The sequence below is a fragment of the Melospiza georgiana genome, chromosome 1 (assembly GCF_028018845.1).
Source record: "Melospiza georgiana isolate bMelGeo1 chromosome 1, bMelGeo1.pri, whole genome shotgun sequence".
NCBI lineage: Eukaryota > Metazoa > Chordata > Aves > Passeriformes > Passerellidae > Melospiza > Melospiza georgiana.
In genome coordinates, this window is record NC_080430.1 from 136,970,504 (window position 1) to 137,041,977 (window position 71,474).

Sequence of the window (71,474 nt, forward strand, 5' to 3'; positions counted from 1 at the left end):
CATGTGTGTTTACTCACTCCTCATGGGCACCTATTTACTTTGTTTTCAGAGAAAAGCAATACAGGCTTACTGAGGACTTGGTGACCTGTTTTTGAGATTATAGCTTTTCTTAGCTGTAAACAACAAAAATTCCTTATTACAAACTTGACTTTGGTGTAATGTTGTGTAATTTTACAGCTTTATAGTGATTGTTTCACAGATTATTGCACTGCACACAGATTACAAATAGTTCAAACTGATGTGCTCAAGATACAGCACTGGAAATTGTTTGTGTCTCACCAAAACACTGGTGATACATCAAACCTGTCATCATATCCCTAGATGTGCCCAATGTCTGACATATGAGGGGAAAAAGGAAAAAAAATATAATATCTATTCAACAAGATCCAAATAGTCTGGTCTACTGGTTGTATCCATCTATTCTGGAGGGGTTTGGGTTGGTTTTTTTTCTGAAGAAAAAAAGTATGATTGCTTCTGCCTCAGCATAGAGTCATGAGGCTGAAGAGCTACATCCTTCTAAAATAATTTCAACTGTAGCCCTTGAGGAAGATGCTGCAGCCATCAATGATGAAAACACCTCATTAATTAAACCTGAAATTAAAAGAAAAAACCAACCCCTCCTCCCCCCAAAAATACCCCCAAAATCCCCAAACAACAACAACAAAAAAGAACCAAACAACATAAAAAACCAAAACCCAAACACCCAAATAAATTATTCTAGTTCCCAAAGGCACAATGTTGACTTTCTCCACTAAAATTCTTGATCTTCGTTATGTCCAAGCTCAAAAAAAAAAAAAAACAGACAATCAAGAAAAGACACTAAAAGCTTCCTCATACTTCAAGTCTAAGGCTAAAAGGAGTGTCTCAAAAATATACAAGCATGCACAACAAGTCAAAGGCATCTACAAATATACAAATGCTGCTGATAGATTTTTTCAAGCAAATAGAATTAGAGAATTGTTTTAATAGATATTGATAAATTTAGCCATGCTTAAGCCCAGGAAGAACAGGATCATTTGGGTTGGATGTGGTCTCTTCAGACACCTAGTGCAGTCCCCCTGCTGAAGCAGCACAAGGCAGTGCAGGTTGTCCCCGTCCGCTCGGGTTTTCGAATGGCTTCAAGGATGGAGACTCCACAGCGCTCCTGGGCAGGGTTCACACAGCCCTCGGGGGCTCACGGCAGTGCACCCTGCGAGGCTTTCGGATGTTTCTGGCTCCTCGTTCCGGCGCAGAGCCCCGGGGAGCGTGTGCTCCAGCGGAGAGGGCGGCACAGGAGCCAGGGCCCGGCACTAGAGGGCAGGACAGGCCGCGGGAAGCGGGGCAGCGAGCGGGGGCCGCCGGGCTGGGCAGGCCCCGAGGCATCCACCGCCACAGAAACACTGAGCCCAGGCCTGGGCTCCCTTCACACGCTGCACTTCACACACTGCGCTTCACACACTGCGCTTGACTCTTTTTCAAGGTCTGGTCATATTCCTGAAGCGAGGCCCCTTCAGAAGAAGGGGATGGGTGTCTGTTGTCGCTGAAGTTACAGAAAGTGAGGTAGAAAATGAGCATTTACAGTGATGGAAGGAGGTGCTGAATGGCCCAAACTCATTCCTTCAGAACACAAAGATAACAAAGATAACAGAAGACTATGGACTGGGAAGTCCGAGTGCCATGTTAATAAAACATGGGCCAGGAACAGTCAGTCCTTTGCAGAGACGGCCCTTTGCGCTTGTGTTAAGGACTGACTTCATTCTTGCTGACCAAACAAAGCCATCGGTCTGCAGCTCTGCAGGGCTTCAGAGTAAGGCTCCTGGAGGTTTGCCTCTGCACTCTGTTCCATGGTCCCATTAGAGCTGTCCTGTTCACAGCTGTCCACTTCAGAAACGTGGAGCTGAAATCCTATTTCACCAGAGCTTCAGGAAGTCTGTTCTGGGACAGGGAACTGTGTGAAATGACAAAAATGCAAACCAGTTCAGGTGATCTGCTTTGTAGGAATTTGGCAAGCAGAATCCTGCTTCTTCAGAGAGGTCTTTGACACCAGCTAATTTTTATATTTTCCGTTTAAATCCCTGTAGCTTTGCCTTGGGTCACTGCAGAAAACACGACAGATTCCCTCACATGCCTTGAACTGAATTACTTATCAGCAGAAAGAGGGTAAAACGAACAGCTTTCACTAAAATAAAAGAAGTAATTGAGATTTACCATGACATTATGTATCTAACAATACTGTTGAAAGGCCTGCAGGCTCTTTTCAGAGAGGTGAAAACCACGGAAACAGAAAGATAAAACAGACGTGTGAAGAGTGGACTGAATAGAAACCTGGGAAACAAAGAAGGAAAAAAAAGAGAAAACACCTTACAGGGATCAGCAGTCAAAATTGAAAGGGCAGAAGGATCATGCTTATTCCTGCCTTTATGGTTCCATCAGTGCTTTGTGACTCTTATCAATGTAAGTGCCAGTTTATTTTTTTGGCTGGATTTCCTGCTGGCCTGGGACTCCTGGGCTACCAGGGACATGATGTGGACCAGGCATCTCCTTTGGCAGAGGTGAGGAAAGGTGAGGTGTCCACGACCTGCTGCTCTTGCCAGCAGATTTCATTCACACAAGACTGAGATGAAATGATAAAGGGCACACCTGGCCCCAGCAGCAGGGAACTTCTGCCGCTCTGGGGCAGCCCAGGCTGGCTTCAGGCCCACCCATGTGCAAGAGAAAAAGAGCTCCTCATTCAGCACTTAATGAGAGAAGCACTGAAACCTGTGCTGCTTGTACTAGGTGTGCCAGGGGGGTGCAAAAAGCTTCCCAGCCCTGGCAGGAGGCTTAGCTGGCTGAATCATCAACTCCTTGAAGAGGTGAGAGATGGCTCAATGACTGAACTGCAGCTTCCCAAAGTCCAGGTTAAAAAAGCCTGTCACCATGATATTTCCTGAAAAATCCCTTTGCCAGGATTTTTTCTCCTGAGAAGCTGAGAAGCCTCAGAAATGAAAGCAATATTATCTGATGGCTTCTCCCTGTGTTTTGCTGCTTTGGAATGTGGCAGGTGCATCTTTAATTGGTTCCATGTGAATTATTTTACTTAATGACCAATGCCAGTCCAGCTGTGTCAGACTCTCTGGTCAGTCATGGGTTTTTATTATTCATTCTTTTCTAGCTTTCTGATATTGCTCTTTCTTTAGCATAGTTTTAGTATATATATAAAATAAATATTATATTATATTATATTACATTACATTACATTACATTATATTACATTACATTACATTATATTATATCAGACTTCTGAGAACTTGGAATCAAATTCTCATCTCTCACCTCGTCCTGGGGACCCTCACAACACCACCACAAACACCCTACCAAAGATAGCATGATTCCCTCCCCTCACCATCATTTTTCAACAAAAAAAAGAGTGAAAATACTAAGAAGTACAATTTATACTAAGAATACTAATGAAGAAAGCTTTCCATAAGGTAATAGGAATTTATCCAGTATCTATCAAGGCCTGCAAACTAATTTTCCATGTGCTAAACTATTTTTTCATTAATCTTATTTTAAGAAAAGTAACAAATTAAGGATTTATTTGGTGTTCTTGATGTACTTTTCTTAAAACCAGGCAAAAAGGAAATCTGGTACTTTTTCTGTTTCTACAGTAGCACTTTGACAGCTTGGCATGAGAGCAGACATGAGAGTATAGGTCATTTGTCTGCTGTTGCTGCCTGAATTGCTGCTAGCAAAGTCCAGGGTAAAGAAGCAAAAAGGGCCTTTGCATAATTTCCACAGGTGTTTAATTCAGCCGCGTGGTGAGATGTTCAGAGTTCCCCAGGCACACACATCTGAAGGCTCCAGGTTACTCAGTCCTGAGGGGTTGGGGGTGAACCTGGTCTCAGGGTAGTACAAAGATGAGGGGCAATCAGGGATTAGGGATGAGCAGCTCAGGGACATAGGAACAGACATAGGAACAGGGAAAGGAGCCAATGGGGTCTAACAGCTTTTTGAGGGAAGCTTCTTGTGTCTCCCTAAACCAGGGAATGCTCCCAGGCTCTCCACAGTCTGTGTATAAGATGCTCATTATAAAGGATTACAAAACAGTTTTGTTGTCCAAATTATCAAGCATGGTCTAATTGGCCAGCATTGATCTTGTGCCTAAAAAAGTTTGGAAATACTGTTCTTGTAGCAGGGCAGCGTTTTTTCCCTGGAATCTACTTCTAAATGTTTTTTATTAGCTGGCTAATTTTTATTGTTTTGTGTTTTGTTTTGTTTTACAGATTGTTTAATGAAGCCTTGAAAACTCTTAATCCTCAGATTCCGTCTCCTGACAATGAATTCTGGAACAGTGACTTAGGAAAAGCAATAAAGCATTAAGCAAGCTGTAGTACCCAAAAAGTAAGTGTTTTATGAATGCTTTTCACAATCTTGTAGCCAGGTATTTAGACAGACTGTTGGAAGCAGTGAGTGAGTGGTGGCCTGTGGGGGTTTTGGAACACTTCTGCATATCATACCATAGCCCCTGTCACAGCCCCTGGGTCAGGTGAAGGGCTGGAGGGAGTGCATGCTCTGACATTCAGTTGGATCATTCAGACATATAAGATCTGTGAAATACCTTTCTGAATTCAGTGAGATAACTTAGGACAATTAATATGTTTTAACTTGGGATAACAACATTCAAAATCTTTTGAGCATTGTGTCAAACATAGAGAGTTTTTTTCCTCATCTCTTCCCAGATATAGATCACAAGAAAAAACCCAGGTGTAGATACTAGGCCACTAAAAAGATCATAAAAATGCTGCAGTGGCAAGTAATTTATTAAAAAGCAACTTTGATATTCTGACAAAAATTTCTCTGATTGTATTTTGCTGTTTTATCTGAAATCTCTTAAGTTTTTTAATATTATAGACATCAGGCACTAGGTAGGTTTCCCGAAGCCCCAGAATAAAATATCAAATTGTCAGATTTCTTCTTCATCTTGTGTTTGCAGGAAGGTCTGTTTCCCAGCTGATCTCTACTACCTACTGGTTTCTTTGGTTTGAGCTCCTTTACTTTGAATCCTGTGGAGTTTTTCTCTAGTTCTGTAGTATGGTGACAAATTATTTAGGGGTGTTGCTTCTTTTATTGATTTGTTCAGGGGATACTACCCCTGCAACTGTAGGATTTTTTCCCTGATGACCCAGCACACTGCTGGTGTCCCAGATACTCTCTGCGTGTTGCCCACTCCTGGCATCTTGCCCCACCGTGCCAGACACTCCTGCCTGGGGAGGGAAAAGGCTGTCCCACCCTGCATGGTCATGGCATCTTCTCCCCACCACCAGCTTCCCCAGCTCACAGCAGCCTCGTGCCTGGCTCTGTGGGAATGTGTCTGGGCAGATGTGTGCAAGTGAGAAGAGCCAGAGATGGGGGTGCAGAAAATGGAAAATACTGGACAAACTAATGAGCTGTTGCTACAAGTGAGTCACCAAAGGAGGTTACCACAGAGTGGGATCTGTATTCCTTTGGGGAGCTATTTGAAGTGTAATGTCTAAGCTTTTGCAGTGAGGTCCCTAGGACAGCCTTGCATTGTGCTGTACCACTCTGCTTGTCTCCTCCAGACAGCTTTGTGGAAAACTGTGATCATCAGGGAAGTTGTGCACAGCCCTCAGGCTTCATCCAGATTTCCTGAACTCAAGGAGAGTCACTCCATGAACCTGCCTGGCCACATACCCCTGGGACATACCCCTGTGACAATAAGAGTCCCAATGGGCTACTTACATAGCAGTACCAACTGCTTTTCCTCTGCTGCTATTAATATTTAATGCAAAGGATTCTGAGAGAAACTGCCAGCCTGTCTGGATTTCTCTAGGCCTGCAACAGTACTTTTTGAATGGCAGTTCCCTTCCTGAGTATGGACAAGAGCAAAAGCATTGACATTACCTTATGATTCAGTTTCCCATTCAGCAGATGGAATTTTCTTTTTTGAGATACAATGATTTTGTACCAGAGAAATAAGAGATGGCTTAAACTTAATCCTTAACCAAAATACTGGAGGCAAGTAGGCATGAAAGTTGCCTCCTGGATCCAAGTGTTGGAGACCTCTGGTAGGCTCACCTATTGCAGAAACAGATGTGAGTAATTAATAACCAACTCAAGCTAGCTGCCTCATCCTAGATAAAATGCTTGAAAATGAACCACAATCTGAATCACTTTTTCTTTTTTTTTTATGGGACCTGTACTGAGATTGCCAACACATGTGGCAGGAATATCAGGACTGTGATGTACACAGAAACTACATGGTGGGGATATCTTAGTGACTGAAGGGTTTGGTGCTGGGACTGGTAATGATGAGGGCTCAAAGTGGTGCAACAACAAAGCTGTGCACATAAAAAGGGAGCTGCCATGCAACAGTAACTCAGCGGCTAAGTAACCTGGTAAGCCCAAGGGATCCCTCTGTTTCCATGTGTAAAGAAGAAACACTGAACCCCATCTGCACAATTGTCTTTCCAGACAGCTCAGACAGCTGAACCTTCTCTGCTTCTCTGCTGGGTTTTCCTTATGAGTTTAATGTAATGGGGAAATGAAAACCATTACTCTTTTTTTTCATAATCCATTTTCTGATCCAGCTACACCAGGTGCTTGAAAATGACCCAAGAGAATTCAATCCTTCAGCTTAAATGTTGTTATAATTATCTGAGTTTGAATCTCCTTGCCTCCCTCCATCTCTTCTCTCTCTGGATATGGGATCTATAAATTAGAAAGAAAGGCAGGTGTAACTATTGCTCAATAGTTTGCTGTGACCTTAAACAAGTAAATAAAATTATTATGAAAGATACTAGACTTATCTTTTAAAATTATGGATTTCAGTGAGACTACCTATGTGTTTTTATATGCATGTTTGTGTGTTTACATATATGTGTGTATTAACTTTTTTAATTGCAACTGAGATGATAAATGTTGCCATTCCAATGTGGCAATTCTGCTGGCAATAACATGATCTCTCATTGCTATGTTGATAAGTGTCTGAGAAGAAAATTTATGTCTGGTGTTTGTTATGGCATGCACTACATAAATCACTGTACGTGTCAGTACCAGGTAACCCTCCCAAAGACCCAAATTATAGTTAAACATTTCTTCAATCTCATTCTCTTCCATGGGGTCATTGACCCCCAGCCTTTCTATAAAAAAAGTTTTGCACTCCAGTTCTAATTCCTTCCTTTAAAACCAAAAGCATGCAGGGCTCGTGCATAGTACATACTCTTTTTCCTTAGGTGATTATTGCCATGCTTTCATATGAACTCACTTGAATGATGTGCTTGCTGAAACTCAAGGCTCCAGTCAAGAATGAAAATCTGATCTGATCTGTCTGCACAAAAGTACTCTGGCACAGTCTGCTTGGAGAGATCCAGGATTGAAAGTTTGACCTAAGCTTATTTATCAACTCCAGACTTACTGTGAAATTCCAGCAGCTTGGTGAGTCTCCCAAGGCAAAGTTTGTGTGACAGATACTGACCTTACCTTGAAGTCTGAAGAGAATATGGAGTCACACTGGAATAGCTCAAAGAAAATAGGAAATTTAGGATGCAAAGAGCTAGGATGAAACTTCAAGGCTAGTAGTGTGAGCAAGGCTATAATTTCTTCACAATCCTTACAACCAAATTATTTGTCAGAAGAGGCTTAAGACCATGCTGCTTACTGAGGCTAATAGAAAGCATTATCTACTTTTATAAACTCAAGAAGTTATTAGAAATTTTAACCTATTTCATAATTTGCCAGTACCCATAATTTCAATCAGAAGGGGTGTAGCTGGTAATCTTCAGTGCAAGATCTGTCAGGAGACACACAGAATTCATATGTAAACATAAAAGCAACCTTTTCCAGAAAAGCACACCAATTCCTGATTATTTTTTTTTTTTTTTTTGAGTGCAGAAGGCTGTAATGGATCAGATCTCTCAGTTCAAGCCGACCTGGTAACAAGAAAGTGAATCCACATTTCTTCCTGTGGAAAACTACTAATTGTAGTGCACTCCTGAAGAAACTAGGAACAGCAAAGCTAAACCCCAATGTTTCTAGAGGGGAAAATGTCTACTGTTTGTGTTCTTGTTACTGAAAAACAATTTTCAATAAATGATCACAGGGTGGATATCCTTGAAATTCATTGCACCTTCAGAGCTCACTACTGCAGAGTGGAGCAGAAGAACACTTCTCAAAACCCTGAAATAGATTTTCTGCTTATACTGTCAGTGGGGCTTTGCTCAGGAGAAAGGGGTTGGACCCAAACAATGGGTGCTAATATCTCAACTTTATTCATGAGGCAAACAGTTTTAAATGCACACTTTGCCTAGACATATAGAACATAAAATCCATTAACTAAAATCTTGTAATACCTTGAAAAAATGCAATTCCAATTCTAGTATATGAGTATGTGAGTATAGAATGGTATATGAGATTATTTGCTATCAGATCAAAGATAAAGTTTCTTCTCATATATTTGTTGTTTACAACTAAAAATCCAACGAATCTTAGCCAAATATAGCTGTAGGAGTGCAAAAATTAAATAAAAATAATTCTGCAAAGCAAATAGAGAAGCCTTCATATCTGGACTGACAGCTGCTCTGGCACCTAATGCTTCAACAGCATGAAAACTATAAACATACCCTACACTCAGTTTTGCTGTATTTCTTGACAGACCCAAGAAGCAGCCATATACTAAGCTTTTTTTTTTCAAGCCAAACTAATAACAAGTGCAGAACAAAACCTTCTCTAAAGCAGTTTTTGTCACTTTTCTTTAAAAGATTTTGCTGGGACACTCTGCATGTGTGAGCCTTGCAGCTGTCTAGCCAAGGAGTGTTCAGACATAAGACTTTTGACAGCCAAGGTTCATGTGCTACTAACTAGGTCCTGGAGATTCTTTGTCCTCCAAGAGTTGAAGCTGGTGAGTTCCTGAAGAAAAATGTGAGATATTCGGAGGTCTGGAGTGAGAGAAGGAGAAAAAAGGATGCTCAACCCCCTTAGCAGGACAGTTGTGATTTTCACATGGATACGAGCCCCATCTCCCAGTTCCAGAGACACTGCATTCATTATGAACAGTGACTGCTTATCCTAAGTCATTTCTTGGGCCAAGCACTGGCAGGAGTCTACATGCCTTCTCCTAGGACTAGTTTCTGTGTTCCAGGGTAATGATGGAAAGAAGAACCTGCCAAGGCCATGAAGTGCCTTAGTGGCTTGAGCCACCGGACTCCAGTCATTGACTGAATGCTTTTGCAAGGCAAGACCAGTACCAGTGTTGGCCTCAGGGCTACATTACACTGCATAACAGCACTGTGGGAAACTCATCCTGGCCTGGCTGGAGTGAGCAAGACACTGGGGAGACACTGAACTATTTGAGGTGAAACCCATCAGCATCTCTTCCTAGGTCTGCCAGAATAAACAAAGGGATAGATGTCAGTTATGTGACTTGTATGTAGGGCAAATATACACTTAATCTTCTAGTAAATCACCTTTTTTCACACAAAGATCATCAGTGATCCCTAGAAGAACAGCTGCTCAGACACATTGGGCCCTGGCCTCAGAAACCTCCCACACCAATGTCATGAGTAAAAAGCTATAAAAGAGTTGGTCTGCCAGATTGGAGGGTCAAATAGCAGCCTGGAAAGGCATGTAATAGGAAAGAGTGTAGCTACTGATGTTCATTCCTCTTTCTTAATGGCCTTATGCAGATGCAAATAGCTAGATTTTTTTAAAAGAAAAAAATAGGTGACCCTCACAAAAAATTAATAATTTCAATTACACTTTCATATTGCTTGAGTATGTGCTTCAGCTAAGAATTTGCACTGGTTTCATTATTTTTATTATTTAAATATATATATATTGGAAAGTATCATCTTCTGAAACACTTACCTAGAAAGTTCTGCCCACTATCAATCTCTTCTAAAGAACATAATTATTTTTATTTCCTTAAAAGAGAACTAGATAGAGGTGAGATAAGAGTGATTTAAAACCTCAGTAAAAAAGAACACAAATTTACTAGTTTCAAATAACAACCACTAAGCAAACCAAGCCCACTCTTCATTATAAGCCATCAATTAAATGCATTATCTCATGATTTGTGTTCAGCTCATATCTACAGAAATTGCACTATTACTGTATTCATAAATTTTAGAAAAACAGTAAGCCCACAGAAATAGTGTCTTTATCATCTTATAAGAGATAGAAACATATCTGCAATCATGAAATTTCAGGTGGGCAGGCTTATATTTTTCTATTCTTTATAAAGGCCATTTTGATTTTTAATACCTGACCAATTTGCTTATCAAAACAAAATGTTGTTTTGTATATCCATATGTGCATACCTCTGGCAGTTGGCTCCTCCATGTTTGAATCTATTGGCCAAATTTGATAAAGTAAAAAATCATCTCAAAGTTTACTCTCCTGCAGGTTGCATGGAGCAGGCAAGAATATGGGAGGAGACCTATCCTTGCCCCTCTGGGGAAGAGCTATGACTTTCCTTGGGTTTGCTGCATGGCCATTTCAAAGAGGACAGAGCAATCATTCCCACTGTCAATTCTCACAGGCCACAGAGGCTTCGGAAATTTGTGTGTCATGGATTTTACCCTCACTCACTCCAAAATGAATTACTTACAGATGACATAATAATGTTTGCTTTCATTGAAGAAGTCCAAAATGCCAATCAATACCTAAGCAGTGAGGAAGTTTATAAGGGCTGGTTGGTCACCATGGGCAGTACTGACAGAGCATTTATCAGTTTGTCTGTTTCTGGTTTTGCCTTTATCATTAAAAGAGCAAAATAAAGACATGACACCTGAAATTGTGTACATAAGTAGACACAGTTTTTCTCCTGTTGTATCTGTGCAAGTATCTCTTCAGCTACTCTTTCTGAAGCTTATAAATTACTTTGGAACTGCAACCTAATTTACTGATTTTAATAAAGACATTTAGGAATACCATTCTGCATGTCATTTTACTGAAGGAGTTACCATTAGCAGAGTGAACCAAAATAGTCAATTTAATAGAAACTAGATATGTCAAGAGTTCACATCTACTTGAAGCACTTTCCTTGTTTCAATAAATCCATCAAGGATTTAAAGCAGGAACCTATCTCATAAGGCACCTTGCAGAAGAAACATGATAGCAAAGGTCAGAGCATTTCAAGCAGGAACAGGACCACTGTTGAAAGGTTCATGAACTTTCAATTTAGGAGCTGACTTACCTTCCAGTATTCCTGGTCCAGACAGTCATTAAAGCAAGAAGCTCCTTCTCAACTGACAGTATTTCTATGCCCTTCTCAGCATTTAAATGGGAAGGAAGAAGTAGTTTAGAGGTATTTTAAAAACTGGCTAAGTGAACTCATGATTTTGAATGTCCCTCCTACATGTCATTTGTGTGGGAATGCAGAAGAAAGCAGTGGAACAGTAAATAAAGAAATGCCAAGGATTTCTGCCTTGAATAGATGATGTCTAAAACCACGATTCTGTACAGTAATGCCACGTAGTAACATCCTAAGAAGAGTGGCTTGAATGTGTGGTAAGATTTAGTTCTAGAGAATAATAAAATCTAATTGAAGGATAGGTTGGAATTGCTACAAGAGAAACTCAAACTGAAAAAACTAAAGAACAACCAAGTCAGAATAGAGCAAAAAACCAAATACTACATAGCAACAGCACTGGTGTTTAGAAAACATTGGGTACAAAGTCTGTTATTCCAACCATCTTAAAATCATCTGAGGATCTCAGTGTCTCATACTCTCACTGCTGCCATGTCCTTTCTTCCAGCACCAGCAAACATAACCTTTCTATTGTTTGCTAACATAATTCTCTTGTTCTGTCCTTTGGATTGTGTCATCGCCTCTATGAATCCTGGCTGTCTTTTTTTGTCACATTAAACACACGTAACTCACTTTGACTTTCAAGGTCCTTCACAGACTTCTTTCTCTTGACCTGTTATCTGAAACTGGGAATCCAAGTGCCATCTCTAGTCTCTGACCAGCAAGTGTGCTCTTAGGCTTCTAAGCAAGCATTTTCAAGCAAGACAAAGTGATAATGGCCCCATTGATATGAGAAAGAAGCATACCTGCTCCAAACTGAGGAGGTATTTTATTCTTGGAAAAGGAGGGAAAGGGAGCTGTTTCCTCTGCTACTTTATTCTGGAAGACAGCTAGGTGTGGCAGGCAGCCAACCATAGACAGGTTTGTTAAAAGCACACTAACTTCTCTAGAAGGATGCTTTTTCTCCTGATTCTGAAATTAGCTGTAGTTTCAGACAAAATACTATTGCACATTAATCAAAATCAGCAGCAGAATGTGTATTTATACAGCACATATGTTTTGTGTATATACTGATGGACACATATGTACACATATACACAGACAGACAGTAAGCTGTAAAAACACTGAGGCATAGATCTGTTCAATGGCAAAAAGGCTTTGAGGCAAAGGAATGAAACATTTTCCAAAGCAAGCCAAACTTGATGCTTCCTGATGACCACGACAAGGGATTTGCTGTGTGTCCTTCTGGATGGGTGGCTTTCCCCAGCTGACAGACTGGAGTTCAGCTCCAGTGAGCTGCCACTGCTGCCACACAGCTGGGCAACAGGACAGAGCATCTGTCCCAATAATTGTTTGTGATCCCAGATCTGAAACTTGAGCAAAACAATTCTGAATTCCTCTCATGGTATTAACAGCTCTGCATATAGATTGCAAAATACTGTTTTATTTATTAATTTTAAAAAGGGCCTTAAGATCTCTTCATTTTCCTATAATTACTATAAAGAAATAGAGAATAGGCTTAAATTTGAAAATAAATCAGATTTAATTAAGTTTCATCCTGTTCTAAAGATTCGATGAGTAAATTCTACAGAAATATCCATCACCTGAATTTTTACTCTTCTTCAATACTAAAACCTATGTATATTTTTATATAAAATTTTAGATTATCTGTATCTATCTCCTCTTGCTCACCTCAGAGAGCTCCCCAAAGTGAGACTGCAGGTTGATGGTCTCCTGCACTGCTGCAGACAGGTCACCCAGGATAACTTCTGTGATCAACATGTTGGGGCTGGAGAAAAGGCTCCCAATGAGAAACATAAAAAAGTGGACTCCCCACACATTTACCATGAATATCTTTTAGTTTGATGAAGTTTAGAAGGGGAGATCCTATCTAAAGTTAATTGTGGAAGAGCATAATCATATCTTTGGTGCTACTGCAGCTACCAATTAATTCCACAGCACTTTCTTGTTCATGTTCAAGATTGTCAATGACATGGATGCAGGTACAGCCATACCATTAAAATGTTTCAAGTTTTGGGAAGACTTGCAGCACCACAGAGCATGGTCATGTCATTTCTGAGCTCTGCAGTAGATGAAAAGTGACTTGGAGAAGGGGCTGTGCAGTGTGTCTGCATGTCTCATTTTGTTTCAGAGGGGCTGTTTCTAATTAGCACTGATGTCACCAAGTGTAGTCAGGAATACCTGGTATGGAAGTCAAATACAGTAGTAATTCATTGTGTTCTACCCCACCAAGATGAATACTGGGTGTCTTTTTTTGACCAGGTAGCTCTGAACACAGTGCTCCCTGCTCCTGTAGTGCAGAGCTGGATCACACAGTGGGAATGTGCAGGTAAGAAGTGAGGTGTGACGGATGTTACTACAACGTGATCTGAATTCAGTCATACCAGTGATTAATTTTTCTTGTACTTGGGGAAAGCTGCAGAGCAAGGGGTAACGTCTGTAGAATAACAATGAACACAGCCAGAGAGAGCAGGAAATTGCATGACACATGAGCACATTCTAAATGCTGACTCACAGCACCCCATATTTCTCCCTGCTGCCTTCAATACTCTCCCGAAACTCCTCATATATTCAGTTTACAGTGTGATTCACAGGGTCCCTGAAGGGCCCCCACCCCCATTCTTTGGCTTTTTATTTTCCTTCTGCTCCTACTCTTTCCATTTTTCCCCTGATGCCTGCTGTACCATTGTTTTCTGGATCTGTCATCATTGCTTCCAGCAGTCCCTGAACATAGGAACAGGGTCTGTAAAACAATTGCCAAAACCCTTTTTCACACACTTCCTCTTATCTGCAGCTCTCCTGGGCCGAATTTAGTCTACTTTTTACTAATTATAAATACAGATAAAATGAAAACAACTGCATGGAAGAGTCAAATGACACTTTCTTTCGAGAGATTACTTCAGCTTTTAAGTTTCCAAATGAATAAACATGGGTCTGGAGGATGCTGCTTACCTCACCTGCATTTATAGCTCCTTTGCAAAGCATGATTGGGAAGCCACCATATCATTAAAAACCCCTGAGATTACATGTTCCAGATTTGCAAAACCATGAATTGCAAGGAAAAAAAAAACACCTGCTATAGGATATGCAACTCAGTTTAATAAAGAACCTTATAAAACAACTTACCTTGTAACTCACAACAAACTAAGCATTTTGGAAAATCAATTTTTGCTTCAATTTTCCTTTTTGTAATGAAGGAACATTACCCTTCTCCCATCAGCAGGCTCAGCAATGTCCTCCTGCCCCTTAACATGGCAGCCAAGAATCCAGGCACTGCCAGAGCAGCACATGCTTTGTATTTCCTGAGCTCAGTGGTAAATTACCTTTCAGTTTAGTGGGTTTGGATACAGACTGAACTTTTCCACTCTGCAATCAACTTGTGAAATTGATTCATATGATGTTGCAAGAAAGCTATTGTCAGAATAGAGATGATCTCACTAAAAGAATAGATGTGGATGTCTCAAGGATGTGGCAATTTTGGGGTCATGTGAAATCAGTACTCTTGTAGTTCAAACAAATATCTGAAAAAGATACTGTGCATCATCAGTTTCTATAAAGATATAACACAGAGGACATTTACAGGTCTTTCCTTAAAATTCTGTTACTTTTACATGTTTCTTAATAGTAAAAAAACTACAGAACAAAAAATCTTAAGTAAACATATATTTTTATTCAACTTTTTAATGCAGAAATAGCGTTATTCAATTAGAGGCTGAAAACCCTGTTTCATTGTTCTTTGTGCCAAAACAAGAGACAAGAACATGTTGGTCAATTGCATTTTGATTAAGAGTCCAACTGTGGTTTCAGATGTTTATGCACAAACTTCATTGACAGCAGGATTGATTACATTTGTATATGAAACAAGAATTTGTCTCAAAAATAATTAAAAAGACTAAGGACTCTTCTTATTTTAACACCCTTTTTACACAGAAGAGCTATTTGCATACATGAATAAAATATATACGAAGGATACAAAGAGCAACTTCACAAAATTTATGTCACCTTGACTGCTGCAATATTAAAATGGAAATTAGTCTTTTAATAAAGAGAACCAGTTGTGACACAAAAAGAAATAGTTCTTCCCCCTTCCCATAGTTTTAACTACATATAACTCAGTGAATACAATTTTCAGAATAGACCTCTGTTTCACCTGTCCATTGTTTTAAGAAAGTAAAAGTTTAGCTCTTTATTTGTGATTATAACAAAATTTCCTGTCCTTTCATATTTTACATACCAAAGACCAAAAGAGTTTATAATTTCCAAGAATGCCTTGTGGATAAACTGGTGGAGCTCAGAGCTGGATATGGGTAATGCTGAAAACATCTACTGAAAAATATGTCTTTAATGGTGAAAACAATTACTTCTCTTAACTGAAACCTCTTCAGCATGCAATCAGACAAGCATCAAGGGCCATGTGCACAATAGGAAATTGTCTTGTAATTATTAGTAGCATCTTCCTTCTTCCTTTATACTATTAAAAGCTAATATTAAAGCAGTTATGAAGAACCAACAGACTCTCTACTTCCATTTTAACAGTAGGATTTGCCTAAATAAATGTTATCCTCCGAAAGTGAAATTCTCATTCCACAACTCAAGTTTCAACATCCAGACCTACAGCTGGAGTTCTGTGTAAATGCAGCAAAGGACACAAACAAAACCACCTCTTATTTCTAGAGGCTGCCTCTCTCAGAGCCACCCAAGAGGAGGCAGGTCCTAGAGGAACGATGCGCTCACCATCCTGAAATACCGCGGCTGAGTCGGGCGCCAGTTATCAACCAAGGGGTGATTGGGTTCGTTCTCGGCATTCTTGGAGAGGCTGCGGAGCTTTGCCATCTGCAGAAGAGCAAAAATTGAAGTGTGCCAATGGAAATCCTTTGGGATCAAATCCACAGTCCAACAATTAAACTAAGGAGGCTGGTCCAGCTGGGGAAAAAAGTCTCCTTCAAAGTTGTGAAGATGTCCTTCACCCCACCATCAAAAGAACTCTGAATAATCCAAACAGAAAAATGGGTCCTATTTGAACAGCATTGTGAAAAACAGTGTCATTTAGGTACTGTCTGCAGAACCGTGTACACACACAGAAACTGTGGGAAGCACTCAGAAAATGTGAATACAGTAGCACGTGCTGTAATAAACCTCTCCTACTCTAACCCTGACTTAGTGCCTGATTGTTAAGAATACTTTAGAATTACAAGGTTTTAAAGCTGAATTATAAACTACTTGTTCATGTTCATGGTAGGTCTGCAGCAGAGGATATATTTTGTTGCAGTGACACAAGAAGTTCCTTATTAGTAACAGGAATCGGAATTTAAACTTGGATAAAGACTTGGTCAAGGTTTCAAATGCTTTGTAAACAAGGTCTGCAGCTTGAATCTCCTTGGCCATACCAAAGTATGTTTCCTTTTTCGAAGGATGCCATATGAAGAGTTCTGCCCATACTCATCAAAACTATTTAATAATCTTTCTGTACTGCTTTCTAATTTTCAAAGGATGCAACATGTATACAGATACCCTATAATAATTTGCTGTCACTACCACACACTGCACTAGACCCAAAGCACATCAGCTGTGATTCAGACACTTGAACCTGTCCCTGTTTGAATGACTTACTGTGAAACGCACTCACACATTTCCCATGCGTAACTTGAAAACGCAGCCCCATGCAAGGATGCATCTCCTTTGTCTGTCAGGAGCTTCAATATGCTGATGTATCCACTTTTCAGTACAGACTTCAAGGCCAATACAAGCAGAACTTCTGTCTAGGTTGTAAAGCCTAGGTTCACTGTGATTAAACTTGTTCCAGTTTCTGGACTGAGCTAGCTTGGGCATCTCAACATTACTATTCACTGAACAGCTCCGAAAAGCTGGCCATCTCAGTCTGCCTGAACAACAATAGGATCACATTTATAACCAGCATAATAAGCATTCAATGGATTAATATTCTGAAATTAAATTTCAGATTTCAGATGAAGAATAATTTGTACAGGAAGAGATGAAAATTGTTCATCAGTTTTGTTAAAATTGATCAATTACTATTGGAGAAGGGTGCTGGAGTTTATTATTTGTGGTAGATCTGCTCTACTCAGTAAAAACCAACATGTATTCAGGCTACGATTACATAAAGATGAAAAAATTAGTCTGCAATTAGACAGAGTTATTCCACAGTTAAATTCCTGTTCTTTCATTAAAAGTAATCTGAGCAGCTAGGCCACCCACACTGTATCTCCCTGGGATTTCTGGTGAATTGATTTTCCTGCAGAGCACTGATTTGCACTTCCCCTTGTGGCTAATACATGGTTACCATCTGGCTGCAAAAGCATCCAAGAAATCCACTGCAAATGCACACACATTTAAAATAATCACTATTAATGAGGCTGCCATGGTACTACACTGTCTAGGATTAGAAATAATTGGCAACACAATCCTCTTATGAATATGTTATTTAGAGTGCAGGCACTCTGGAGTGAGGGAAGTATTTCTATTGTATTTCTAGACAATAACTCACACACGCTGCCAATTCTGCCTGAAAAGCAGCTACCTCAGGGTAAGAGCCAATGTCTCGTGTTTATGTAGCAATTTCATCTTTAACTAAAATGCTCCATTTTTTCTACAGGAGGGACAGTTAAAGAACAGTCTGTATGCTTCCCGAAACTCATTACTTTTAGAACAGATGAGAAAAAGACCATGACCCAAACAAAACTGTAGTCAAAAAGTATTTTCATGAAGCTGGATCAATAATGTGATTAGTTATTTCTTTAAAAATGCATTTTAAATCAGAGATGCTCAATAATGACTACACTTTTCCTAATACAATCTCTAGCTGATCTTCTGTAATATAAACATCTAAGAAGATTCATTTTGTAGGAACCAATAAGACCATATTTGTATTTTTAACGGAAGTACACACTTTAAAATAGTCCCTGTATTTTAATTTTTGGATGGACAAGGAAACAGAAGGCAGAGCAATTCAATAAGCTCAGAAAATTAAGCCTTAAGTTATATGAACACATTACCATATTTCATCTATTGCCAGCTAAGTTCCTCATCATACCTGAGTAATATTACTTAAAAGATAAAGAGCCACTTAAATACAAAGTACTAGAAAATAAAAATACTTCCTTTTTGTCATAACATCCACATCAACGAATGCACTAAACACATTATCATCTTGAAAACTTAAAATGAGAAGTTTTGTGTCTAAATATAATACCTACATAATATGTCAGTCCCTTGATTAATGTTCATGTGCTTTGTATCCTGAAGCCTTGAAATCTGTGGTACTGCATCATTAGTCTGCTGACTAGAGGAATAACCTCAGGTGAGAAAACTGACTTGTGTGGTAAGAGTAGAATCATAGGCTGAAATGAGCTGAAAGAGGGCATTCAAATTCCTGTAAGTAGATTGGGGGGAAATTAGGATAGGAATTAACATGAAATACTTCTTTACAGTAAGTGACAAAAGAAGTTTTTGATATTAACAATAAATTGTAGTTAGATGATGTTGCTCCAGTTTGTGACAATTTAGCTGGTATGCCTTCCAGAAACAAGTATCAAGCATGTAATTCCACACTTGCAACTTTACTCCCATCTGCAATACAGGGCAGATAGAATCACCAATCCAATAACATTTGTATTCTGATAAATGATATTTCTGAAAAAAACCCTGACCATCTACACTGTGTTATGTTTTTAACTGATTTAAAAAGCTCTCTGATGTCTGTGGGCTTGAACTACCATGGTGTTGGATGTGGGGTGGTTCTTCACTCTCCTTTTAATCCTGCAATTTCTCACAAATCCAATGACTGTTTTCCTTGTGAAAAAAATAAATTCAGGTTATTGCATGTAAATAAAATGAAGGGTGAAGTTTACCTGGTCTGAACTGACTATGATGGGCTCTCTAAGAATAATCCAGGTAACACACTCTTCACAAGGTGGAGTAGTGACAGATCCATGGTATGTCCAGTAGTCGTGAGATTTAGGGAAAAGAATTGAAGGATCAAAGTTTGGAAAAGGAGCATTTTTCCCCTTTAAAATAAAAACAAAAACACAACAAAACAGAAAACGTCAACAAATCTAGCCAAGATTTGCTTGCAGCTCTGTTATTTTAAGAAACAGGGAGTGACTCAGATACTGCAAATGTATGAACTGAGGAAAGTAAGCACAGATCTACACAAGATATAATGGTGCAGTGAGACAGGGGGACTGAATGACCATCACAGATGGGCCCAGAGAAGCATGATCAAACAGAAAACTCCATTATGCTGCTTCTTGTACCTCAGCTAACTCATGTGAAGCAGCATCCAGTACCAATGTGTTTCACTCATTTCTGTGCAGAAATACTCCTCCTTCTGGCCTCCTTTCTTATGGAAATTCTTTCTATCTATTGAATATTGCATTAGGTCACCATATAATAAAGTGAGACAGGTACTGCTTTTATAATATTTGTGCTAATAAAAAAAAGACAGCCTATGAAATGTGAGATTTATCACATAATGTTATCTCAGACACAAATGTCTAGTCGGTGGCATTTCCAGAGATCCATTAGGCAGCCTATATATTAAGACCAAATGGACCAATTTCTAAATATGCCCTTTATTTGGCACTGCCCACTGAGGCAATAAGGTTACATGCCTAGTTTTTAGGTGAGCAAAGACTGGGTAAATTGCTCATTTTCGCCAAACTCATATGCCCTTCTAAAGTCAAAGAAGGCTCTTATGTAAATGGAAGAAAGGACTTTTCATGTTAAGGAAAAGCTTGGTTTTAGTCCCAAATATATTCTAGGAATGTTGCAGAGCAGAATCTGAAAATTAGGAAGTCAGACATTGTTATTCTTTTTTTTTTTGTCCTGAGACTTTGAGCAATCTTCCTATAATGAAAAGCGCAACATCATTACCTTTGTTTTGATAGCATTTATTTCTTCAAGAATTCTTTTCATCTCTGGTTTGGGAGTTTCCCCTACCTGTAAAAAACAACATGTGAGCTAAGCAAGGAGTTCTGCTTGACCAGGTTTCTTCTTTCTACTATTTTTCTGTATGAGCATCTATCAACTACAAACTTATGAGCATCTATCTAAACATCTGTCAAATATAAAATTATAATGTATTAACCCAACCTATCACCCCTACCAGCTTGGTAAGCTATGTCTTCTGTCTGTTACCCCTGCCTGTATCTCCCAACAGATATTATGATATAAATGGGGAAATTGTTTCACTACTAGAAATTTTAGCATAACAGGTAATTTCACAACACACATTTCATGGTCAGATATATTGTTTGCAATTGCTGATCTCAAAAAAGACATCCAGCATTCCATCTCTAGTTCTGTGTCTAGTGAATATGAATTAAACAAGAGAGAGCAACAGCTAATATTTCAGGCTCATGCTGCATGACCCTGAAAGGATTGGAAAAAAACCCGATAAGTAATATGTATTGCCTGTGAGATATTTTGTTTGAGAGAAAGTTCATGAAAAACCTAGACGAGATACATGTCCTTGAAATCTGTCCCCAGTTAGCAAAAAAGACAGCTGACTGCTGTTGGTGAGAGGGCTACTTCTGACACACGTCCCCATTCCATGAGCCACATAGTGACACAATAGCTGCAGGGACAAGTGTGTGTAGTTTTGGATACCACTTGAGATAATATGACTCATGCTCTGTAACTTGAAAGGGATACATTACTGAAAGTCAACCCCTTCAATGTGGTAGGATCCCTAGAAAATATACCCACCAGAGAGTTTTGGCTTTTTTTAACCCTCTAAGAATAGAAACTTCATAGTATCAATGCAAAGAAGGGTTGCATGCTCTACTTACTTGCAAAAATATGGCCAAAACAGCAATCCCATCAGTTCTTCTCTTAGCATCAAGGTAATTACTGTATTTGGGATTCCAGTGTAACAAATGTAGCTTGAAACAGAGGAAAACATGTAAAAAGCCCCATTATTCAACAGCAAGCCATCAGAAGGCTGAATTTACAGTTCTTCACATAACTGTGTAAGTTTAAGGGAAAAAGGAATGATAACGAGGTCTTCCAAAAAAAGAGATGAAAAAGGGACAGCAAAGTCATCTAACAGTTATATCTAATCATCTAATTGCATAATTATACAGTTTGCTTTAAAATAAACTATAAATATCTGAATAAGAAATTGAAAAAAAATAACTGTAATCTCATCTTAAAGCTGAAGAAAAGTTGCTGAAGTAATCAGGTAGACCATGCAGTTCAGACATCATCTACTGATATGTGACTCATTTCCATTTGGCATTCGAATTACAGCAATTCTATCAAAGAATCCATATGCATGTCGTTCATGTATATTACTAGTCTACATTTCTCATGTTCTTTACAATCCTAAGGTGTTCAAGTATCAAGATAATTCATTCTTCCCACCCCTTTCTATCAGTGCAATTTTATACTTCTACTATAATCCTGTGTTTTCAGAATACTGTTTTAGGAAGTTTGGACTGCTATGCTGTTTCACACCACACTGGTTTGAGAATATGGAAACCTTCATTTCACACAGAATTCTTCTTTTCTCCTGCTGTGAGAATGACTTCAACCTGATTTATAAGAATCAATGGGAGTAAGAATAAAAAGGCACAGATAAATAAACAGAAAGAACTCCCAGAAAAACAGAGAAATCACAAATTTTATCCCAACAGAACAATAGTGTCAAATTTTATTTTATGCCCTGTTTTAAAGCAAGAAGTGAGTCTTACCTCTCCTGCATACCTGACTCCATTCACGACATGCTCCGAGCCGTGGTCGTCAGACGAGCCCCAGTGGAAGTGCAGCTGCCGCAGCCTGTAGACTCCTGGAAGTGGCCCACCTCTCAGCACTGCAATTGATAATCTGCAACAGCATCAGACTCAAGGGTCTCCCAATGCTTTTAAATGAAATTCATGTATCTACAATATTTACTCATGCATTTACATATTTGCTGTACAGATGCCCTGTGTTCTGAAAATCCGCACTGATTTTAGACACGTGTCAGGCAACTGCCTTCTGCCATGCGCACCTATAGGCAGAGGAGAACTTTTGTGTCTAGGCTTCCATTACAGTCACTAGAGATCCCTGATTTAATTCAGCTACATGAATGTGTCTCTGGAATAGTCCTGAGACATCTGGACAGGACTGAGAGATCTAGTCCAGGATCTGTGGAAGAACTGTACATTCTAAAGCAATATCTGGAGGCAAGGGGAAATAGATTAGTTTATCAAACATGTCACAAAATGCCTGTGTTTGGGTAACTGAAGTAACCCCTAATTGAACAGTAAAGCCTCTAGAGTAATTCTGCTTACCTTAAAGCAGACACTCAACAGACTGAATTGCTCTCTGGATTCCTTGAACTCCAACTCTGCTGCCTCAAATGGTAGTTTAGATATAATCCACCAACTTTTAAAATCCCACAATAAAACACCTAAATGTAGATGTCTTAATCTCCCCCTGAATTGAATCTAGGATTGGCTGATGTGAAAGTACACAAATATAACCAGGATTAAGATCAACTACTGAAGTGCTAGATGATAAAATAATTACCAGAAAACACTACAAAATTGTGTATCTTACTGCAGGCTATGACTTATTTATTTAAAGAGTTATGAAATCACTGATGCTGCTTCTGCTCTAATAGCTGCTCCCTCCAGTTATGGAAGAGGAGAAAGAATGCAGAAAATAAACCAAAGAAAAGCAAACACTGAGAATGCAAGCTATTTTCCTAAAGAAAAGTCCAGCCAGTGATGAATGTTTCCTAAATATTGTTACCATTTATAAATAATACTGTGAATGAAGGTGGTCTATTTGAAAGAATCAGTTAAATAGAAAAACATATTTACATTCACCAAATACTAGAAGATACTTAATTCTCATTCACTTTTTTTGAGGATTGAATCTGTAGCATTCCTATAAAACTTTCAGCAGTTCCCAAGAACTGGTCTTTATATGCCAAAGAAAAATATCCTTCAATCTGAAAATAATTCAATCCATTATCATCTCAAGAAATACAGCATTAGGAGTTGAGCAAGCTGTTTTTCTCAACAAAATCCTTTTACTTCTTCCCACAGACATTCATAACTGCAGTGAACACAGTCAGGGTAAGAGTAGTAGCAGACAAGGCCATCAATTCTCCATTAGAATAGATCTGTAAGGCCAAGTAATCCTCTTTAAGGTAAAAGTATGTAATTATTTCCACTGATGGGCCATCAGCAGACATTTTTGTTTGGGCATTAGGTGAAGCTCTGCATCATCTCATGCCAACACATTCCTGTTTTACTCATCTATAAATAGGCAGTAACTTTTACTTAGCACACTTTAAGCAGAAAGAATGATGCAAACAACATCTCCTGAAGGACAAAAAGGTATTTCCTTTCTTCTAATTACTAGTGTGTAGTATTAAACATATAAATACATGAAATGACACTGTAAGTAAATGAAATCTTCCTGCATTTTAAAAAGGGAAAAATAAACAAAAATAAACAAGAATTATGTTCTCCAATAATTAAAACATTAAAAATTTCAAACTATGTCTGCATAGCTCAAAATTAGTAAGGTTTTTTTAAGCATGTGCTTTGGAACTTAAATTCTAAACATATCTTTATCCTCTTGGGCTTCAATACTATGTAAACAAAAATGCACAACCACATGACAGAAAAAGAATATAAAATAAAGTTTATAAAAGAAGAGATGGTGTCTTGACATTATTTTTCAGCAATGTAAGAGGGAATTTTTCTGACAATTGTTATACAGGAAATGTTCACCTTAAATATCTGAGAGTCATGGCAGAATTACCAAAATGTAATTTGCCCAGGTGCAGGAATACACAAAACAGCTCAGGAAGACAGGGGAGAGAAATATTTGCTTCTTTTTGGTGCCTTATTAATGCAAACTCTCATCCCATTGCTCAGTGACTGACTCCAAATGGGTTTGCACATCACCCTCAGTGACCCATCAGTGCCTGATATCAGACATAAAAATGTCAGTCTGTCTTGCTCAAATTCTGTGCTCCCCCCACATCCACAGTGAAGAATGATCTATCATGGAACAATCCTACATGGACACACACATGGACATCTGCTCTGGAAAAAAGCTCACCTTTTATTTGATCTGTCATCAGCTGAGCAGCATGAGACAAAATGGGCTAAGAAAAGAACAGGCTTTTTTTTCACTTCCAATGTAATCACTAGGGCAAGTGTTGCACACAAGGATGTAACTCCGGCAAGAAAACCCTGTCTCTCACTCTGTGACAGAGCAAAAAGAAGGTGTCATGCAGCCGAGTGGAGATGGCTGCTCCAGTCACTTTATCTCAGCTAGCTGGGTGCCCTTGACAACAGAAAAGTGACAAGAAGCTTTTCAAATATGTGCATCCACTTGCTGAGCAGCTTCTGTAGGGATCTGGTTGTTAATCTGTGCTAGTGTCAATTGTCATCTGCCCTCACTAAAAGTAAAACTGGCAAAGTTATGCCTATACAAAAGTCTTCCCTGTTTGCTGTAAAGGCAGGTGAAAAAACCCACAGAGAACAAAGCAGACTCATGAGACACATTGTGTTTATAAACGTGACAAGAAATGACTGTTCTAGGAAGATTTATGATCACACATCCTGCCAAATCCATAAAATGCACTGGTAAACCCCAATGGAATTAAATTAGCAATGTACTACTGTATGACAACTGAAAAGATACATTACCTTTGTTATGCTGCTTCATAATAGAATCTAACAGTGCAGTACAGAACCCACAGCTGTTTCACATCAGTGTCACATTCTAAAAGTCATAAGAAAGCCTCTGCTCAGAAGAGGATCTCTGCACTAAAATCATCCAGCTAACTACAGGGATAAAATGTGTTTCCTAAAAGCTTTTGGAAATCAAATTTCAGTTCTCACTGAAATATTTTTTAAGCAAGCACTGAATAGATATGGACCACCTTTGTATGCAACTTTGTACTCTTTTAGGGAAGACTGGGAAAGAGAAGTGTCAGACAGAAGTCTGTCAGCTTGCCACCCACCCTCACCTACACTGTAACACATCTTTGCCAGTTCTGTGCCCCTGGATCACAGCCTGTTCATCAGTAAGCTCCCAAATCATACTCATTTGTGATCTGTGTGGCTGCCCCACCTCCAGGGGCAGAAGTGTCAGTCCTCTGTGTAACTGTAGCCTCAGCAGGCCCTTGACTAGAATTAGAAGTCAAGCACTTTTAATTCTAACAATGGAAATTCAAAGTTAACAGAAGGTCAAGCCCTAAATTCCCTGTACCCAAGTACAGGAGTTCTCAATACCTTCATGCAGACATGACAAATGACAGATGTGTTATTACACTGAAGGAAGAACTTAACTTTGCTGCCTTTTGCCTTTTGCAGTGCAGCCATTGAGTGGTACCACAACTAAAAAAGTACTGGGATTTAGTGGTGCTTTTTTTGTAACAGCTACTGATTTTCTACAGTGTAAATTCAGCAGACAAAATGTTAAGTAACATTTTTCAGGAATCAACCAAAACTAGAATGTCTATGGACAGATTTCCCCTGGTTTAATTAAAGTTACTAGGGTTTGTCTTCACTCTATAATACCAGTGAAAAAAATGAATGTTTTATTTACCAGAAGTTGATAATGAAAAATTTCATTTGCAAAAATAAATGAGATTTCCCACAAAGGGGCATTTGAGGAAATGCTGGCCACAAGCCCTGGCCATGCTAAAAGAGCCCATTAGCAACAAGCTCTGACTTCTCTAATTTTTATTTTTATTTTTTTTTTGCATCATCTACTTTCAAAGCCACTTTTTTCTTTGATAGGAAAGATTCTGAAAACAGCATCAAGGTAAGCCTGTAAGAATGTGTGCCTGCAGTGAGGTACTCCAAACCCTTAAATGTCACCCATCTGAAAGCCAGTAAAAGAAGAAGTAGGAATCTGTTTGGTTGATGAACGTCCATAGGAACTGCCAACAAAAAGAACAAAGAGGGAAGATGAAGGCAGGTATCCATGTGACCTTAGTGTATCTCTGTCCAGTTGCTCTGTCAGGGTTCCATTACCAGACTTTTGTATCTTTACTGTTTCTCAAATAATCAAACACTGGTGTAACCATCTAACCAAGGTATTACAACAATAGCCAAACAGTCATTAACTTTAAGGAAGTTATATATCTCAAAGAGCATCATGACAAGAGTCCCACCAGCTAGAAGCTCTCAGGACACTTCTCTGATATGAATATTTTATGAATTTTAGAAATAAATGGATTATGATAGTGGAAATAAGATTTCAGCCCCAATTCAAATAAAAAATGGGTCACTGCTGGATCTAAAAGAGTATCTGAATTGCCAATCAGGCAAAAAAAAACATAGCAAACATAGCAGTGGTAGGCTGCCAAAGTACCCAAGTTCTGGTGTGTTCTACTGAGCCCAGCTACCTAGAAGGTTTGATTTCAGCTCCCAGTTCTTTCCTCAATTTTCAGACTCCAGCCCCCACCTGCAATCATTTTACAGTGCATAAGATCCATCTACATGGGTACAATAAGACAGAAAACTGAATCCACAGAAATCCATTGACTTGTATGGATAGGCAGCAGAGGAATGATACTGCTCCTACAGCAACTTAATCTGTCAGCAAAGTCAGCAAAGCTTTCAATTTTGTAGCAGATTCTCAAAGTAAATCAGACTTCATAAACAGCTGGAAATAAATTCTCCAATTGCTTCCACTAAGCTAACCCTAAGCATAAAAGTAATAAGGCCTATTTTCAACATAATACCTGAATTACATTGGATGATATTGATACTTCAATTGTTTGAATTAAAGAAACTGTCCTCAGTTGTGAATTCTTCAAATGTTCTTGGCAGGATATACAATGAATGTAAAACTTGGAGACATCCAAAGTAATTGATTTCATCACTCACCTTGGCAATTTATTCAGCAATCTATTTTATCCAAACTAATAAAAATGTAGACAGAAGTACAGATATGGGTATGACCACTATAACTGAAAAAAGCCAGGAAAATAAATACTTAGTTTTCTGGTTAACTCAGAAATAATTCAGATAGAGAGCGATAGACATATACACAGGCATAGAGAGAATGAGCATCTTTGTCCAAAGGAATAAAAGCTTCATTCCTATATGATTGCTATTGCATATGTATGTTTTGTGCAGCTGGTGGTTCTTTTACATAAAAAATAAGCCATTGTACATATCCTAAAAAACTGAAAATGTGTTCAAGTCAGTAGGAGTATGCACAGTGGAATTCGTCCTGCAATTAGCATTATATTAGAGAAAGAACACCACCCACAGACTCTGCAGGCAATGGTATAACAAAGGAGACCTAACAACAAACACTGAATGTTTCTTGACTTCAAAGAGTTGAGATATACACCTACTTTTTTTGCAGTGAGTCGCTTTTTATTTCTGAGATCAAAACACAACAGTTACTAAGCAGTTCATCTGAAAAAAAATTCAGAACATTCTGAAAACTTTCTGTTCTTTGTGGTGAGCGTTGCATCCATGCTGTAGATTGCTGTGCCTGGATACTCCCTACCATTCAAAATCTGAGTTATTTTCACAATGCTTACACTTTTATTTTTATGCAGAAGATGCAACCATTGGTATATCTGATGCTGTTCTAACAAATACAACAGATGGTAAAAAATGGTAATAGTCATGGAGATCTCACATGCCACAGCTACATTTCTTTACTTGTGTATCATTTTATCTGACATTAATAATATTTTTCTTCAAATAACATTGAAAATTTCCACTTTGCTAGAAAAGTTACAAAACTCTTGATTGCACAGCAATATTTGAGTTTTGATAGTATATTAACTAGTCCAGCATACATACATTTTGATCCTCAGTTTCATGAAACCCAACTAATTAGTTAAAAATCTATTAAGTTAAATCCACGTCTGTATATACTTAACAAGAAACAATCTATGAGTAAGATTTCTCATAGTAATTAGAGCTGTCAGTCCTAGTCATATAGAAAGTGTAAGTTTCAATGCAGACAAGAAATAAGTCTGTACACTGCATGCTGTCATAGATGCAAGTGGATAAAAGCTGACACAATTACATTTATCAGCCCTATAATCTTCACTAAGACAAAACCCCATTAATGCCAAAAAGAGCTTCAACTGATTAAATACCATGACGTTGTGGCAACATCTGGCTTGTTACTTCATTTATCACAAATTACATGGACAGAGTTTTTAAATATTGTAACTTAAGATGTTCTGCAGGGCATCTCAAATAGGCAAAATGGAACTCAGTTCTCACAGAAAAAGTCTGGGCCTCCTTCATCCTGAAAAGCAACACAACTGCAATGACTTTCTGCAGCCCCAGAAATTTATCTTACACCTTAAATCACCCTGTACCAAGTTTCTTTGCGCCTCTCTCCATTCCCTGGGATTTTACTGATGAACTTTAAAAGGAGACTCAGACTTTGCCAGCAGCAGCAGCACAGGGTACCCAGTCATAGAAATCTGTAACATCACACACAGGCAGTACACAGCATCCTTCCAAGGGCCTGAAGAGTCAGAGCAGGCTCTGCCATGCAAATTGAGAAACAGTCACCTTTATGTAATGACAGAGATGAAAACAAAACCGACCTGATCTATCGAATGAATCATCAAATACAACTCTGCAGGTTTTCCCATTGTTGAGGATGGTCTTAGCTGCACCAGGATCATAACTAGCAAACCATGGTAGTAGAGAACTGTCATAATGCACCTCTTTGTTATTGATTTCAATCGGTGACTGATGGCGTCCTTTCGCAAAAGGGTAATTTTTGTGCCACTGATCTGGTCCTACAAAAAAGTACAGAAAAATATCAGGAAAATATTTTCCAGAGAGATATGAATTATACTTGTTACAATTAACACAAGCTTGGCTTTGCTTAAGTATAGAACATAATTTAAGTGCATTAGTAAGTAATTGCCTAGTTGTTATTCATGCCCTGTCAAGAGTTTCATTGTATAAAAAACAACTAGATTGATTTCTAGCTGGAATACTGGATACTTAGAGTCCTTCAACTGAACCTAAACTCTTACAGCAACCTCAAGACTGACAACTAGGAGAATGATAATATGCCAAGAAAGAAAACCAGAGGTATATACTCCAAGTCCAGCAGTGGCTAGAAATGTGATGGGATATACCCAAATGATTGAAATGAGACCATGTAGCCATATGGAACGAGAAAAGGCCCCTGAACCCTGGACATGCCAAGAATTTGAAACGTGGATTTAATTATCATCATAGTTTTACCAAGAAGTTCATGTGGAAAAAGCCGGACCAATGCTGAACTGTTCTTCCTGCAGCAGAGGAGAGAGCGGGAACAAGAGACCACCAATACCCCAACCTCTCCAGGCAGGCGGGGCCTGCAGCCCAGCACTGCTCTTCCTGCATTAGGGCTGGCCTAAATTGGACATATTGCTATGTCCAATTTTAATTTACACTAACAGTAGGAAAACTGACTTTATTTAACTCAAAGACCCCCTGCCATTGACCTTCCGCCAGCTTCGCCTCTTCCGTGCCTGAGAGCGACAACCGAGCGGCCTCGGCCCCGCCGCCTGCAGAGCCCCGGGCCCGCCTGGAGCCCGTGTCCCCGCCATGCTCCCTCGGGAAGCGGGGTCCCCGTTTCGCCCCGGTTTCGGTGCCGGGAGGAGCGGGCCGGGCGCGGCCCCCTGCTCACCGTTATCGCTGTCGTAGCCCCAGGGGTAGTAGTTGGGGTTGATCATGGTGCGGTGCCGGCGCCGCGCCCCAGCCTCTGCCGGCGGCTCTGGCAGGACGGTGGCCTCGGCTCACGGCGGCTTTTTATAGACTCCCGCCAAATCCATGCCCGTCCCCGCCGCCCTACGGAGCCGGGAGGGCCCCGGGAGCCGGGGGCGGGGAGCGCGGCGCTGCCTCGGACAGCCCGCCCGCCTCGCTCCCGCTGTCCCCCGGGAATGCGGGGGAAGGAACCGGCCGGGACAGCGCCGGGAATGCCCAGCGCGGGGAAAGGGCTGCCAACGCCTGCCGGGGAGATGGAAATATAGAAAAGCACGAATGTCCAGCACTAGGCACGGGCAACGTAGGAACAGTTTTCAAATTCAAGTGAAATAGGTGCGCATCCATGCGCCAGCCAGGGAGCTTTAGCCGGGCTAGTGCTGAAATGAAGCGTGCAGGTCCAGGCAGGCTGGCGGGGCTTTTCAGGGCTGTTTGCAGAAAGCCTCTTTTGGCGTAAGGCCTGCGCGGTTCGGAGGGGCTGGGTGTCTCCCCAGGAGGCCGCGCTGGAGCTGCGTTTCCCTCCTGGTGTGTGGCACAGCCCTGATCCAGGGGCCAGCAGGGGGTGAGGGGATGAGTCCAAGACTTTTGTGCAAATGGCTATCACAGGTTCGCACCCTTCCCTAGGAAATTCCCGTGTATTCGCCTGGGTTCCAGCGCTGCTCCCTGCTGTGCAGTCTCCCGTTGCCTTCATAAACAGCTTCGCTGCAAAAATTCAGTGGTATTAATTGCTCCAGCCTTTAAAAAGGTGCTGCTTCCTCTACTGCAATGTTTCTTGGTAAATGGAAATCATTAAGATAGCTGAAGATCCAGTTCCTGCCAGCTCCAGATAAAATCGTTATTATCAAATTAAGCATAGGATCTGTTTGTTTTGCTTCAGCTCTAATTCTCCTTTCATTTAGCAGGGTGTTATGCATCAGATTGCACTTAAAATTGTAATCATACTTGCTAGCAGGCATGTGTTCCTTATGTGACACACAGAAATCAAATGACTTCTAAAAATATTTGTTATTCTGGCACACAGAGAATTGCCAGATGAGATAAAGACAGAGGTTAGCACCAATGGTGTAAAATCGATGAGGGGCTGACTAAGTAGAAGAAAAAACACTAGATTGAAAGATGAATGACTGTGATTTAAATTTTAGAAGACTTTCTGTATAAGAAGGATTGAGCTTATTTTACTTGCTTATAATGAAATGAGGTAAAAACATACAAGTTGGTTGAAGAAAAATGCAAATGGCACAGGATGGAAGTGTGGAGTCATAGTGCAGAAAAAATCAGTATCCCTGAATGTTGTGTAAACGACAGTGGGTCATACTTAGTACCTGAAGGTGTTACACGGTGGTCTTGAATCATAGCCCTAGCTGAAAGATTTTTTTCTGGTATGAAGAGGAAGTGAAAGAGAAGGAAGAGTGGGTCTGTTGGTGATAACATGTCAAAAAGTATTACCAGGCAGGAACTGCTCACAGAAAAACCCCGGAGCAAACCAAGGACATGTCCCTGGAGCTGAAGAGACCCTGGTGTGACCTCTGAGACAGGTCTGTTGGCCTCATGGAGCTGAATTACGATGAGTTGCAACAGGTGCAGGGGAGACAAGGCCATTAAAGAGCCTCTTTTATAAGATGAGACTATAAAAGCTTAGTGTGCTTTGCATAGCAAACAAATGTTAAGAGGGTAAGTGACAGCTGTCTTTCTATGCACTTCATCAGAGAGGTAAACACCAACAAATTGGAAGAGTTATTGAAGCTAAAGAGAAGCGTTAGCTAATGAACAATTACATATAACTTCTCCTTGAACAATTTGAGGCAAGATAACAAATCAAGGTTTGGAAGGTATTCCAGTGACTTTGCCGTATTAAAAGTGGAGACATCAACAAGGTACTGAGCTTTGTAGTAATGTCTGACAGAGCACATACTATTTCCCACCTCTTCCTCAGGTTTCACTCCATTTCTGAGCATCTTCTCACTGCCATGACCCACAGACAAATCTCCAGATAGAGAGCATGTGACAATTAAGTACTGTGTCTTTTAAACAGACTTTAATGGACATATTTGGGGTTGTACTTTATGGCCTGAGTAGGAAGACTCAGGAGTTTTTAGATGCTGTAATTTCTGTCCTGAGCTCTCATGCACAGCAATTTTTCAGTCAGCGTGTGTTCTGAACTCCTTGACATTTAGATAATCTAAAAATGGCTGTGGAAAGAAAGAAGGAGCAATCTAAGAAAATATTTTAACACTAGACACTTTAATTCAGACCTTTAAAGCAAATAAATTATTTCTGAGGAAAAACAAATGTCTTTCGTATATCTGCTTTCACTAAGCTCTTTTTCTCTAGGACTTGAGGGTCATCAAGAGGACAAAGTGAGACAGGAGGTTTTCTAGTGGCTTCTTCTACTTTGATCTTCTTCCTTATTCAGAACAGTGTTCTTCCCCAATTCCTCAGTATTTGCTCCTTTCCCCAAGCCTCAGTATCCTGTGTCCATCAATACCTCCCTCCAGATGAAATACTCGCTTCATTCTCAGAAAAGACCTGTGTAGAATCTCTTAAAAACACTGCTCTTCTCTGCCAGTAAAAAGAAAGCCTTTAAAAGTATTCGTTGGGCTCTTGGTTATTGAACATGATCTGTACAGGAGAAGCGTTTTAAGAAAATGCAGATGGCATAGATGGCATAGAAGACAAGGTCAAGATTGAATTTGGTCTCAAGCAGAGGTGGTCTAAAAGGAGAAGGGAAGCAGCTAGGTCATCAGGAACACTGGGAGTAGTTCATGGTTACAAAGCAGAATAATGAGGGAGTTAGAGATAGGATTCCAGGATTCTTGATAATTCATGCCATGTACAAAAATCCCTATAATCTTGACTTCCAACAAGTTTTGTTGTTCTTATATCTTGATGAGATGCAGAAAATTATTTCAGGGCAGACCATAATTCTGATAAGTCTACTGGTGCTTTAAATAATGTTAAAGTCAGATTTATCAAAAAAATGTAAGACAGGCTTCATCATTAATTTTAAAGTGATTTAAAAGACAATCTTTGAGTTCAGAAATGAAGATCATTCAGGAAGTGAGATTCAAATTCATCCCACAGCATCTGTCCATGAAAAAATAAACACACAAATTCAATACATAGATTCCTATGAGGTTCCTAGTTAGTTAGCCATTATGGTGTTGCTGCAAGTACTACCCAGATGGCATATATGCTGAAATGTGAGTCTCTATTGAAGTGTGGATCAATCTGCTCATGTGTGCTCTGGCACTGAGTAAGAATGATGTCATTACTTCATAAAAGCCAAGTGTGCATGTTGTGAAAATCCCACAATTTCGTCACTTCTGTTCACTTAGGTATAGTTTATATTAATTTGTATTGAATTTAAAATGGAAGTCAGAAATGAAAAGAACTAGTCCAGTGTTAAACAGGTGATTAAGTTTACCAGAATAATTATCTAAAGCTTGTATAAACCTTTTATCCTCAATCTCCAGTAGTAAGTGATATGATAAAATTCTTAGTCTTAAGATCCAAACACACATATGAAAGGTCTGGAAGAGAAACCCACAATCTTTATAAACTTAAACAGCAGTCCCACTTCCCAGTCTGAATACCCCAGCTCTTGCTGTTCCTCCGACCTTGTTCACTGTAGCATGTCTTTATCAGAAGACATTTATGGTTCAAATGCCTTTAAATAGTCCATGAAATGGTTTTGATGTAGGGTGAACCTCAGTACTTTAAGATTATGGTCCAGATCCTGCACCTTACCTAACTTTATAGAAGGGCTGAAATATATCAGAACTTAAATAATTCTGCAGTATAGCTAATGAGAGGCAAAGTGCTAGGGCAGAAAGTGCAACATGAATCCCCTTTCCTTACATGTCATGGAGAAGTGCTTACAAAAGCTGCTTCTGTGTCAGCAAACTGAAAACTCTGAGGAACATGGTGGGAGGGAAGATCTGCAATTGTGGGGATCCATCAGCCAAAGCCTTGATACTACTGATGGTCCTGGGGACAAAGATACAAAAATTACTTCCAGAAATAGATGAAGAGGTTGTGTTTGCTCATGTTTCATAACTCACTTCCAGAGGGTGGAGGAGGTTGCTATTTCTAGCAATCCTGACATAGCGATTCCTCCCAAATGACTTTATTTAGGCTTTGCTCAAGGGACCAGGAATTAGTGCAAGATCCTTGACTGATTAGCAGCCTATCACCTCTGTATATTGTTTCCATCCTTCACGATTATTCACTTCTCCTTTTGGATGCATAAGACAAAAGATCATTAACACAAGTGCCTGTAGTCTCATTTTGACCAAGTACAAGGGTAATTCCTGTTCAAAGAGGCAAAGGCACATAGTTGGCCAGGAGATTTAGGTTGGGCAGTTATATTTACTTCTCAGACATATGCTTGGACTTTACACTTCAGATAGATATTTTTCCACATAATACTAATCACCTTTAAAACTAGGGATTTGACAGTGGGGATAGAGAAATGTTTGAAGCTTATTCTGAATTTAAGTACAGAGCATAGACAAATGTGCTTTAATAAAAGGCTGTTCATTCAAATCAGATTGATACATTTTCAATCTAAGAATGCCTGTATTTCTCTGTAGTGCAATTGCATCATCAGTCCTGGATTTAGATGTGTAATTCCAAAACTCATCAGATCAGAATGTCTAGATTTTGCTTTGATTATAAATATAAAGGTAAATTTATTCTTTCAGGTTATCTCTGTATCTCCCACACATCTGAGCAACTATGATGCTTTCATGTCTATCTACAAAAATTCCACATTCTGTCATTTTGCTGAGAAAATGATAAAATAGAGAGAAAGCTCTAACACAAGCTAGCCAGACAGAGGGTCAAGTTATGGAGTGAGTGAAAAGACTTAATGTGTAACCATAGAAGTTAATGAATAGCAGACACCTTCTTGCATAATGGAAAAGTAAAGTTTAGGAAAGTTCTGTGGTACTTTGTGATTTCTGTTGTGAGGTCTTGGAAGAATCAGCATCTGCTGCATTAGGTTATTGCAGGATTCTCATCCAAAGAATCTTGTTCCTTGCATGTTTTTTATTTAGAACTAAGTGAAAAAAGAAATACAGTGATTGAGAAAAAATTATTAAAGCAGAAAATTATTATTACAATAGAAAAATTATTCAAATGGGAAAAACAGAAAAAATCCTTTATTAAAACAGAAATTATTAAAACAGAAAATTCATTTTCCATTACCATTTGAATCAATAGAAATTGCAAGTAAGATCAGACTTATTTTTCATCACATGCTGCCACTTATGTAGCACAACCCAACTCCAGTTTTGGCTATTTCATAAAAACACTGTTATACTTAATATACCACCAGGAGAAAGGAATGAAGGCCCACTTCGTGAGAATGGCTATCAGCTGCTTCTAAAGGAAGCAGGCAAAGTTGTCTATAGTTTTACTTGAAGAAAGGAAGATGCAGAGATAGTTCAATTGTTTGATCTTTATTGAATATAAACACACAAAAACTTGAAAATCAGCTGTTCACAGCCAGAAGAGTGATTGGCTGAAAAGACACTAAGTGGACATTTGTCATTCCTTTATTATAAGTCAACACAGTGGAATATTGCTGCTAGCAATGACATGATCTTTTAGGAAAGTGAATGAAACACCGCTTTTCAAAAGGATGTACTCAGAAAGTGACATTTTAGTCTGGCATCTGTACATGAAAAGCAACTAATTGGAATAAAATCCCAGTGTTGTTAGTTCTTACTGAACTGGTGGTCAGTTGCGGTGCTACAAGTAGGCATGCTCTTCAACCTGAAAAATATGAATATGCAATAGAATAGAAATATGAGGGAAATATGCTGACAAATGGGAGGTATTTTAGTACCTGTGACATATAGATATAGATATAGATATAGATATAGATATAGATATAGATATAGATATAGATATAGATATAGATATAGATATAGATAGATATAGATTAGATATAGATATATAAGCTAGCCCAAAACTAACCTAGAAAGATCCAACCTCAGAACTGTGGCATATTTCTAAGAAGTGTGGATCAGCATCACCTAAACCAGTTGGCTGAATGTTATGACATCATGTTGATGACATTTCTCTCTGCTTGGAAGTAATGTGATAACGATGGAATGGGCAGCACCGTAGCACTCCAGTAGCCTAAATAACTCTGCAGTTTTCTGCAGATCAAATAAACAGCCAGCTGGTCACACCAGTTAGTACTGTTCTGCCCAGCTATAAACTGAATGTCTTCCCTAATCATCTTCCCAAACAGGCATATTTACGGATAAATCACTGAGTGATTTATTGTATTGGCCAAGCAGCAAGACAGAAGAAGGAAATAAAGGGAAGAAGAGGGTTATGAAGCCTCTCTTGTGTCATAAGGAGAATAGCCTGGACAAGGGACATATGGGGCTCTTGTTGTAAGGAGAATGGGAACTAAGCATGGTAAATGGGTTTCTGAGACTGGTGTCCTTGGAACAGGCAGAAAAGAGAAAGGGGGGCAAGTGGTAAGGAGCAACCATGAAGAAAAAAAGTGAAAAAAAAATATTTGTGGTACAAGAATTATTTGCTTGTTGCCAGGAGTCCATAAAACAGAGAGGAGAAAAGGAAGGCAGATTACAATGTCCGTGAGTAGAGAAGTGATAAGACTAGATGGCAAGGTCAGTAAATACATCCTCTAAAAGTATTGGTAAAATGCTTCAGTATACACAGACTCCCCATCCTTGAAATTTTGTACACCTATGATCAAAAAGAGACAAGTCAAACAGATTATGACAATTTATATTAACTTTATTCAGATTCGATGAACAAGATTTGCTGCACCAGAGTATCCATTATTTTTCTGGAAGGAGATTTCATTTTTCTTACTACTGCAGAACTTTAATGACCTGAACAATGGTACAAAATATACCCTCATCAAGTTTAAGGATGAAATAATGAGCTGCTATCCAGAGGAGCCCAGACAGGCTGAAGAAATGGCCTGACAGGAGCCTGAAGCAGTTCCACTAAGGCACTGCAAAATCCTGCACCTGGGGAGGATGGGCTGGGGCTGACTGGCCAGCAGGCATCTTTGTACAAAAAGATGTGGAGATCCTGGTGGACAGCAAATTAGTTGAGCCAGCAGTATGCCTTTGCTGTGGTGCACACTGAGCTGCACTAACAAAAGCATAGCAAGCAGGTTGGCAGGAATGATGATTTCCATCTTCAACACTTGTGCAAGTAGTTCTAGAATCCAGTCTTGAGCCTGCTATTGCAAGGAAGATGTTGAATAAGCATTACAAGTGCAGTGGAGGGCCAGCAAGACAGTGGGCTGGAGCACCACAGGCAAGGAGAAGCAGAGCTCACTAGATTTGCTCAGTCAGTAGAGCAGGCTAAGATATACTTGCATTAACTGTGTTTCAGTGCAGTGGCAGACTTCAGAGCAATTGCACCAAATTATAGAACTGTTTTGGAATTATTGTTTTTTGCCTTGTGCAAACATTAATATAGTCTACCTTGTATTTTTATAAGGAATCTGTGGAAAGTAAAAAAGCAAAGAAAGAAGCTGCAGAAAACACCGTATTGTTTTGCAGTGGGTTGCACATAGCATGCCTGGCACTGTGCAAAGGACATTCACATAGTGCTTTTCATTGGGCATGCCATAGTTGGTGTGGCATGTTAGAGCCAAGAAGCCAGTTTGTCATATGCCTTCCACTTCACTGAAATTTGTGCCAGGCAATGGAAAACATGGTAGGCATGAATGGAAACCTATCAACAGCAAGATCTTTGTCTGCCAAAATAAGAAAAATGACACACTGAGTTGAATTATTTTGCTATTATGTCACAATCCCCATTTTCCCCCACAGTTTCTATTGTCAAGGAATTGATACTTACAGACTAGGAGTATACAGCTCTATAAAATATCTTTCTGCCAGGATTTATTATGGTTTTATTGCTACTCATCTACAAAATCAAAGAATTGCTATAGCACACTCTACTCCACCAGTTACATTATTTAAGAGTCCACATAGACAAAAATCTATTCTGAAATAAGAAATGAGTGTATTTTGTTAGCATCAGTATTTTTGTCACATTTGTAGGTAAAAATTTTTATACATGGATAAGCCAGAAATAAAAGCCCAAGTAAACCTATCTAGATGAATGTTAAAAATATGTTGGCACTCTTGGCTGGAATGTGGGTAAAACACTTGGTCTATTTCAGCATGTGTTCCCATCTACCCACTTTGCAATGCAGTGCAGCTACAGCACATAATTGTGAGCTCATTTGGATACTTTCTGAATGCCATCCAGGCATTTCTGTCAACTGCATTGTTTTGCCTGCTACCTTTCAATTCCTTTCAAAGCCCTGGAAAATACTTGCATCTGCAAGCACACACACACTTCACCCAAGTTTAATTGTGGAGCCAACAGGTTCACTGCAGTGACTGTACAGCAGTTTAGGTGGAACAATTGCAGTGTGCCCAAGAAGTGTATTCCTTGATGAGTGGGGAAGCACCTTAGGGATAACAGCTTGTGTATTTGGTACAGTTGAGATGGCAGTGCAGGATAATCCAGATGCATTTCTGTAGAAAGATTGCACCTGCAAAAGTCTGTATGGTGACGAGATGGGTCAACCAGACAGCTGCTTCACTTCATGCAGAGAACTAAAGAATACCAGGGAATTCTGCAACTCTATCTTCCTGCTAGGACAAAAAATCCAACAAGTCCACATTGGCTCTGCCAGTTCAGTTTGCAGCCTGCAGTGACCATCTCCCATGCGAAGAGAAGCAGCCTGTTCTGGAGCAGACTGGGTAAGCAAGAAGGCATTGCCAAGGGAAAGGTGGAAGGCGCCCCCCAAATCCTGCATCCATGAGGCAAACTCTAGAACAGACCCCGCTGCTAGAGACAGCCCTGGCACAAGTCAAGCAGTAAGACAGCCATTGAGACTGGCTGGCGTAATTTCTGTAGAGCTTATCAAGTACATACAAAAGAAGCACAAGGAGAAAGCATGTCCACAGCAAGATCTGATGCTTGCTATATAACACTGATTCATAGATTATTTTGGAAACATAAGCAAGAGGGATTTCTGGGCTGTGGCCAGTGTAATAATGTATATGGAGAGGGGCTTAGCCTGATGGTGAAGATGCTGCCATTTCCTTCCCCAGTTGCAACTAGGGGTGTTTTCCAAGTGAAGTAAGTGTAAATAAGTAATTTGCATGCTTTAATTAAGTGTCCATGAAGTAATGGAAAAATTACAACCAGATCATAAATTCCAGCAACTGCTAACAGGATAGATGGATTATACAGAGATTGCCTGGGACAAGACACAGACAGGAAAGCTTCTTCAGGTAATACTGTCTTGTGCCCTCTCCATCTGGGTTGTTTGGCAAAACTCCACATCCTAGTTTAAGATTATGTGAATGTTCTCTCACATTCCCTTCACCGGTTCCAGCTAGGGAAGCTTGACATTTTTGTGCATCAGATAGACCACAGAGTGAATCAGAAGCTGGAGCAAGGAGATGTTCAACAGCTTGTCTTCTTCTGTCTGGTTATAACCAGGCACTGCTATGGTGCTTATTTACTGGTCACAAAAACTTCTCCATGCTTGCATAAATGGAATTCATCTACTCCTTGAGTTCCCTTGCTGACATGGAAATATGTGCATCCACATTCATGAAGTCTATCCAGGCTACAAATTTTAGTGCATGTCTTTTATTCAACAGCTCAGTCACAGTAAATATTTCCAAGTGAATAGATGGCTCACTTGAACAGGTGCGTCAGGAGCTGGACCCTACATCCTGTGATGTGAAGATACAAATGCAAGTAATGGATTCACTGTTACATTTGAAGTTTTATTGTTCTATGCATATTGTGAAGTTGTTCCAGCATTTAAACAAAACAAAAAAAAAAAAAACAAAAAAAACAAAAAAAAAAAACAACCAAACAAAAAAACCCCAAACAACAAACATAAAAAACTTATGTAAAAATGGCAAACCCATCGGTCAGATTCTGTAAAAAGGGAGCACTGTGCTTCCAGAAAGGGCAAGAGAGACTACCTAGGACAGCCAAGCTCAGCAAAGTAGAAAAAGCCACAGATTTTTTCAGGATTCCAAAATGGCAATTTAATGGCAATGCTTACTTTTATTAACTTAATACCATTTTAATTGTTGTATGCTATTAAATATGAACCATTAAAAGATCAAATTGATTGAAACCTAAACCAGAAAGCAAACCTCACTGTAACTCAGATCATATCCAGGTTAAAAGATCACAATCAGAGCCCAGCAAGGAGTTGCTTTTACAGAGAACTGCCAGTCAAGATTGTCTGCAGCGGATTTTTACCCCCCATTGCCTTTAAGATGAGGAGAAGATACTTGTATACACAAGGTATACAGGGGTTTTGAGGCTGTGGGAAGAACATATAGAAAATCTGGTTGGAAATGTTCGAAATATTTTATGGGACTTCTTACACTGGCATTAAAATAGTCTGATGATGAACACCAGTAAAGGAACATAATTATTTGCCCTATTAATTAACACTGTACCATATTTATGGTGCGTAATTTAGTGTAAGTCCTGGCACAATTATTACCTTAAAGGCAGAAGAAATATTCCAAAGCCTCAGCATTATTTAGATTACATGGGCTCTCTCCCTTTTGCAGAATTTTTCAGTGGTGGAAGTTACAGCAAAATGCTGCAAGACATTAGGCATGGAAAGGATTGTTTCTAAACTTGCATTCCCTACCTTTCCCAACAGAGACAATGAAATCAGTGTTTCAATTATAGATCTTACACACTATTGGGCAACAAACCAACTCTCATCTGTTTGTTCAAGGGTCAGTAGCATTTGCTTAGCTGTAAATTTAGGTAAGCTGCTGACACTGTTGCCATTTGTTGCTCAATGATGTCTGACAAGAAAAAATATTTGATGATTATACTCTTTCTCCAGCAGAGATTTATTACGCAGACAATTCACAACATTGTGAGAGCTCTTAAATTAGGGCTTAATGGCTGGTAGCCTGCAGTGTTAAGAAAAAAAAGTCACTGTTCTCTGAAAGAAGTGAACCTTAATGGAAATGCCTTTGTTTTATGATTCAGTGTAGAAATTATCATAGCCATGAACGATGACTGAGACACGCAGAGACTGAAATTGCTATTCAGCCAGGGTATTGCTGATATGGAGGGTCATGTATCCTGCAGTCTTGGTCTCACAATTACTCAAATCAGGAACCAGTTCAGTACATACCAGTGGGAGATTTTCACCTCTAACTCCTCTTACCTTGTGATAGGATTCACTGGGACTTTAGGAATGGAATTATCTGGGCTATTCTCAGCCTGTGGAAACAAAAGCACTTCCTTACATAGACTTTGCATGAATAAACATGCAGACAAAATACAGAAAAAAATTCAGATAGAAATTAATACCAGTCCATTACTATCAATATTTATTTAAACACCAGATCCTGTAGCTCAAGAAGAACTTGGATAAACTGCATTTTTTTCAGTGCTCAGTTACTTGTGCAGGACTGGAAGAAGTTGCACTGCCCAGGCCTCCTGCTAGCTGAAAGTGGTGTCAGGAAGGTGACTGTTGAAGAACTGGCTCCACCGTGTGGGCTCTGGAAAATGACCATCTCCAGCAAAGCAAGAAGCTGCATCCTTCACTTAAGTTTTCAGCAGGAATATTTGTGTTGTCTATGAGGTGAAGGTAGGATTACACATGGGAATGTCAGTTAAAAAAAAAAGAAAAAAACTACTGGGAATTGGAAGAATTAAAAATCTTAGTCTAGTAAATATGTAATATCTCCACCATAAAGGTCTGAGACAACTGGTCCATGGGCTTCCTGGTCTAGTGCAGCGTGGAAACTGGTCTAACTGCAGGAAGGAGTTTCAAGTTCTTCAACAGTTTTCTGACAGATCTTCTGCATGATATTAGTAACAGTCAAAGAGTGACAGTGCGCTACTCAAATTTACCAAATCCATATTTTTTCCTAACACCTACTGCATATTCTGCTTACTGATGGCACGACAAGACTGCAAAAGCATAAGTTAATGTCAGCCTCTGACTTAAAGAATTAGTGGCAAAATCAGTGAGACTTACTTTGAGAATTCCCATGCGGATGACGTGCTGTCAGTGCTCCTGCTTGTGCTAACTACAGGCATGGTTAATTAGTGACTGAAACCTTTCTTTTGCATACCTGATGGCATCATTGCTTCCAACCTTCCGGTTGGATTTTCCTGTAGAGAGGCAGGATGCTGTCTCCAGGGAGATCTTGTGAATAGAGTGCTCAACAGAAGGGTTGCAATTTATTATGCCAATCTTTTTGTTTTCTGAAGCAGAGGCAACTCCATCTGTATGAAGTTTGCTCTGCTGTCCTACTTGATTTACCATCTCACTTTATGCTAATTTTCATTCTCACATATATTAATATATTCTTATTTACACTTCTTTATTTGTACTCTTGTTCTTCACAGTTGTCCTTATTGAAAGTGAGGTATTAATTTAGGCTGTGGACTTGCATCTTGACTTCATCAGTTTGCAGCACTCCTTCTTCTCCATCCTCCTGTTTTACAGAAAATTTTCCATCTAGTATGTATTTTTTTTCCAAATAATGGTCTTGTGGAAGATGTCCCTGCCCATGGCATGGGGGCAGGAACTAGATGGTCTTTAAGGTCCAGATCAGGCCTAGGATTCTACAAGTGTTTTGCTCATTTAAGTTCATGGACATTCTTGCAAGTATTGTGCTATTCAGTCCAAATATAGTTTAAATTTTCTATAATAGCAATACTGTGTTGGTGCTTATTTTCCCAGTAATATCACAACTTCTCCATCTGTATTCAAATCTGTTTGTGTGCTTTAATGAACACAAAACTCTACAGTTTTTCTGTCTCTCCCTCAGAAATAACCCCAAATATGTTAATTTAACGTTATTGCACTTTTTTTGCAAATCAATGTGTGCAGCAGCTGTAAACTGAAAAGAAGATACTTTAAAAACTATGTTTAAAGAAACCCCTTGAGTTTAATTTGATCTCTAACTCATCGTTAGTTGTACTTTACCTTTTGTGGGAGTGAGGAATTTTACCAAAAGTTCCGTTAAATTCTTGGGAGTGAGGAATCTTATAAAATGTTCTATTAAATTCTTGGGCTTGGAAATAAAATAATTCTTGAATACATGTTTTGTGCTCCAGTGTTGACTAAGATAAATGCCAGAATTCATTGAGATGGAAGGCAGATAGACAAGGTAGAACACACATCATACAACTGCTCCCTTTGCTGAGGCATGGGACAAAATGCCTCAGGAAGAAACAGATACTGTTCCATTTTGTCCAATTCCTTGACAATATGAATGTTCTTCAATGCTGATTACTCAGCACAGAAGCATCAGCAAGGACATCCAGGAGCATCTTTCTTTGAGATACAGAAAAAAAAAGATACATGTTATTTTCATTTTGTAGTTACTACAAAAATGAAAATATATTTTGAATATAAAAATTATTTTTAAAAATGTAGCATTATAGCTGGTTGTACATGAGTGCCATACCAGGAATTCACAGTTCAGCTACAAGTTTACACATGACCGAAAGATGGTGATACCTGTTTCAGTTAGTAGATAAAAGCTTTGAAACTACAGCAATAAGCTTTTAGTTTTTCTAGTAATTTCTCTTGTGAGGTGTGGGAAACTGGGCAAGTTTTTGTCAAAACCTCATTGGTGGTAATCAATGTGAATCACTTGGCTGCCCTTCTAATTAATATATACATTATAGGCACTAAATTCATAAGGATTTTTACTGGGTTTGTTTGTTTGTTTTCTCTAAGATACATGGGGCAGCAGGGTTAGAATCCACATATTCTGATTTTGTCACCAAGGTAATCAATGCTGAGCTACACTTTTCATCAAAGGAAGAAAGGCAATGGAACAAAACTGTGTGCACTTTATTCTTCAAGGGAAAAAAAACAACTTTAAAGCATATTTTTGGTGAGGCTGATATTTTTGTGTAGTAATAGTTTGAAGAGATAATGGCATCAGAGGAGATGCATGAGGAAGCAATATAAATTTCAGACTGTATTTTCCTTTTTGCCAACATACAAACCAAATGTTGATTGTTGGAACCAAAACCACTATTTCAGTAGTTCATAAACTTCTATTGTACCTTTGTACCTTTAAAAAGCAGTGGAGGAAATATGCAAACCAAGCAATGTGCACTCATTGTCTGCTTTGCAGGCAATTATTCTTTAACAAGTTTGTGTGCTTCAAAAGTATAAACTAATCAGGAATTTTCAGAATTATGTAACATTTCAGCTAACTGATGTGCTTCTTTTCCTAAACTCCAACAGCTAAAAAGTACTCAAATGTCTGTTCCCCTTGGATTACAAGCATATGTATCAAAGAAAGGAGCAGCAAGGTTTTCTACTAAGTTTTTGCTACTTTCAGTCATCACTTAGCATAAAAACAGCAATCAATTTATTTTTTTATGTAAGTCAATTTATTGATTCTCTCAAGACATAAAAGCAGTTATTTCAAGTGCAGAGAACTAACCTTGTTTTATTGCTTCAATAACAAGAGATTAAAACATCACAGTCAATGGCTTTTAGGTCGAAAGACTCAAACCCTTGTCTCAGTTGTGTTAAAATTTTCTCATCATCAAGATCAACCTCATATGCATGTGAGAAGGCATTTTGCACATAAGACATATGTCAGTAGAAAAAAAATGTTGCTTATGAGCTTTCTGTAGTAACATTTTTATGTGTTGAGAAGATTTACAGATCCAAAGTTTCAAGAAGATGTAAGGGACTCCTAAAATCAATACCTTTACAAGTGCTGCACTCATAATATCAAAAGCTGATCTTCTGATAAAATCAAGCCAGTGCCAAAACATTTGTAAACAGGATTCAATCAATACTTTAGTTTCTACTCACATAAACTTAATTTTTAAAAAGAAACTGCTTTATACTAAGCAAAATACAATCCTAATACAATCCTAATAAACTAAAATACTAACTTTCAGTGGGAATTTAGTATTCCTTAGAACAATTCTAAATGAATAAAAAGGATCTAAATCTGCCCTCAGTTTAATTTCTGGGTTCTCACTGAATTGTACTGGTAATAACAGCAGAATTTGTCCAGTGTTGCCCATTCATTACTTCCCTGTTGGAGCACCCTTTTTTGTAATAAAGTGAAAGTGAAATAATTAAGACAAACTGGGAAATGCCTGTTCCAGCCATTTGTAGTCTGGTTTTTTTTCAGACTTTGACATATCCCTCATAAATGCTGCTGTGAACATGTTTGTGGCAACATCTCCAGAAGAACACCCACTGCTACCTACAGTACCATTCCTATGACTTACAGGAACACAGAGAACCCAGAAGCTGCCCGTGCAGTGGGATTTATGCACCACCATCCAATCTCCTCTATGTCTAATACTGAATAATCACCTGGGTGTTGAATATAATGTATATCTTTATTCACATGATCTCTGTGTGGGTTCAACCTAGATGGTACTTGTACTCTGAAATGATGAAGTGTGCATGATGAAGGACAGGGGAAGTTGATATAGATGTTTCTGTCTGCCAGTGATTCCTTGCTTGGATCTTATTTGAAAACTGATGTGTCTCCCCACAAGGGAACTGAGCCTAACAGAATCCATTTATATTCTCCAGCTACAGAGTCAAATAAACAAACACTTAGGTGACTTAATCTGGATTTATCCCAAGTGACACATATGAATCATCCAGAGAAATCCTTTCCATATGCAACAAAATCCCTAACAGGCAAACTATTAAGGTGTCAAATATAGAAAGCAGGCAAAGCACCAAAAATCCATCATTCTGGGAGATAACATGGAGCAGCAGAAGAAAGGCACTTCTCCCTCAGCAGTACTAAAGTTGATATGCTAAATACAAGGCAATATGATACCAGCAGGACTCCACACTGGGTGGGTGAAGTAACAGCAGCAGTGAAGGAAGAAAAGATCAACAATGGCAGGAGCAGGATATGCTGAAGACAGCAAATGCTGAAATGACAGCAAAGTCTCTTTTCTTCTTCACTCAGAAACTGAGTGTGCCTGATTTTACCCTCAGACCACTAATCTAATCTCGGATAAAAAACTATGAACAAGACAGGGAAGGGAAACCTGGTATGTTGAAAGGGTATTTATTCTTTGGATGTCTCCTCTGAGGGTGGGGTGTCTGAGCAAGATCACAGTGCAGACAGGCATTTCCCTCCTGTTCATCTACCATTACTTCTGCTTTCCTGAACTACTGGTTATTTTTTTGCCTTACTATATTGCATTTGAACTTAATTTTAAATATTGAAACTGAGCCTGTTTTTCCTATAAGACTACAAGGCAGAGAAGTGACCATAAATGCTGAGGCATTTTTGGTCAAGAATCATTACTTCTCACATTTGCTTATTATGTTTAGTATTTGCATACAGTATTCTTCTGCTTTTAAAAATAGATTTACTTTTACCACTCAGAATTTCAAACTGAGAAGCACAGACTTGGATCCAGAGGAAAAGCAGTAGACAGCAAAAAACTAACTACACTTTTGTGATGTAGGGATTTTCTCACTCAGGTTCAGCAGAGTGAGACTTGAGATTTCACTTGAACGAGGCTCTCACTATCCTGCCCTTCAGGGGCTGCGGTGGGCGCCAGTTGTCAACAAGAGGGCTCACAGGTTCATTCTCAGAGTTCTTGGAAAGGCTACGGAGCTTTGCCATCTGCAAGGAAGAAAAATTCAAGTGTCCATGTGGAAGCACTGTAGACCTTACTGCCTAGAACAAACTCTGAGATGAAAAGGGAATTTTCTTGTGAAGTCACAAGCACACAATGACAACGAGAGTCGCTAACAATGCTGGGATTACTGATAAAGATTGCTGCAGCCCAGGAGCTGGCCCTGTTTCTGTGGATCTTCACACTCTTCATCCACAGAGCAGTTCATCATCTGACCCTTGTCTGGGCTTCTTTTGGATTTTTCTCTGATTCACGCCCACAGTGTGGAAAAGGAGTAGCGCCTGCTCCCAGCTGGAGCTGGACAGCAGGCAAATTTTCTCCTTGTGAAAATACAGCTATCTGTGAAGGAAGATCCAGACCTATGCCAGTGCAAGGCAGTGATAGAAAAAGCTGGTGCAGAAGTTTGTATTTTGATCTGTAAGGCAGAGATATGCCAACTGGATTATTAAATTGAATCATGAATTCAGCACTCAGCTGCTGTTATTCAAATTAACCTAATTTCAGTGTTGATAATTGTTGTTAATTGTTACCCTTTCATCCAAATGCAAAATAAATCTATTTTGAAAACAGCCATTTCAGTAGAAAGGATATACCCTGACTTGTGTTGCTGAAGCAGAAAGTGGTATAAATAGCCAAAATTTTTGACACAAGAACTAAAAATGTCACCTTATCCAGACAGGCTTTTTTTTTTTTTTGTCTGTAAATGCAAGTGGTACATTAATTTGTATGAATGTTCAGGTTTGTAGGTTGTAGGTTGTTTGATCTTGCTCACTCAAAGCTTTTAAGAAGTCAAGGCCTGGACCAGCAATTTCTTAAACTAGGAAAGCAGCAAAATATTAATCTCACTTTCCACTTAATTGTAAAGCACATGGAATGAACTGAGACTTCCATGATGGCTGAATTTTGTGGCTAAGGCTCTGCCTTAGCAGGTTTTCTGCATCCCAAGAACACCACTGCTGAGGCTGTTCCAGGAAGGGTCCTGCAAGGGCACCTGATTCTCAGGGTCAGTTTCACAGCCCATTTCAACAGTCCATTCTGCAGGCAGTTTCTCACTGTCCACAGCTAAAGATTCCCCTATCAAAAAGTGCAGGGTAACACAGGGCTTGCAAATCATCACCCTGGCATACTGAGACTCTGCTGGGAACTGGAAAAGGAGCAGCAGAACTGGCTGGAGTTTACCTGGTCTGCGCTGACTTCAATTGGCTCCCGCAGGAGAATCCAAGTGATGCACTCCTCACAGGGGGGTGTGGTGAATGAACCATGGTAGGTCCAGTAGTCACGAGATTTGGGGAAAAGAATTGAAGGATCAAAGTGCAGAAAAGGAGCCTCCTTTCCCTTAGGGAAACAAAACAATTCTCTGCAGTAAGTCTAGAGATCTGCATCTTAAAAGTCATCAGTATCTACGTTACTATAAAGGAAGCAATTAAATACCAAGATTCATGCAAGAAATCAATCTCCTTTTCTTCTTGTCAAGCACTATCCCAGCAATTATGAATGTAATCAAAACTGACATTTTGATTACATTCATAAATTAAAAGAAGTTACAAGCTGAATTGTGTGGGATTAAAGCAAACTAATTTTTACATTTTTCTATTCTGGAATTATCAAAATTGTGTTTTATTTTGGGCCATTGGGACAAAAGTTAAAGCCTGTGGCATTGCTGGAACTGTTACCCTTTTTATCCAACAGGATAGTGGCCAGGCGTTTATCTCAGATTCGTTACAGTCTCCTCTTCTGTCTGGAGGAATTTAAATCTGCATCTCTCTCCTCCTAAGATTCTGCTCTAGTTATATATTCATGGTGGCATACTCAGTCTTTTTGTTGGTGCTATTACACTTAGTAAAAAATTAAAATATTTCTTGTAAGAGTACTGGGTCCTAAATATCTTACAATTCAAGGTGATTACCACCAGACAAGGGAGAAAGCAGACATCAGACAACATTTCCTGCTAAGTCTGCCACCAAATAGGATTGTAACTCCACAGGACTGTGATGAGTATTCCTTGTTCCCTCTGGGCAACAAAAACTAACCAAGGAAATGCAGTTCACTTCTCTATTGATATTTTGGATACAGTTCTGGGAAGGAAGATATATTATTCCTATTTCCTTCTTCTATCATGGAGAATCTTCTCTAGATTAGAACAAAGTGAGTGGCAGAAGCTGAAATTGTTTCCATGCATCATTGCACAAATTAAGAGTAGAAAGAGTGACTCCAATTGTATCCTCCTGAAAAGATTGTGCTGTAAGTTCAATATGAATTTGCAAATAAATTCACAAAATTGTGCTTTTTCAGTAAATAAAGTACAGTGACCAACTTCTTCACCTGTAATGCATCAGAGCAATTGAAACTGCATGTGTGATAAATACACCAGCAACACCACCCATTAATCTTTCTGAAAATAAGTAATCTTGGGAAAATGTCTGTGATGACAGAAAATAAATAAGAAATAAAATACAATATGTAGTTCTTTGTATGTGCACTTGTCTTTCTCTGCTTTAGTTCAACTGTTGCTTTTTCCAGAACTCCTACATGTAAATGGCCAAAAAAATGATATAGTCATTATGAGAGAAAGCCATAAAAAGAGATACCATTGACACATTGAGGCGGGGGCAAGGATAGGGTGAAAAAATAACCTTCAGTTGCCTCAACAGAAACAACTTAATTGCATTTGAAAACTGTGTTGAAAAAATAAAATTAACATGACTCTTACAAAGGAGATAAGAGCTGTCAGGCTCAGACCTGCACATCAATGGCAGTACACACATACATGCATTAAATGCAAGGAATTCTGGCAAATCTGCAAGAAAATGCCAACAAATTTGGTGATCTGGTAACATGTTTAAGGTGAAATAAATAAAAAAAAAAAAACAGAAACAACAACTTTTAGTATTAGAATCACAAAGTTTATAATGAAGTATAATTGTTAAAGTACACCTAGAGATTAAGTTTATTGTAAATGATAATGCTAAGTGACAATAGATGCAATATTGCAGTTCTCTGCAAATAACTCCCTTCAGCAGCTGTATCCATGAAATAGATCCATGGATTGGTGCCTTAGATCATTAATTTAACTGAAAAACAGTTTGGAATGTATTTGCAATGCTATTTGAGCTAGTATCATAGGAAGAGAGAACTTAGGACCGGGCAGGAACTGCACCATGTAGTTCCTCTTATCAATACAGTTCCTTCTTAAAACTAGTAACATTTTTAATCTCCCTTACACTGACTGGGAGCCTGTTCCATAATTGCTACTAGTTTCTTCTCATTTTAGGCTAACTAAATTTCTGACTCTGCTATGTGCAATTTTTTTTGGCCACTGTTGTCTTCAAATTCAAAAAGCTTTTAATTTCTTCTTGGTATTGGCCCACTGGCATATTTTTTAGAGAGCAGTACCAATAAGACTATTAACTATGTATGCAAGGATTGATAAAAAAATCACCTTCAACAAGAATAGTTGCAGAAGTGAGGAGTTAAATATTTAATTAAGCAAAAGAAAGTATCATGCCCCACAGTAAAATGTGTCATCTCTGGTGCTATGGTTTGGCATCAAAACTATGCCAAAATATGAATCTGAACTACTGATTCCTGCTTCTGTGGCTTTCCAGCTACATTATATCACAAAAAAATTGTTTTGATACCTTAGTCTTAATGTTTTCAATTTCTTCAAGAATTCTCTTCATTTCTGGTTTGGGAGTTTGCCCAACCTGTAACGCAAAGCACAAATCCTGTATGTTTTTCATCATGTTCCACAGTATTTGAAATAAATTCAGCACATCCCATCTGCCATATTAGGCAGCAGCAGTCTCAGAGAATCCAGTAGGGACTGAGAAAATTATGTGTTCAGAGAACATCCAAAATAGCAGACTCCAGTGGCTGGCTTTGCAATTTGGACATGTGCTGAAGGATGCTACAAGGCATCACGCCTGTCTGAGGAATGTGCTGCACACTCAGTGTCCCTACCCAGGGCTTAGCCCTTGGCTCCTGCTTCAAAAGAAACCCCCAGCCACCGTGGGATGTCTCAGCACTTGGCAAAGTCTTGATAGCCTGAAGGGCTGCAGTTCCTGCTGACACTTCATTCTGCATCACGCACGCACACAGATCAGACTTGATGCAAGACATGTAATGAATTCATGTCAAGATGACCTCAAGCTATAAGGTAGAGGGGTAACTTTATAGCTTGTGTTCATGACATTTAGCACTTGCAAAATGCTGACTTCCCAGAAGAGTGAAGGCAGTATGAGTAAGATGTACAGTTATTGCCATGTCTTGTTCCAAAATCGATTAACTTCAATTTCTCAGAAGGTAATTCAATCCTGTTTTAGTAGTATCCCAAAACCCAGTAATGGAAAATTACAAATTCAGAGAAAATCAACCACTCCTTCATCAAAGAGCAAGAAGGAAACAGGGAAAGAGGGCCAGAGAAGACAATGATACTACTTACTTTTCAAGATCTTTTAGCTGACCTTAGCATGGTTAATAGGAATATAGTGGTGTGCTTTTTAAGTTGTGTTTGACAACATAAAGCTTTAGCCTAAAATAGACCAAAAGGAATGACAAAAGAATTGAAAGACATAGTCATAGGGGAGAATCTGGACAGGTGCTGACCTTCAATTTTGACTAACCACAAGAGAAAAGGTCAGGTTGGCTCACAGTGTAATAGAATTAAAACAACACTGCATCCAGTCTGTCCAGGGACACTGTAGCAAAATTAATTACATCCACTTGCTCTTGCTTTTACAAATGCCACTTACTAGTGATAAAACAATAAAAGGACACCTCTTCCCTGATGTGTTCAAGCTGAAATGCCCACCTGCAGCTGAATGGACTGAAGTTTCTGTACTTTATCGCTATTAGTCTGTGTGCCCATTAGCATTTCTCAATGTCCTAGACCACATGTAGATCTGATACAAGGATTACTTTCTTTCTGTTGAGTTTATAAAAAATCGATCTGAAAATACTGGTGCAGTATTATTTTGTTTAAAAATTTCTGTATTTCAAGGTTAGAATGTTGAGTGGTCTTATTTTACCATCAATTCTTTCTTTTTGGAGTAGGTTCATTGAATTCATTTTGATTCCTAGCTTGTGTGGGAATCAATGAGAGACCAGAGAAGGGAATCAGTCAACATAACCTTGCTGACAGGCAGATACAACACCTGCTAGCAGCCAAAAGACACAAAAGATGAGAGGAAACAGCCTATGCAGACCCTCCTCCTCACCCAGTCCACACCACAGGAAAAAGCTGCAGTGCAGGAAAAAACAATGGTAACATTTCCCCTGGCACTAGAGAAAGAGGAAAAATACAAAAAAATTACAAAGACTGAATATTTGCTACTTACTTTCAGAAAAATTCCCACAACAGCTACACCATCAGGTTGTTTTAAAGCTCCAGCAAAATTACCGTGTTTTGGGTTCCAGTGCACCATATGTAACTAAAATCATAATTAAAAATAAGTTAACTAAAAATCAGTTAAACCTCAGTTTTAAATACAAGAAATTGTCAACAGCACAATCTTCACTTTAAATTAAATTAAGAAAATATTCTGGTACACAGTAAGTAAAGGAATGGACATGAAAAAGAAAACTCAATGTATTTCTTACTGCTGTTCCCATGCTTTTATATGCTTTTGGTTTCCATAAAGCATTGCTTTGCATCTAATTGAAGCATAGAACAAAGAAAATTGAGTTTACCACATAATATCAGACAATGCAACTATAAATAGTTTAATCCAAGCACATGACATGCACACATGCAGTGCATAAAACACCTACTGACATGCACTTCATCTCAAGTACATTTTTAGATCTTCAGGTTATGCAGATGTCAGCTCAGGGATTTACACTGGGTTGTATGTAACGCATACGTTATTGGTTTGTACCTCTTACTACTGTCAGCACATTGTACTGGAAGGGAGTGGGGATATAATCTGACATTTCTTTCTCATATCTACGGTGGGATATAATGTGCCTTTTTTCTCATATTTACTTTCAACAATGCTGTATTCTCAGGATATATTTCAAAATTTTCAAAAAATTTGAAAAATATTTTCCAAAAATATTTCAGAAAATCCCTGTCCAGAAAATCTCTAGCTCATGCATAAAGCTCTAGCAGTGTGCAACCTCAGATTAAGGTGCATTGGAACACAGTCATATGGGGGAAAAGAAAGTATTTTTTAAAAGTTTATTTAAAATAACAAAAAAAAATTGTCTTGAATATGAATGAATCTATAGTTCTCTGTTTCTTTTCTCTTGAGAATAAGGATTTCAATGCTAAGGATAAAGCTGGAGCAACCATATATCTTTGGTTGCAATGTAGCCAAAGTACATATATTCCAGGCTTTCTTCCCCCATCAATGAGTACTGCTAACAAAAGTAAGGTAAAAATCTGCGCTTGAACTAGCCAAGAAATAGTTTGAGGAAGCAGATTTTCTTCTCTTTGGTTGACCACAGAAAGCAGAATACCAGCAAAGATTAGCTGTGGTTAAGGAAAGGGGGAAAAATCCTAAGCCATCACCGCAGTCCTCTCTGCAATGTCTGCGCACATTGACCCTGAAAATATCTGCCTCAGTTTTGTCCTGTGAGAGGTGGGCAAAGCTTCTCCAAGCTCTGGGCTTTGAGAGTGTAGCTGGAAGGCAGGAAAACAGGGCTGCAGGGTTTTTGTGGGCATAGGTATGTATTTTGAGCCTGTTCTCAAATAAGGTGGAGGAAGGAGGCAGCCTTTGCTCACAATTCTCTACCCTCAATAGCTAATTCACTTACATTTAGGACCTGAAAAAAATCTTCAGGGTCTAAAGCATTCATGAAATTTAACAAACTAGGACAACAGCCCTGCAGTGGTTTACACAAAAAAGATTAAAAACCAAATAAACAAAACCCAAACATATTTTCTGTGGTTCCTGAAAATAAACCCAGCTATTTTAAAGCTGAGATGTTCAGAAACTAAAGCATGTTCTGAACCAGTTTTAAGACGGATCTGATTTTGAATGTCAGCTTATCAAATGTGATTTTGGTGAGTTTTTCTATTCGTTTGAAACTAACTTGGTAACTCAAGCTATACCAGAAATGACTAAAAGCCAAAAAAACCCTTCAGCAGCTCTTCCTATTTGGAAATAACAGATTGCTTCGTCGCAAATATTTTTGAAACATTGTAAGATAGAAGCAATAAACTCTGGCGTGAAGAAATCCGTGTTAGTATACTTGCAGGGATACATTTGTTGGCGGATGCGACTTTATCCCGCTGCATGTTAAGCAGCATGCGCGAGTTTCACGGGCGCAGAAAAATCAGTGGCTAAACACTTCCAAGAGGGAGCATGGTTAAAGCGTTCAGATGCGAAACCAGTCGAATTCCAGCGCGGAGCGCCGCTGTTGGAGCTGTTGGAGCCCGCCCTACCTCTGCCGCGTACTTGACGCCGTCGATGACGTGCTCGGAGCCGTGCTGGTCGCAGGAGCCCCAGTGCAGGTGCAGCTGGCGCAGGCGGTAGGCGCCGCTCAGCGGGCCCCCCCTCAGCACTGCATGGGGGACACGGCGGCGTCAGCCCCGACACCGCCACCGACAGACACCGACACAGCCACCGACACCCCCACCGATACCGGCACCGGCACAGCCACCGACACCCCCACCGATACCGGCACCGCCACCACCCCGCGGCTCCCTCCTGCAGCCAGCACGCTCGCCACTTTACGTGGCTGAGGCTAAATTGTGTTATCGGGAGTTCTGTGCCATGGGAAAACTGTGAGTCAAGCACAGAGTCAAACCCCAGCTGCCCAACCTCCCCTTTTCTCCTGGCCAGTGGACGCACTGCGGTTCCTGGTATGGAGAGAGAAGGGGGTGTTCACAGGGGATTCTTGTCAAGAAAGGGTCTTTTAAAGAAAGATTAGTGTTAGGGCCATTAAATTAACCAAAAGGTGCTTCAGAAAGTATTTCCAGTCCATGACTGGCGTATTTTTTACAGGTCACCTTGTGCTGCCCAAGGTATATCCATTAAAGCTTTCTAATAAGTACCTACTTTATTCTTTAGCTCCGTCTAGTGTCTACTCTAGGTCAGCCTTCACAAGGCATCAACACAATGGTTACAGATAGTTAGCTGTTTCTAAAAACATAGTAAAAATTTAAAATTATCTATTTCTTGGAAGTGAGGGAAGACAATAAAGTTTAGGTCAAGTGAGTTAGAAAATTGTTCTTGAGCCACCAAAAAGGGAAATGAAGTAGCTGTTACTTCTGCTGTGCTTAGCCAAATAATGCTGACCATGCATCAGTCTGACAGTTGATATCAACTCTGACTTTCAAAACATCACACCTGCTCTTTCAGCCTGGAGATTCTTTTGAGCAGGGACTGCTTAGAGGATAAGCTCTCAAATGTATTTTTCATTCATTACCTAAGGTTGGAATGAGTCGTGTTTCCTTACACAGAAAGCTGATAATGTAGTTCACAACTGCCGTGCCAGAAGGCCTTGTTTAAATAGCATTCAAGTTTGAACTTCTACCAATAGCTTTGAAGTTCAAAGTTAACATTGAAATCCTCTTTTGCCCAATGGTCTCAAATGAATTCTTGATATCCTACAAGTTGGAATACCTATACAGAGCAAATGTTTAACTTTGCAGTTTCCCTTTTTAGTTGTTAGGTGTCACAACCATCAAGAGGAGGGACAGAAGAAAAACACTGTTGAGACTTAAGCATGTAGTTCCTCTTACTTTACTTCTTTACTTTGTTCATACATAAATAATCATAATTCAGTATAGTATTGAGTAATATATTGAGTAATTGTAGAAGCCTTCAATGGAAAAATACTTGTTGTTATTTGACCTTCTAATATAGGACAAAAAAGGCATAGAATCTAAGGCCCAACTCCTCAAAAGGATTTGGTTGCCATTTTACAGTGGAATCAATGGGAGGCAGGAGTTCAATTTATGTGATCTACCTACATTTAAAAGCTAAGTCAGTGTAAGGTTTGGAAACTCATTTACCACTCATTTCTAACAGGTTGCCCTTTCCAGAGCTAAAATACTGTGAAGAACTTGAAAACATCCCTTCATAACAGCATACAAATCTCTCTAGCATAAAACCAAATCTTTCTGACATTCAAATACTTCCATGTGTTTGGAAAAAAAATTATCTTCAACTATATTTCTTTTTCCAATTTAAATGGAATCTGTAACTGTTGCTTATCCTCATCTCTTAGCACTGCAGAAGCCAAAAAATGAAGGTAGTAAAGTGGTATTTCAGAACTGTCAAGCATTGTATTTGATTCTGATCAGACATGTGCCTATGAAACAACTGAGTCTAAATTACTGCCCAGCAACGTGCAGAAGGTAAGGGCAGCCAGGAGTGACTGCACACACTGGAGCAACAGAAGTGACTGGGAGGGGAGAGACAGGGAGGAAGAGTAAGGAAGGTGATTTAGAGGAAGCGCTGCACCAAGGGCTGCCTTTGGTTTGGCCAAACTGGAAGCAGTCAACTTCTTGAGCAGCCTAAAACATTTCAGCCTCTAGGAAAGAGGCTGTACAGATAGAACAAAAAAAGCTGCAAAGATAGAACAGAGCCACCATGTGAAAATGTTCATTACCAGTTTCCTTCCCATGCTTTCAGCTGGGGCATTCGTTTTATGCAGAGCTTTTGGAAGAGCATTCTGGCTTTTAAACAGAACTTGTCGCAAGGGCAGGTAGTGACAGGGCAAAGAAGAATGTCTTCAAACTGAAAGGGAGTATGGTTACATTGGATATTAGGAAGAAATTTTTTAGTGTGAGGTTGATGAGGTACTGGAACAGGTTTCCTGAAGAAGCATGGATGCTCCATCCCTGGAAATGTTCAAGGCCAGGCTGGATGCATCTTTAGGATCCTGGTCTAGTGGAAGGTGGTGATGAGGGAACGATTGGAACTAGATGATCATTAAGGTCACTTCCAATCCCAACCATTCTGTGTTTCTATGGTAATAAAAGTGCAATTTATGAGGCCGCTGTGTAGAAACTGTGCTAATGAATACTAAAGGACCATAAAAATACACAACTTAGGGACAGTTCTCATTCTAAATAGTTGAGATTCCGTCTGAGAGACGTGGAACAATAACAAGCAGCTGCAATGATAAATAAAGAAATCCAGGAAACAAGGAGACCATTAAGATAAGCAGGAAAGTGATCTTTCAATGTACTATGGATATATTTCATTAGTGATATAGCTGACTACGAACAAAATCTCAAAACAAGTGCAATCAAAGCAGATGCACAAAAATACAAAGGAAAGTAGCTGCTTTCCATTAATTAGATTGCTTTCCTTCTTGGTGAAGGATGAATCAATACTGCATGCTTTTGAGATGTCTTTGCATTATATGATATTGTGAATTTATTATTCATTTTGACAGTTGTTGCCTGTCTGCATCCAGAGCTACACAGATAGAGCTCTGCAATCAAGTTTTGAACAATTTAATTTAGATCTATGAGATTGCTTGCTCTCAATTAACAAAGCTGTTTCATAGTTTTCCAGAAACTATAAAATGGTATATACATAAATGCTATTTTCATAACTTTTTCAGGCTTTGAAGTACCTGAAGAATTGCCATGCAGAAGAAATCAAGATCATAGTCAGCAGAAATGCATATACAAGTTTTTGGTTTACAAAGTGCCTCAGAGCTTTCTAAACCCCTCTGAGCCCCACTCTTGTCCCTTACACAAACCCTGAAGATGTGGTGTCTGTGTGGAAGGACGTGACATAGGGAGAAGTCCACCATCCAGCAGAGTCTGTATTTCAGGAGCTCCCCTGCAGCTAACAGCCTTTCTGTCCCCCTTCCGATCCACCAGAATAAACTCCCAGAGCACATTTTTTACGTTCCCAAGTGACTTTTCTCTGCTGGCCCGCGCAGGCTGGATACTAAAGGATGCTTTTGATACCCGGCGCTTTGCAAACCTTGATTCCTAACAACCCTCAAAAAATACAAACCGACCTGATCGATCAAAAGTGTCGTCGAAGACGACGCGGCAGGTGCGCCCGTTGTTCAGGATGGTTTTCGCAGCCCCGGGGTCATAGCTGGCGTGCCAGGAGGAGAGAGAGGAGTCGTGCTGCACATCCTTGCTGTTGATCTCAATGGGCGACTGCTTGTCGCCCTTGGCCAGGGGGTAGTTTTCGTGCCAGCGCTCGGGTCCTGAGGGACAAAGACACAGAATTGTCGCCCCTGCTCAGCCGGGCCGTGCTGGCCCCGCGGTTCCCCGAGCCCGCTCACCGTTGTCGCTGTCGTAGCCCCACACGGACTGGGCCATGGTGCCGCTGCCCTGGTGCCCCCCTCCCGGCCCGGGGCTTTTATAGAGCGCCGCGGCCTCGCGTCCTCCCCGCGGGGCAGGGCAGGGCAGGGCAGGGCTGGGCGCGGGCCAGAGCCGCCTTCCCCCCGGGGCAGGCCGGGGGCTGCCGGCGGGACCCCGCGGCTCCCTCCGCGCCCGCCCCGCTCAGCCCGGGACACAGGAGCCGGCCCGGGGCCGCGGCTCCCCGCCCGGGGGAGCGGAGCTGCCCGGAGCGCCCAGCGGCTGCTGCAGCGCACGGAGGGAGCTCGGTCCGTGAGGCAGCCCCGGGGAATCGGGACGGGCTCCCAGGGCGGGCAGGCTCCCCCGCTGCCGCTTCCCCGCTTTCACAAATGCTCCCGTGCAACAGCTCAGCCAGGCCCTGTGTCTGTCTGGAAGGATGTCTCACAGCCTGCAAAACCACCGAGCAAAGGGACACGATGGCAGCCCCAAGCAGGCCATTGCAGACCATTGGCTCAAGTTTGGGTTTGATGCTGTCCAGTCAGTTCTTCACACAGGGAGCTTTACACAGAATATATTTCTCGTGTTAGGCAACTTAGCGGTGGGTATTTTAGTCAGGAGAGCATTTGGTTTTCAGATGATGGGGAGTTAGCAACTATATGGTTGTGTTATTTGGCTTTGTCTGCACATCTATTTTGGACACTCAGAGCTTTTCTCTCAAATGCCAGCTTCACTGTGATCTCCCATAGCTTTGTCAGTCCCTCCTAACACTGCTGCAACTCTGTCTACCTTGAGCTAAAAACTCAAACTACAAAACTCCAACTAAATACTATTCCAAGATAAATATTTGAGAGTCAGTCAAGAAGCATCACAAACCATGGAGGTGCAGTGAACTTGTTCAAATGCTCCTTGTACCTATCAGCACTGTAATGCAGTATGGAAATAAACCTGCAGCTGTGAGAGGTTCTACCCTTTGTGTTGGTGAGGTACAAGAAAAAGGTTGAGAAGCTACAATATACAGAGCTTAGGACTAACTTGGTCCAATTTGATGTCCCAAAACCAGATGGAAGATAAAGTTTCCCCTTCTAGTTGTGCTTTGTAGCTAAACTAATAAATATCTAAACATGGACTTTGTTTAGCATAACTAAAATTGCTTTATTAAATTTGTTTAGTAATTACTTCTTCTCTGAATATAATCATAAGTAAACATCCTTAGTCCTTTGAGTCAAAGGTTGGACAAGGTGTCTCACTTAGGAAAATACATTTGAGAAAATTTCTGTAGTGATGTACATAGTATTTTTACATAGAGAAGATACACCAAATTGAAACTCGATGAACCTTAGCAACTCACACAATATTGTAAGAGGCATCCTTTTACTACCTTTAAAGGAACAGAGACGCATTCATCATCAAAGTAGCCTTGGAAACATAGTTCCTCATATCTTCTTTAGGGAGAATTCAATTAAGAAAATACGAGGAGGTGACTTGGGTACAATGGTATGGAAGAATACATGTTTTTGATTTCAAAAGAGAACTTTGGGACAAAAGAAAAAAAAACAATTTTTTTACTGTGTCATCAATCAAATGGATAATGTCACATTTGTTGGAAGGGCAGGCATGTACAATTGACACCTGTTGCAATTTTAATTCAGAAAGCTTAGACATTAATCCTTTTGAATTGGTTTTTACCTCATCTGCCTAGAGAGAAACACTTGTGAGTTCATAAAATTCTAATTGGAGCAGCTCATTTTCTGTCTGTATAAGCAGACAGATTTAGTGGACATGTTCATGGAAATCTCAGAGAGACTTCTAATCAACTTCATACACACAAAGAATGCTTATTTGAGCCCTTTGTGGAGGTGAGGAACATGATTTTTATTACACAGAAAAAGATGCAAGTCAGTTCTTCCCCTAGTATTTAAATTCATTTCTCCGTGTGAGAATTTTTACATTCTTCTTTATTAAAGAGTCCCATCCAACAGTGAAAGTCTTCATATTCTAGCTTTCCAGTGAGCTGGTCCTGTTGCACCCAGAGGAGCATCTTTTTGTCAGCTTCTGCACATTGTGCCTTCCAGGCAGTAACTTACACACAAATGACAAATGTTGGTACTTGGAGTCAGCCCCAGGCACTGAGTCATCCCACAGTGTCTCACCAACTGCTTTCTTTCCCTGCTGCTTTCCTCGTCAAAGGTAGAGCAAAAAGCAAATGTAGTAGCATTATCTGCCTTAAGAGATAATCAGAATAACATTATTTTTGCATTCCTTAGGATCTACCTTTATTCTTTTCTTTTGATATTGTCTCAGAAATTCATTATTACCTAACTTGTAAAATGTTGCTTTTTCCAAGAAATAAACACTTCAGTCATATAAATGCCATTTTAATTAAGAAAAGGTCACACCTTCAAACATTTAAGAGTGGTATTATCTAGTGCATTCACAACTTTATTACAGTGATTTCTTTCTATTTTGTAAACTTTGGACATGTAAAAGCTATCAGCCATCTGAAATAGAAAAGGCAATAGCATAACAAGTTCAATCTATACCATTCATAAAGAAGTTCAGGATTTCAGTAATTACAGAAATGGTCTTGCCCAAATCTGGCACTCAATCACAGAATCACAGTTGGGCACCTGATGATAACAGCTTATTCAAAAGATTATCAAAATAAGTAAAACAGGGTGATACTGTTGGATACCTAACACATAAGGTACTCTTCATCCAAAAGAAGAGTTTGTACATTTGTTACCTAAATGAAATTTGAAACAGAGGCTTCAGTACAAATAACACGCTACACCTGTGGAACACCATCTGTTGGATGTGCAGTTCAGATGCTGCATCTGCTTCTGCTAAACAAAAAGCATAATCATGCTTATCTCACTTACAAAAATACCTTACCTTAAGTCATAGAGAGTTTCTTTTTTGAGAATGGAAAGCAGGAATAAGAAGAGTCTGGAAAATGGCTCAGAGCCATGGCTTTACCCAGAGCACACAAAGCATGGACAGGAGAATGATGCATGGAAAAGTGACTGGCAGCAGTTTTGAGGTCTGCCAGCCATGACTGACTTGGCCAATAACTTGAAATAACTAGAACAACCAAAATACTGCTTCACCTCATCATGCCAATTTCCAGCTGTCTCCAGGAGCCAGCATGAGAGCTAGGAATGGCTGACTGTGAGGGGACACACAGAGGTAAATATTCCAGCTGCATGAAATTCAAAAATGTCTCTGCTCGAAGCTAGGGTTTTCCAAGTTTCACCATGCTCAGGGATATTTCCCATGGGTGATTTCATCCAAAGGGCTTTGCTGGAGCACAGAGTGTGCCCACATTCAGTACACTATTAAATGAGCAAAAGCATTTGCTCAGTGCCTGTGGCCAATCTAAATATAAAATATATTCTACTATATTTAATAGCTTGTGGAAGAAAACAGTACAACAAAAAGGAATCTGGTAATACACAGTATGGAAGGGGCAGCAGTGCTTTTTGACATATTGCACATTGCATGCCAGGCAGTGCAAGAAAAGCATGTCACTCAGTGCTTTTGATTGAGGGATGCCATGGTGGCATGCCACAGCCAAAAAGCCAAATTGTCATATGCCTCCACTGACATGCCATGCTATGGAAAACACTGTAGGAATGAATGGAAACCCCTACTGACAGCCAGATCTTACTGGAAGATCTGCCAAAGCAAAATAAGAAGCATATTGGGTTGGTTTTGCTGGTTTTACACAAAATTAGGTTTTTAGCTACATTAACACTTTTATTTGTGTAGCACCTCTAGACAAAGATTAGGCAGACTTTTACTGCATCTTCCAGTTCAGAAGGTGTGTAACTCAGCAGTCTGCAGTTTGGACTTTAGGACCTTTCCCATCATCCTTCTGTTGTGGTTTAGAACATGCATACCATTTGCAAAACTTAATATTTAGTCTGCGAGATACAATAAACATGAAAATAATCCAGACTGTAGATTTAGCAAAAGGAACAAAAAGATGAACAAGATTTCCTTGTAGCAGTCTACTCAAATGAGCACAGATTGAAGGACAAGTACTAGCATTAAAAAAAGAAAAAAAGAGTAAATTTATTATTTATCACATACAAATCTGATACAACAAAAGTATAGTGTGTATTTCACACACCTCTTCCAGATCTGAAAAACTAAACAGATAAACTCTGCAGGAATATGACTCTCCTCTTGATTCCCATAGGGCTTTTCTTGTATGGCACTCACACTGAAATCCAAATCTGAGCTGGGCTGTCTACTTTTATATACACTGGCACAGTCTGACTTGAAATAATCCAAGTACAGGAGTTTGACCTGTACTGTTTGCTTTTATAAGGTTCATATGTGCCTGTTTGGAAATTCCAGCAGATTGGCAACTCTTCTATATTGAGGTAGAGTTTTATGTATGACCTTTATCTTGCATGATACTCTGGCAGTAGCATTTGCCTGGGAACAGTCCTAAACAGGCCACAGAAATGCTAACACGGCTGGAGGAGTTCAGAAAAGTTCTATAAGAGGCATCTCAACAAAATATATCATATAATTAATCATGAACCAAACCAGAAATACTTCATGCATATTTTCCAGTGAGATGCATCCTCCTCCAAGAGAATTTTATGAGAAAATCATGTGTTTCCAGCCTTTGAAATATGGTCTTTGCAGGCAGAAGAGTTTTCATCTCAAAGATATTTTCCAGAAATTCCGTGAGATGTGTGTTTCCCAGAGTTTTGAGAAAGTTAATCCTTCTGAATCCATACAATTTGTGCTCCTTTTAAAGGTCAGAGCATAACATCCCATTTATCAATATCTGTGCTTCACTTCAATGGAGTCAACACTTCACTCTGAGACCACAAAGCACCTTTGAAAGAATCATCTGTCAATAAACATTTTATGTGCATTGCAAGAGTAAGCAGTATGTAACAAAAAAGGACTCAGTATTAGGAAACCCATGCTAGTTACACTTACTGAGCAGCAGGTATTACCAGAAAAGAGGGGAAACAAAACTGTAACAAAAAGCCTTTAGTAACCTAGAAACAATATTGGCTGGGAATGTTAATGTTCTTTCCAGAACAGTGTAAGAAAACAACAATCTGATTCTATCATGAATTGACAGAAGCAGATTGAAAGAGTGATATGCAATGATCCTAAGATCTAATCTTTAAAAATCGATCTGGGGATACAATAATAGAGCAGTACCCCATTTTGCAGTTGGTAGTGCATTACAGTACATTACAGACAAAATCCTCAGATTCCATCTTCTGCATTCTAAGTCTCATTTATCTGAATTTATACTGATGGATCTTGATGGGCTCCAATGCAAGATTCAGCTTTCTCTATTAGAACCACATACACGCTTGGGCTATGGATTCTAAAATACATCTCTACTGGAAAGATGCCAGTGCAGCTAGCAGAAATACTGTTTGTCTCACAGTTTAGCATGACTCAGCACAGTAGTTTGTCAGTGCAAAAAAAAAGGTTTTGCTAGTATGTCTTTCACTAGTCCTACCTTTCTGTGTCTTCATGTTCCTCAGTCTCTTTTCAAAAATTTCTCTGTGGTCTTACTCTCCACAAATGCGTTGGTTGCTTAATGCATCTTTACATTATATATTTTGAAAAGAAAACCACAATCCTACTCTTTTCTTTTAATCACCTGAATGGAGGCCAAGATTTCATGGCTGGTTTAAGATTGATGCCAGACATATTTTAAGTGATCCAACCAAATGTTTTCATTCTCATAGTAATTTCAGTGAACTTACATACTCACAGCAGTGCTGAGGTGCAGAAGTATGCTTGAAGTACAGGGACAAAGTACTCAGACATTTTCAGAAGTAAGCTCTTTACTCTTGACCTTAAGGATGCTTCAGGGTATCTAGAAAAGCTGTCAAATGTAATAGGCCGGTTTGAATATTCTGATTGAGGGGTGTGGTTTTTGTTAGTAAGCCTTTTATGTCATTGTGGAACTCTTCCTCCTAGGCAAGGGCAGAATATTTTCCAGCATGAATTCTCCAATTTTCCTAACTTCCTAACTGTGTGCAAAGATTAGTAAGGGCTTTGATATGACAAACTAGCGGTAAATAAGGCAATTATACTTCATCCTTGTAAGAAAAACAGTGATTATTGTTGCACTAGGCTGCACTTCAGACTTTTTTGAAAACAGTATCTGCATCATACCAAGGAGTGACTCTGAGTGGTGCCCACTGATATTTGCTATTTCACTGCTACTGCAGTAATAGTCATGGCTTATAATCCAACACATAAAGAGTTCAGTAATAATGAACAATGAAATGTCTTTTATTATTGTAGCTTGGAACTGCTAACCCAGAGCACACTGGTAACCATCTGGATCTAGAGACTTTGGCCCTCCCAGCAATGGTGATTGTACATCCTCCCCAGATTGTCACAGGCACAGATCCTGGTCACTGTCATTGGAGGAGAACATGGTTTTGCCTGTGGAAAGTAGTTGAGAATATAAATAATTCTCTTTGGCTCTTCACATTTGCCTGGTGCTGGCTTGATTTCCCTCAATTCTAGTGATGCCAAGAAACTCTCTATATAGTCCACCATTCCAGACTTGCAAAATGTTTTTTATTTACTCAGAACTGAGATCAATGTAATGTTTGTGTTCAGGTGCATTCTCTGAAGACATGAATAATGCACCAGTTCACTACTGCACAACCCAGGTACAAAATGAAACAGACCTCATTTGTTAGTAGACCTTACTGGTTAATTTTAATAAATATGCTCAACTGAAATGGAGAAATAAGGATTAAATATATAATAATGAAGAATCACAGATCAGGAAATGCCTATGATAAGTCTCAAGCCCATCAATCCTAGCAGCTTGTATAGTCAATCAGCATCTGCCAATTTCTCAAACACCCCATGTGGACAGAGGTCTCTCATCTATTCAAAATACAGATTCCTCCAGGACACACAACTGTAATAAAAGGAATATGACAAAAAATTAGAAGCCATTAAATTTAGTCCCATCTCAAACAGCAATGTCCTCTGAGGAGCTGTGGTTGTCAGTCCCAGGCCACTGTTCACATTGCTGCAGCCTTGCAGAGAGTACAGCACCCTACTCTACCTCACAGGACTGATGAATGATATGATTCTTGCAAACTGTTATTCATCAAAACAGCCACACAAGTGCTAAATGTTAGCTAACTACTCATTACAGGAACATCTTTACTGAAGGGGTAAATCTGGTCTATCCTGGGTGTCTCCATTACAGAACATCACCAACCTATTTCATTATTTTCTTGCAGAGAAGTAGGTGGTAAGCAGCATGCTGGATGGAACAAGCAGCAGATCAAGCACGCACAACAACCTGAAATTCGAGTTAATACTTGTCAGTTTGTGTCCCTAAACACTGGTGTTTGTAAAGTTACTTTCACTATTCAGTCTTCTTCCATGTGCTTCTGGCTGGGCATTCCAGCTTTAACCTAAACATGTTTTTTGTAAAGGCTCTCTACATAAATTACAGCAAAGTATTTTAAGACATTAGACACGGAACATATTTTTCTAACCTTGCATCACTATACCTTTTTTGATAGGGGCAATGAACCGAGTGTTTCAATTATAGGTCTTACACACACAATTGGGCAACAAGCCAACAATTTTTGTCTGTGTATTCCAAGACCAATACCATTTGTTTAGCTATAAATTTGTTTAGCTATGCATTCAGAGATGCTGAATGCGTTGTATTTTTACTTTTCTGAGCTCATTAAAGGTCTGACAATGTCTTTGACAATATCTTTGGGTATAATAAAATAATAAATTGCAATCTTGTAAAAAATACCAAAAAATATTTATTATGGTAAAATAACCGATAATATACCCAAGCCACAAGGAAATACAAAGAATTTCACTTCAATAGCTGGATGCATAGTCCATGAAGTCAAGCAATCCTTACCCAACACAATTTCTGAGAGTTTAAGCACTCTCATGTGGGCTAGCAATGATCTAACCGAGTCTCCTTGTTTCATCATAGACAGACAACACCTTCATTAAGCCCTTCTGGATTTATCAGCTTTGACAGCAGTCTTTTGCTTTTGGCAATATTATGACTTTTCTTTTCTGGGTGGTAGTACACAGACTAAAATCTAATAACACTGGCTACTAAACATCCTGTCATACTGAAATACAGACATTCAGGATGTGTTTTTCCACAATAGGTTTATATTTTATATAGTCAGTCATGCTTATATACAGATCCCAATGGCAAGAGTGAAGATAAATATGAGCCATTTTGTATTACAAGAGTTCTGCTGGTTTTCAGAAAAATGATACATTAGAAACTGATGTCTTTGCTTCAACAGTCACCACTATAGCTTTTGTGCCTCCATGAAGGCAAGACATCTTCCTGTGGAAGGAAACCTCCTTATGGATTACAGATAGAAGCTGTATTTTATATCATTCAAACAGAAAACTCTTAGCACTGACTCAGAAAGACTAAGATTTGCTAGACAGTCAAATATTCAGTGAGTCACTTGCTTCTATGGCATAAGAACTGAAGCTTTCATTTCTGTAGTACAATGGGGGAGGAAAGAGGAGTTCAATGGACCAGTGATACACTGCAACAGAGAGAAATTTGTGCTGTGTAGGATGAAATGATTGCAAGACCTTCCTCTGCTTCCAAACTGCTGCTGGAAAGCTAAGTGTTCTAGTACAAAAGCCTAGCCTAACCAAGAATTTAAGCACATGAAGGATTTAAAGTTCATCACCAAATCCTTTGTTTCAGCTGGAGTGCTTATATTTTTACACTTTTTAGACACGGTTCAGGTAAATAACATCTTACTTACTCCAGATATTGGAGGTTTTTTAAAATAGCAGTTGTCTGTTTTTAAAGTCGCATAAAGCTTTGCATTTGAAGAAACTATGCATTTATTTTAAAAATTAGTGTAACTTGGTCTTGTTACTGAATTAACTTACCAGATGTTCTTTGGGTGTGCTGGGGGAGACGTGGGAGAATCAAGCCTGGGCTTCCCTGTTTATTCTATGGATGTCTCAGCAAGGCACTCTTTGTTCTCTGACAACTCTAGCAGACGGTGGAAACTGCCTGTCCTTTGTAAGACAGCATTAACCATACTTCTGAAAAGCCTTGGCATTGCTCTTAGTCCTCCTTCTTCTCTGGTGCTTCCCTCTGTTATCCATGTGTTGACAGTAAAGGGCAGGACACATTTGCTGGCTCTCTGTGAAAAGAAAGATCTCCCATGCCCCTTCACTTAGTCAGGGTTTGAAGACTTGCATATTTGCAGACTTTGAAAACTCTCTACACACAGAATAAGATTCACACAGAAGAGACACAGCCATTCTTCCTCAGGTTTTTATGTTAACATGTGAATATTTGTAAACAATAAATAAAACAGCTCTGAAAACACTCCTGAGAATACTAAGGTTGCTTTTACTAGACAAAGGATTCTGGTTTTTTTCACCAACCCATCTGCCTTCTTCAGAATTTACAGCACAATCTAGAGATTAAATCATCATCTATAAGCATGTAAATAAAATCAACATAACTTGGTGACATTTAATTGCAATGTGTTTGTTAGATATAATAAGTAAACAGTCCTTCAGCAATTGCAGCGTCATTAAAGGAAAAGTATCTGTTCCAGAAAGTTTAAAAGATTGCTCTGAAATAATTGAAGACAATACTGTTTGTTTAAGATTTGGGTTTTTTTCTGTACTTACTACATGATATGTGATCTCTGAATGGTAATGCACTTTGGAATGGAAAAACCTCAACAGTTTAAGTTAGGCCTTTGGGAAGCATTAGCTAATTATAGTTTTTATAATCCACTTCATTTAGATCTAGTCTCCTGTTTGTAATAACTCAGATCATCCCCATCTTGCAACATCCCACACCACCACTTACTGGATACTCTTTTATTCTATAAATATACATGTCTGAACTCTTGATTTTATTAGTTTATCTTAACAAAGTGATAAGTTTTGGACTGTTGACTGTTTCACTTTATTCACATGATGGTTTTCACCACAGATAAAAATTCAGAGAACAGCCATTATCTATGTATGTTCTAATCCAAATTAATGAACTATAAAAATCATTGCACATCCATGTTCAAAATTCCTAAGGCAATGCTCACATCTCTGACTCATTCTTCTTGTCATTAATTCTGGACATATTCTCCATACAGCACAATCTAACATTCCTGAATCTGTTCATAGAAAATAAATAGAATAAACAGGAATTCAGTAGTCTTATCTAGTGTTCCAATATTTTTTGTAGTGACAGAGAAGTATTTTATAACATTCCAGTCACAGAACCATAAAAAGACTCAGATTAGAAGGGACCTGAGTCCAACCTCCTGCAGAAATAACAACCTCAAAATATCTCACATGTATTTCAGAATTTCAATGTGTTTGTTATATATAATAAGTAGTTATATATAATATTATATATATACTGTTATATATAATAAAATAGTTTCTATTATTTTTACTTTGCATAAGAGCTGCTTTCATAATTAATTCTTAAAATGCTTGCTAAAATTTAATTTCACTTACTGATATAAAATTGGGAAAGAAGTAGAAGAACCAGTGTTTTCAGTAGTCTCTGGATGAAATACACTTTCAAACTGGTTGGCCATGTAAAAAGAAATGTGTAGGGGTTAATGTATATGAACAATTAATGTACACTATATGCTGATGTTTAATAAGAGTAAAACAGCAAGGGAAAATAACATATCTCAAGTCCAAAGTCTTGAATTAGACAAGATTAACCTTCCTGCAAGGACAGCAAGTTTTAGTGCAAAGGCAACAATAACTTCATATGACCAACTAAAAAAACATTGAGAGCAGTACTTCTGTAAGAAAAACAGTGGACCCAAATTCAGTGGTTGCTGTATAGGGCAGAGACCAATACAAAGATGAGGAAAAGAAGGGTCATCCTTCATATAAAATTAGTATCTCCATCAAAGTACAGAAGGATTAATGTAAAGCTACGATAACCTTGTTCTGTGTATATACATTAGAGATACTCAAGGTGTACAAGTGAGGCAGCCACAAGTTAGAACTCTGATCTCACCAGGTTGTCCTAACATACATTTCATTTCTATCTTCCTACATCTTCCGATCCAATCTGGTCCCATATTATTCTACACAGATACTTTCCTATAAATCCTCCATTTCTTGTTTGCATCTTACAGCCTCCTCTTCACTTTTTTTTTTTTTTTTGTTCAGTTTCTAAAACACAGAGCCAAAATATCTTTATTTAGATCTGTTTTCTTGTCACTTCAAAAAGCTGTCAAAGACTAATGTTATTGAGATCATCTGAGTAGTTTTAATCTTCCACTAAAGAAACACAAGGGTATAGTCCTTTCAAATGAGAGTGGGCATTTTTCAAGACACTATTACTGGGAAGCATGAAATTGGGGTAAACTGCAAAGAAACAGACAGAATATTAATTCTTCACTAAGGCAAATCTTTAAAAAAAAAAAAAAAAAGATTTTTTAACCATTTGTCCTGTCAGGTAAAGATGTTCTTCAGAGCAGAAGTGAAATGGTGGGGAGAGTCCTTCATGGTCTCCCACATTCCTGCTCTGTCAGCCTGCAATGAGATGGACAATGGCCAGGGAGATGGTAAGGGAGAGGGAGATTTTTTCAAGATTTCTTCTTTTCTGAATAGTTAGGAGCATGAATGTGCAGGAGTGCCATGCACCTGTCTCCATTCAGCAACACTTTTGCTTTCTGTCTGTTGTCAAACTGAGATCAACTCCTTGGCTGCTTGCCTCCATCTTAAGTCTGTTCACATTGTTTCAGGTTTTCAAGGCCATCTCTGAGAAGAAAACAGATGAAAAAACTTACTTTAAACTGAAAGGAGACCTGCAGCCTGCTCTGTTGATCTGGGGCTCACACAATTCACTCTGATGCTTCGCCAGTATACCAGAGTTTATATTTTGTACTTCTGTGAGAGGAATAGGATAACTAGGTAGTACAAAGTGTGCTTTCATGGTAGCAGGGAGCATGGAATATGCTAAACTGCAGCAGAAACTCAGGGAAACTGGGCAAGCATGCCATATTTTTTGACATTTTGAGACACATCACAGTTTTATCAGAAATTTGCAAAAGCAGATGCTCATTTAAGAATAGAAAAGATATCATGATTAATCGATTAAAAAAAATTAATTCTGCCTCCTGTTTAGGAAGGGAAACCACAAAGATAGGGAGTAGGCATCACAAAGCTCACTCACATCCCAGTGGGATGCCCACTGTTGAAGATGGTTATGGAATATGTATGATTTCTTGCAAAAACCTTGTTCAATTTCTCTACAATTTTCATTAAATCTTGATCATTCCTTACATTCTCAAACTTCAGTTTACATACTAGAATTTCCCAATTGGGATTCTTGTTAGTTGCATATCTATAAGAACTCTACACAGGGCCAAGGTGGAGGGGTTTTTAGTGCAAATACAGACATGGAGTGTCTGTAGGTGACAGAGCTGTTCTAATGTCTCTGGGGTACTTGTGAATTCTGTGACATTCCCAAAGCTATTTCTGGTTCTTAACAAATATGATTATTGGGTTGCATATGCAGTAGATTTCAAACATGCCCTAGTGAAAAAGGAAAGGTACCCACAAGTCACATTGTGCCAGGCTGTCCATGCACCATCAAACAAGTGGATACACTTATCATAGAAACATAAAATCACAGTGTTGGAAGGGAACCTTAAAGATCATCTACTTCCAACCCCTGTGCAATGAGCAGGGATATTTTCATCTAGATCATATTTCTCAGAGCTCTGTCCAACCTTAAGCTGAATGTTTCCAGGGATCCACCACCTCTCTGGGCATTCTGTGACAGTTTTCCAGCACTCTCTTTGTAAAGAACTTCTTCCTTTTGTCTAATCTGAATCTACCATCTTTTACCTATAACATTACCCATTGTCTTACTCCTACATGCCCTACAAAAGAGTTTATCCCCATCTTTCCTATAGGCCTCCTTAAAGTACTGAATAGCTGTAGTGAGGTCTCCCTGGAGCTGTCTCTTCTCCAGACTGAAAAAGCACAACTTTTCCAGCCTTTCTTCATCGGAGAGGTGTTCCAGCTCTCTACTCATTTTTGTGACTCCCCTGTGTTAGACTTGCTCCCACAGATCCATGTCCTCCGTGTGCTGGGGTTCCTGGGGCTGTACTCCAGACTCCAGGTGGGATCTCACGAGGGCAGAGGGGTAGAATCACCTCCCTGCTGGCCAATCTGATGCAGCACAGGATATGGTTGGTTTTCTGGGATGTAAGTGCACATTGCTGGGACATTTCCAGCTTCTCATCCACCAGCAGCCCTAAGCCTTTCTTGGCAAGGCTGCTCTCAGTCCTTCATACCCCAGTTTATATAATCCTAGGGTTTGGCCTGACTCAGGCACAGGATGTTGCACTCGGCCTTGTTGAACCTCTTGAGGATCTTGTGGGCTGGCTTCTCAAGCTTGTCCAGGTCCCTCTGGGTGGCATTCCATCCTTCAGATGGGTTAACCCTACCAATCAGCTTGGTGCCGTTTGCAAACTTGTTGAGGGTGCACTTGATCCCTTAGCCCATGTCACTGTTAAAAACCACGAAACTGTAC

General features: G+C 39.4%; 2 protein-coding genes across 3 annotated transcripts; both read right to left on the minus strand.

Annotated features, from left to right (window-relative positions):
• Nucleotides 1-14,977: 14,977 nt before the first annotated feature.
• LOC131086968 (carbonic anhydrase 3-like) lies at nt 14,978-29,945 on the minus strand. The gene is made up of 7 exons (XM_058030277.1): nt 29,900-29,945; nt 28,818-29,015; nt 21,961-22,079; nt 21,058-21,150; nt 20,141-20,206; nt 19,117-19,272; nt 14,978-16,081 (listed from the first exon to the last, which is right to left on the minus strand). Exons 1-7 carry the CDS (start codon nt 29,943-29,945, stop codon nt 15,962-15,964), a joined length of 798 nt encoding a protein of 265 aa, XP_057886260.1. The 3' UTR covers nt 14,978-15,961.
• Nucleotides 29,946-46,538: 16,593 nt separating this feature from the next.
• On the minus strand, nt 46,539-57,916 carry LOC131088375 (carbonic anhydrase 3-like). Of its 2 annotated transcripts, none has more exons than XM_058032398.1 (7): nt 57,880-57,916; nt 57,604-57,801; nt 54,059-54,177; nt 52,008-52,100; nt 50,310-50,375; nt 47,851-48,006; nt 46,539-46,658 (listed from the first exon to the last, which is right to left on the minus strand). In XM_058032398.1, exons 1-7 carry the CDS (start codon nt 57,914-57,916, stop codon nt 46,539-46,541), a joined length of 789 nt encoding a protein of 262 aa, XP_057888381.1. The 2 variants fall into 2 exon arrangements, with proteins under 2 accessions (XP_057888381.1, XP_057888373.1); XM_058032390.1 differs by having other exon boundaries at nt 50,310-50,343; nt 51,973-52,100.
• Between the last annotated feature and the right edge of the window lie 13,558 nt (nt 57,917-71,474).

Coding starts and splice junctions, on each gene's coding strand:
- LOC131088375 (XM_058032390.1), bottom strand. CDS start 57,916: ATGGCCCAGTCCGTGTGGGGCTACGACAGCGACAACG. Junction 57,802..57,879: donor GGGCTACGACAGCGACAACG/GTGAGCGGGCTC, acceptor TTTGTCCCTCAG/GACCCGAGCGCTGGCACGAA. Junction 48,007..50,309: donor TTGAAAACATTAAGACTAAG/GTATCAAAACAA, acceptor TGTTTCCCTAAG/GGAAAGGAGGCTCCTTTTCT.
- LOC131086968 (XM_058030277.1), bottom strand. CDS start 29,945: ATGATCAACCCCAACTACTACCCCTGGGGCTACGACAGCGATAACG. Junction 29,016..29,899: donor GGGCTACGACAGCGATAACG/GTGAGCAGGGGG, acceptor ACTTTTTTGTAG/GACCAGATCAGTGGCACAAA. Junction 21,151..21,960: donor GAGTCAGGTATGCAGGAGAG/GTAAGACTCACT, acceptor CTCTGTTTCAAG/CTACATTTGTTACACTGGAA.